The sequence below is a fragment of the Heterodontus francisci genome, chromosome 34 (genome assembly GCF_036365525.1).
Source record: "Heterodontus francisci isolate sHetFra1 chromosome 34, sHetFra1.hap1, whole genome shotgun sequence".
In the NCBI taxonomy this organism is placed as follows: domain Eukaryota; kingdom Metazoa; phylum Chordata; class Chondrichthyes; order Heterodontiformes; family Heterodontidae; genus Heterodontus; species Heterodontus francisci.
The window spans coordinates 47,449,204-47,515,749 of record NC_090404.1 but is presented as its reverse complement, the minus strand read 5'-3'; the positions used below and the strand labels follow the sequence as shown (position 1 = coordinate 47,515,749).

Here is a 66,546-nt window from a genome sequence, read left to right as displayed (position 1 = left end):
ATTTGCCTCCTCTCTGTGATGGCATACATTCAACACTTTCATCCAGTTCAGTCCTGTGACAGCTGCAGAGATCTGGACGGCGGATTCGCACTTTTGCGGGCTTGATATTGCACATCATCGGCCACTACAGGCAAGCAGGAAACGCATATGGTTTTTTTTGCTTGTTTGATTGTTTGTTTCTTTCTTTCTTTACTTGTTTGTTTTTCTCTCTTTTCCTGGCTTTGCAACAGAAGCAAGCACGATATGCAAAATACTTGGAGTTCAATGTTTTGGCCCACGCTGCATTATTCTTTTCTCCTTTCCCGACACCACACTTTAGAAAGAAATCCTTCGTGTGGGTATCGAGAAGGATTGGCACCATGGGCTCGCCGTGGATGACTTCAGGTACACGGTGTGCAATAGAGCAAGATGGGCGTTGTTCTCTCGTGCTCACAGAAGTTTTGATCTTGGTGTTCCAAACAAGGACTGTTTTGAGCGAGAAAGCATTTTTGTGGCAGGAGGGAAGGGTTAACCAGAGGACAAGAAGATAAGGTGATTCGCATTCGAAGCAGACGTACAAGGAAAGAAGGATTAGTTTAGGCAGCATGTTGTTGTGTGAGCTGACTGAAAGTCGTGTGCTTTCAGATTGAATGTTAACATTCAAGAGAGAATGGCAGGATGCTGCAAGGGAATTAAAAAGAAATCAGGGCCGAGGGCTGATCACTCGAATACGTTGAGTAGCTCTTGCAAAGGGATCGCACAGGCTATGTGTATTGGGCATGTAGCATTCCCAACAGATTCTTCAGTGCCTCTGAGCACCTTGTCTCGTTGCGCTTGTTACTGAGCCATTCGAGGTTATTAACCTTTGCCACCTTTCACTTCTTTCCGTCCAGGTGGCCCTTGCTGAAGTTTGATGGCGTACAAGGTGTGTGACCTTCCTCCTCAGATTATCTATCTGCCTTGAACAGGTGGTGGTGTGTGGCTGCCGGAGGGTCATTTTGCTGTCAGACTATGAACGCAATGGTGTTGCTGCCGCGTGAAAGATGTAGTGAAATGTGTTGCGTCGTGGCTTATAAAGCATGTTGGTTGTAGAAAGCGTCGCGGTTTAATGAAGCAATGAAATGTGCCAAGGAAAATGTGTTTAGTGCATTTTGAATGAGCCGCTTTGAGAAGGCAAAGAAGAGAAAGTGGCCATTCTGATGAGAAAGAGCGGATGTTGTGCGGTGATTGTGATAGGCGGATGTGTGGAACATGTTTGCTGTTGATAGTTTTGATAAAACGGGTGGCGGGCCGCGTACGTGTTGTGGATGAGAGTCTCCATGCGGCAGTGCAAAGCGATTTGGAATTCAAAAAGATTCCCCTAACAGCTCTCGGGTGGCCGCAGCAACGCTCACGCCTCCCCGTCGGGGAATTGAATCCCGGTCGCCCGCGTGACAGGCGGGGATACTCACCACTATACTAACGAGGAAGCACATAGAGCAACTTCCTACAGTTTGCCAGAGATTGCCAGCCACATTTGGGCTTCGTAGAAGTTGTGTCAGCTTGGAGGGGGCACGTTTCCATCACCATTTAGGCTTCTACTTTGGAGCCAGGCAGCCGACGCAGTACCACCGCTAAAGCTCTTGACTCAATCAATTCAATTTTATCCCTCATCCCACATCATTGATGTTACATCGCACAGTGATTTGCCTCCTCTCTGTGATGGCATACATTCAACACTTTCATCCAGTTCAGTCCTGTGACAGCTGCAGAGATCTGGACGGCGGATTCGCACTTTTGCGGGCTTGATATAGCACATCATCGGCCACTACAGGCAAACAGGAAACGCATATGATTTTTTTTTTGCTTGTTTGTTTGTTTCTTTCTTTACTTGTTTGTTTTTCTCTCTTTTCCTGGCTTTGCAACAGAAGCAAGCACGATATGCAAAATACTTGGAGTTCAATGTTTTGGCCCACGCTGCATTATTCTTTTCCACTTTCCCGACACCACACTTTAGAAAGAAATCCTTCGTGTGGGTATCGAGAAGGATTGGCACCATGGGCTCGCCGTGGATGTCTTCAGGTACACGGTGTGGAAAAGTGCAAGATGGGCGTTGTTCTATCGTGCTCACAGAAGGTTTGATCTTGGTGTTCCAAACAAGGACTGTTTTGAGCGAGAAAGCTTTTTTGTGGCAGGAGGGAAGGGTTAACCAGAGGACAAGAAGATAAGGTGATTCGCATTCGAAGCAGACGTACAAGGAAAGAAGGATTAGTTTAGGCAGCATGTTGTTGTGTGAGCTGACTGAAAGTCGTGTGCCTTCAGACTGAATATTAACATTCAAGAGATATTGGCAGGATGCTGCAAGGGAATTAAAAAAAATCAGGGCCGAGGGCTGATCACTCGAATACGTTGAGTAGCTCTTGCAAAGGGATCGCACAGGCTATGTGTATTGGGCATGTAGCATTCCCAACACTTTCTTCAGTGCCTCTGAGCACCTTATCTCATTGCACTTGTTACTGAGCCATTCGAGGTTATTAACCTTTGCCACCTTTCACTTCTTTCCGTCCAGGTGGCCCTTGCTGAAGTTTGATGGCGTCCAAGGTGTGTGACCTTCCTCCTCAGATTGTCTATCTGCCTTGAACAGGTGGTGGTGTGTGGCTGCTAGAGGGTCATTTTGCTGTCAGACTATGAACGCAATGGTGTTGCTGCCGCGTGAAAGATGTAGTGAAATGTGTTGCGTCGTGGCTTACAAAGCATGTTGGTTGTAGAAAGTCGCGGTTTAATGAAGCAATGAAATGTGCCAAGGAAAATGTGTTTAGTGCATTTTGAATGAGCCGCTTTGTGAATGCAAAGAAGAGAAAGTGGCCAGTCGGATGAGTAAAGAGCGGATGTTGTGCGGTGATTGTGATAGGCGGATGTGTGGAACATGTTTGCTGTTGATAGTTTTGATAAAACGGGTGGCGGGCCGCGTATGAGAGTCTCCATGCAGCAGTGCAAAGCGATTCGGAATTCAGGAAGTTTCTCCGACCAGCTCTAGGGTGGCCTCAGCAACGCTCACGCTTCCCCGTCGGAGAATTGAACCCCAGTCTCCCGCGTGACAGGCGGTGATATTCACCACTATACTAACGAGGAAGCACGCAGAAAGGCTTCCGACAGTTTGCCAGAGATTGCCAGCCACCTTTGGGCTTCAGAGATGTTGTGTCAGCTTGGAGGGGGCACGTTTCCATCACCATTTAGGCTTCTACTTTGGAGCCAGGCAGCCGACGCAGTACCACCGCTAAAGCTCTTGACTCAATCAATTCAATTTTATCCCTCATCCCACATCATTGATGTTACATCGCACAGTGATTTGTCTCCTCTCTGTGATGGCATACATTCAACACTTTCATCCAGTTCAGTCCTGTGACAGCTGCAGAGATCTGGACGGCGGATTCGCACTTTTGCGGGCTTGATATTGCACATCATCGGCCACTGCAGGCAAGCAGGAAACGCATATGATTTTTTTTGCTTGTTTGCTTGTTTGTTTCTTTCTTTCTTTACTTGTTTGTTTTTCTCTCTTTTCCTGGATTTGCAACAGAAGCAAGCACGATATGCAAAATACTTGGAGTTCAATGTTTTGGCCCACGCTGCATTATTCTTTTCCCCTTTCCCGACACCACACTTTAGAAAGAAATCCTTCGTGTGGGTATCGAGAAGGATTGGCACCATGGGCTCGCCGTGGATGACTTCAGGTACACGGTGTGCAAAAGTGCAAGATGGGCGTTGTTCTCTCGTGCTCACAGAAGTTTTGATCTTGGTGTTCCAAACAAGGACTGTTTTGAGCGAGAAAGCTTTTTTGTGGCAGGAGGGAAGGGTTAACCAGAGGACAAGAAGATAAGGTGATTCGCATTCGAAGCAGACGTACAAGGAAAGAAGGATGAGTTTAGGCAGCATGTTGTTGTGTGAGCTGACTGAAAGTCGTGTGCTTTCAGATTGAATGTTAACATTCAAGAGAGAATGGCAGGATGCTGCAAGGGAATTAAAAAAAAATCAGGGCCGAGGGCTGATCACTCGAATACGTTGAGTCGCTCTTGCAAAGGGATCGCACAGGCTATGTGTATTGGGCATGTAGCATTCCCAACACTTTCTTCAGTGCCTCTGAGCACCTTGTCTCGTTGCGCTTGTTACTGAGCCATTCGAGGTTATTAACCTTTGCCACCTTTCACTTCTTTCCGTCCAGGTGGCCCTTGCTGAAGTTTAATGGCGTACAAGGTGTGTGACCTTCCTCCTCAGATTGTCTATCTGCCTTGAACAGGTGGTGGTGTGTGGCTGCTAGAGGGTTATTTTGCTGTCAGACTATGAACGCAATGGTGTTGCTGCCGCGTGAAAGATGTAGTGAAATGTGTTGCGTCGTGGCTTATAAAGCATGTTGGTTGTGGAAAGCGTCGCGGTTTAATGTAGCAATGAAATGTGCCAAGGAAAATGTGTTTAGTGCATTTTGAATGAGCCGCTTTGTGAATGCAAAGAAGAGAAAGTGGCCAGTCTGATGAGTAAAGAGCGGATGTTGTGCGGTGATTGTGATAGGCGGATGTGTGGAACATGTTTGCTGTTGATAGTTTTGATAAAACGGGTGGCGGGCCGCGTACGTGTTGTGGATGAGAGTCTCCATGCGGCAGTGCAAAGCGATTTGGAATTCAAAAACTTTTCTCTTCCCGCTCTCGGGTGGCCTCAGCAACGCTCACGCTTCCCCGTCGGAGAATTGAACCCCAGTGTCCCGCGTGACAGGCGTGGATACTCACCACTATACTAACGAGGAAGCACACAATGACGCTTTCTACAGTTTGCCAGAGATTGCCAGCCACCTTTGGTCTTCATAGATGTTGTGTCAGCTTGGAGGGGGCACGTTTCCATCACCATTTAGACTTTGGAGCCAGGCAGCCGACGCAGTACCACCGCTAAAGCTCTTGACTCAATCAATTCAATTTTATCCCTCATCCCACATCATTGATGTTACATCGCACAGTGATTTGCCTCCTCTCTGTGATGGCATACATTCAACACTTTCATCCAGTTCAGTCCTGTGACAGCTGCAGAGATCTGGACGGCGGATTCGCACTTTTGCGGGCTTGATATTGCACATCATCGGCCACTACAGGCAAGCAGGAAACGCATATGATTTTTTTTTGCATGTTTGTTTGTTTGTTTGTTTGTTTCTTTCTTTCCTTGTTTGTTTTTCGCTCTTTTCCTGGCTTTGCAACAGAAGCAAGCACGATATGCAAAATACTTGGAGTTCAATGTTTTGGCCCACGCTGCATTATTCTTTTCCCCTTTCCCGACACCACACTTTAGAAAGAAATCCTTCGTGTGGGTAGCGAGAAGGATTGGCACCATGGGCTCGCCGTGGATGTCTTCAGGTACACGGTGTGCAAAAGTGCTAGATGGGCGTTGTTCTCTCGTGCTCACAGAAGTTTTGATCTTGGTGTTCCAAACAAGGACTGTTTTGAGCGAGAAAGCTTTTTTGTGGCAGGAGGGAAGGGTTAACCAGAGGACAAGAAGATAAGGTGATTAGCATTCGAAGCAGACGTACAAGGTAAGAAGGATTAGTTTAGGCAGCATGTTGTTGTGTGAGCTGACTGAAAGTCGTGTGCTTTCAGATTGAATGTTAACATTCAAGAGAGAATGGCAGGATGCTGCAAGGGAATTAAAAAAAAATCAGGTCCGAGGGCTGATCACTCGAATACGTTGAGTAGCTCTTGCAAAGGGATCGCACAGGCTATGTGTATTGGGCATGTAGCATTCCCAACACTTTCTTCAGTGCCTCTGAGCACCTTGTCTCGTTGCACTTGTTACTGAGCCATTCGAGGTTATTAACCTTTGCCACCTTTCACTTCTTTCCGTCCAGGTGGCCCTTGCTGAAGTTTGATGGCGTACAAGGTGTGTGACCTTCCTCCTCAGATTGTCTATCTGCCTTGAACAGGTGGTGGTGTGTGGCTGCTAGAGGGTTATTTTGCTGTCAGACTATGAACGCAACGGTGTTGCTGCCGCGTGAAAGAGGCAGTGAAATGTGTTGCGTCGTGGCTTATAAAGCATGTTGGTTGCAGAAAGCGTCGCGGTTTAATGAAGCAATGAAATGTGCCAAGGAAAATGTGTTTAGTGCATTTTGAATGAGCCGCTTTGTGAATGCAAAGAAGAGAAAGTGGCCAGTCTGATGAGTAAAGAGCGGATGTTGTGCGGTGATTGTGATAGGCGGATGTGTGGAACATGTTTGCTGTTGATAGTTTTGATAAAACGGGTGGCGGGCCGCGTCCGTGTTGTGGATGAGAGTCTCCATGCGGCAGTGCAAAGCGATTTGGAATTCAAAAAGTTTTCTCTTCCCGCTCTCGGGTGGCCTCAGCAACGCTCACGCCTCCCCGTCGGGGAATTGAACCCCAGTCTCACGCGTGATAGGCGGGGATACTCACCACTATACTAACGAGGAAGCACACAGAGACGCTTTCTAGAGATTGCCAGAGATTGCCAGCCACCTTTGGGCTTCAAAGATGTTGTGTCAGCTTGGAGGGGGCACGTTTCCATCACCATTTAGGCTTGTACTTTGGAGCCAGGCAGCCGACGCAGTACCACCGCTAAAGCTCTTGACTCAATCAATTCAATTTTATCCCTCATCCCACATCATTGATGTTACATCGCACAGTGATTTGCCTCCTCTCTGTGATGGCATACATTCAACACTTTCATCCAGTTCAGTCCTGTGACAGCTGCAGAGATCTGGACGGCGGATTCGCACTTTTGCGGGCTTGATATTGCACACCATCGGCCACTACAGGCAAGCAGGAAACGCATATGATTTTCTTTTGCTTGTTTGCTTGTTTGTTTCTTTCTTTCTTTACTTGTTTGTTTTTCTCTCTTTTCCTGGCTTTGCAACAGAAGCAAGCACGATATGCAAAATACTTGGAGTTCAATGTTTTGGCCCACGCTGCATTATTCTTTTCCCCTTTCCCGACACCACACTTTAGAAAGAAATCCTTCGTGTGGGTATCGAGAAGGATTGGCACCATGGGCTCGCCGTGGATGACTTCAGGTACACGGTGTGCAAAAGTGCAAGATGGGCGTTGTTCTCTCGTGCTCACAGAAGTTTTGATCTTGGTGTTCCAAACAAGGACTGTTTTGAGCGAGAAAGCTTTTTTGTGGCAGGAGGGAAGGGTTAACCAGAGGACAAGAAGATAAGGTGATTCGCATTCGAAGCAGACGTACAAGGAAAGAAGGATTAGTTTAGACAGCATGTTGTTGTGTGAGCTGACTGAAAGTCGTGTGCTTTCAGATTGAATGTTAACATTCAAGAGAGAATGGCAGGATGCTGCAAGGGAAATAAAAAAAAAATCAGGGCCGAGGGCTGATCACTCGAATACGTTGAGTAGCTCTTGCAAAGGGATCGCACAGGCTATGTGTATTGGGCATGTAGCATTCCCAACACTTTCTTCAGTGCCTCTGAGCACCTTGTCTCGTTGCGCTTGTTACTGAGCCATTCGAGGTTATTAACCTTTGCCACCTTTCACTTCTTTCCGTCCAGGTGGCTCTTGCTGAAGTTTGATGGCGTACAAGGTGTGTGACCTTCCTCCTCAGATTGTCTATCTGCCTTGAACAGGTGGTGGTGTGTGGCTGCTAGAGGGTCATTTTGCTGGCAGACTATGAACGCAATGGTGTTGCTGCCGCGTGAAAGATGTAGTGAAATGTGTTGCGTCGTGGCTTATAAAGCATGTTGGTTGTAGAAAGCGTCGCGGTTCAATGAAGCAATGAAATGTGCCAAGGAAAATGTGTTTAGTGCATTTTGAATGAGCCGCTTTGTGAATGCAAAGAAGAGAAAGTGGCCAGTCTGATGAGTAAAGAGCGGATGTTGTGCGGTGATTGTGATAGGCGGATGTGTGGAACATGTTTGCTGTTGATAGTTTTGATAAAACGGGTTGCGGGCCACGTACGTGTTGTGGATGAGAGTCTCCATGCGGCAGTGCAAAGCGATTTGGAATTCAAAAAGTTTTCTCTTCCCCCTCTCGGGTGGCCTCAGCAACGCTCACGCCTCCCCGTCGAGGAATTGAATCACTGTCTCCCGCGTGACAGGCGGGGATACTCACCACTATACTAACGAGGAAGCACACAGAGACGCTTTCTACAGTTTGCCAGAGATTGCCAGCCACCTTTCGGCTTCATGGATGTTGTGTCAGCTTGGAGGGGGCACGTTTCCATCACCATTTAGGCTTGTACTTTGGAGCCAGGCAGTCGACGCAGTACCACCGCTAAAGCTCTTGACTCAATCAATTCAATTTTATCCCTCATCCCACATCATTGATGTTACATCGCACAGTGATTTGCCTCCTCTCTGTGATGGCATACATTCAACACTTTCATCCAGTTCAGTCCTGTGACAGCTGCAGAGATATGGACGGCGGATTCGCACTTTTGCGGGCTTGATATTGCACATCATCGGCCACTACAGGCATGCAGGAAACGCATATGATTTTTTTTTTGCTTGTTTGCTTGTTTGTTTCTTTCTTTCTTTACTTGTTTGTTTTTCTCTCTTTTCCTGGCTTTGCAACAGAAGCAAGCACGATATGCAAAATACTTGGAGTTCAATGTTTTGGCCCACGCTGCATTATTCTTTTCCCCTTTCCCGACACCACACTTTAGAAAGAAATCCTTCGTGTGGGTATCGAGAAGGATTGGCACCATGGGCTCGCCGTGGATGACTTCAGGGACACGGTGTGCAAAAGTGCAAGATGGGCGTTGTTCTCTCGTGCTCACAGAAGTTTTGATCTTGGTGTTCCAAACAAGGACTGTTTTGAGCGAGAAAGCTTTTTTGTGGTAGGAGGCAAGGGTTAACCAGAGGACAAGAAGATAAGGTGATTCGCATTCGAAGCAGACGTACGAGGAAAGAAGGATTAGTTTAGGCAGCATGTTGTTGTGTGAGCTGACTGAAAGTCGTGTGCTTTCAGATTGAATGTTAACATTCAAGAGAGAATGGCAGGATGCTGCAAGGGAATTTAAAAAAAAATCAGGGCCGAGGGCTGATCACTCGAATACGTTGAGTAGCTCTTGCAAAGGGATCGCACAGGCTATGTGTATTGGGCATGTAGCATTCCCAACACTTTCTTCAGTGCCTCTGAGCACCTTGTCTCGTTGCGCTTGTTACTGAGCCATTCGAGGTTATTAACCTTTGCCACCTTTCACTTCTTTCCGTCCAGGTGGCCCTTGCTGAAGTTTGATGGCGTACAAGGTGTGTGACCTTCTTCCTCAGATTGTCTATCTGCCTTGAACAGGTGGTGGTGTGTGGCTGCTAGAGGGTTATTTTGCTGTCAGACTATGAACGCAATGGTGTTGCTGCCGCGTGAAAGATGTAGTGAAATGCGTTGCGTCGTGGCTTATAAAGCATGTTGGTTGTAGAAAGCGTCGCGGTTTAATGAAGCAATGAAATGTGCCAAGGAAAATGTGTTTAGTGCATTTTGAATGAGCCGCTTTGTGAATGCAAAGAAGAGAAAGTGGCCAGTCTGATGAGTAAAGAGCGGATGTTGTGCGGTGATTGTGATAGGCGGATGTGTGGAACATGTTTGCTGTTGATAGTTTTGATAAAGCGGGTGGCGGGCCGCGGACGTGTTGTGGATGAGAGTCTCCATGCGGCAGTGCAAAGCGATTTGGAATTCAAAAAGATTTCTCTTCCTCCTCTCGGGTGGCCTCAGCAACGCTCACGCCTCCCCGTCGAGGAATTGTACCACGGTCTCCCGCGTGACAGGCGGGGATACTCACCACTATACTAACGAGGAAGCACACAGAGACGCGTTCTACAGTTTACCAGAGATTGCCAGCCACCTTTGGGCTTCATGGATGTTGTGTCAGCTTGGAGGGGGCACGTTTCCATCACCATTTAGGCTTCTACTTTGGAGCCAGGCAGCCGACGCAGTACCACCGCTAAAGCTCTTGACTCAATCAATTCAATTTTATCCCTCATCCCACATCATTGATGTTACATCGCACAGTGATTTGCCTCCTCTCTGTGATGGCATACATTCAACACTTTCATCCAGTTCAGTCCTGTGACAGCTGCAGAGATCTGGACGGCGGATTCGCACTTTTGCGGGCTTGATATTGCACATCATCGGCCACTACAGGCAAGCAGGAAACGCATATGATTTTTTTTTGCTTGTTTGTTTGTTTGTTTCTTTCTTTCTTTACTTGTTTGTTTTTCTCTCTTTTCCTGGCTTTGCAACAGAAGCAAGCACGATATGCAAAATACTTGGAGTTCAATGTTTTGGCCCACGCTGCATTATTCTTTTCCCCTTTCCCGACACCACACTTTAGAAAGAAATCCTTCGTGTGGGTATCGAGAAGGATTGGCACGATGGGCTCGCCGTGGATGAGTTCAGGTACACGGTGTGCAAAAGTGCAAGATGGGCGTTGTTCTCTCGTGCTCACAGAAGTTTTGATCTTGGTGTTCCAAACAAGGACTGTTTTGAGCGAGCAAGGTTTTTTGTGGCAGGAGGGAAGGGTTAACCAGAGGACAAGAAGATAAGGTGATTCGCATTCGAAGCAGACGTACAAGGAAATAAGGATTAGTTTAGGCAGCATGTTGTTGTGTGAGCTGACTGAAAGTCGTGTGCTTTCAGATTGAATGTTAACATTCAAGAGAGAATGGCAGGATGCTGCAAGGGAATTAAAAAAAAATCAGGGCCGAGGGCTGATCACTCGAATACGTTGAGTAGCTCTTGCAAAGGGATCGCACAGGCTATGTGTATTGGGCATGTAGCATTCCCAACACTTTCTTCAGTGCCTCTGAGCACCTTGTCTCATTGCGCTTGTTACTGAGCCATTCGAGGTTATTAACCTTTGCCACCTTTCACTTCTTTCCGTCCAGGTGGCCCTTGCTGAAGTTTGATGGCGTACAAGGTGTGTGACCTTCCTCCTCAGATTGTCTATCTGCCTTGAACAGGTGGTGGTGTGTGGCTGCCAGAGGGTCATTTTGCTGTCAGACTATGAACGCAATGGTGTTGCTGCCGCGTGAAAGATGTAGTGAAATGTGTTGCGTCGTGGCTTATAAAGCATGTTGGTTGTAGAAAGCGTCGCGGTTTAATGAAGCAATGAAATGTGCCAAGGAAAATGTGATTAGTGCATTTTGAATGAGCCGCTTTGAGAATGCAAAGAAGAGAAAGTGGCCAGTCTGATGAGTAAAGAGCGGATGTTGTGCGGTGATTGTGATAGGCGGATGTGTGGAACATGTTTGCTGTTGATAGTTTTGATAAAACGGGTGGCGGGCCGCGTACGTGTTGTGGATGAGAGTCTCCATGCGGCAGTGCAAAGCGATTTGGAATTCAAAAAGCTTTCCCGCATCGCTCTCGGGTGGCTTCAGCAACGCTCACGCCTCCCCGTCGGGGAATTGAACCCCGGTCTCCCGCGTGAATAGGCGAGGATACTCACCACTATACTAACGACGAAGCACACTGAAATGTTTCCGACAGTTTGCCAGAGATTGCCAGCCACCTTTGGGCTTCAGAGATGTTGTGTCAGCTTGGAAGGGGCACGTTTCCATCACCATATAGGCTTCTACTTTGGAGCCAGGCAGCCGACGCAGTACCACCGCTAAAGCTCTTGACTCAATCAATTCAATTTTATCCCTCATCCCACATCATTGATGTTACATCGCACAGTGATTTGCCTCCTCTCTGTGATGGCATACATTCAACACTTTCATCCAGTTCAGTCCTGTGACAGCTGCAGAGATCTGGACGGCGGATTCGCACTTTTGCGGGCTTGATATTGCACATCATCGGCCACTACAGGCAAGCAGGAAACGCATATGGTTTTTTTTTGCTTGTTTGCTTGTTTGTTTCTTTCTTTCTTTACTTGTTTGTTTTTCTCTCTTTTCCTGGCTTTGCAACAGAAGCAAGCACGATATGCAAAATACTTGGAGTTCAATGTTTTGGCCCACGCTGCATTATTCTTTTCCCCTTTCCCGACACCACACTTTAGAAAGAAATCCTTCGTGTGGGTATCGAGAAGGATTGGCACCATGGGCTCGCCGTGGATGACTTCAGGTACACGGTGTGCAAAAGAGCAAGATGTACGTTGTTCTCTCGTGCTCACAGAAGTTTTGATCTTGGTGTTCCAAACAAGGACTGTTTTGAGCGAGAAAGCTTTTTTGTGGCAGGAGGGAAGGGTTAACCAGAGGACAAGAAGATAAGGTGATTCGCATTCGAAGCAGACGTACAAGGAAAGAAGGATTAGTTTAGGCAGCATGTTGTTGTGTGAGCTGACTGAAAGTCGTGTGCTTTCAGATTGAATGTTAACATTCAAGTGAGAATGGCAGGATGCTGCAAGGGAATTAAAGAAAAATCAGGGCCGAGGGCTGATCACTCGAATACGTTGAGTAGCTCTTGCAAAGGGATCGCACAGGCTATGTGTATTGGGCATGTAGCATTCCCAACACTTTCTTCAGTGCCTCTGAGCACCTTGTCTCGTTGCGCTTGTTACTGAGCCATTCGAGGTTATTAACCTTTGCACCTTTCACTTCTTTCCGTCCAGGTGGCCCTTACTGAAGTTTGATGGCGTACAAGGTGTGTGACCTTCCTCCTCAGATTGTCTATCTGCCTTGAACAGGTGGTGGTGTGTGGCTGCTAGAGGGCTATTTTGCTGTCAGACTATGAACGCAATGGTGTTGCTGCCGCGTGAAAGATGTAGTGAAATGTGTTGTGTCGTGGCTTATAAAGCATGTTGGTTGTAGAAAGCGTCGCGGTTTAATGAAGCAATGAAATGTGCCAAGGAAAATGTGTTTAGTGCATTTTGAATGAGCCGCTTTGTGAATGCAAAGAAGAGAAAGTGGCCAGTCTGATGAGTAAAGAGCGGATGTTGTGCGGTGATTGTGATAGGCGGATGTGTGGAACATGTTTGCTGTTGATAGTTTTGATAAAACGGGTGGCGGGCCGCGGACGTGTTGTGGATGAGAGTCTCCATGCGGCAGTGCAAAGCGATTTGGAATTCAAAAAGTTTGCTCTTCCCGCTCTCGAGTGGCCTCAGCAACGCTCACGCCTCCCCGTCGGGGAATTGAACCCCAGTCTCTCGCGTGATAGGCGGGGATACTCACCACTATACTAACGAGAAAGCACACAGTAAAGCTTCCTACAGTTTGCCAGAGATTGCCAGCCACCTTTGGGCTTCAGAGATGTTGTGTCAGCTTGGAGGGGGCACGTTTCCATCACCATTTAGGCTTCTACTTTGGAGCCAGGCAGTCGACGCAGTACCACCGCTAAAGCTCTTGACTCAATCAATTCAATTTTATCCCTCATCCCACATCATTGATGTTACATCGCACAGTGATTTTCCTCCTCTCTGTGATGGCATACATTCAGCACTTTCATCCAGTTCAGTCCTGTGACAGCTGCAGAGATCTGGACGGCGGATTCGCACTTTTGCGGGCTTGATATTGCACATCATCGGCCACTACAGGCAAACAGGAAACGCATATGATTTTTTTTTTTGCTTGTTTGTTTGTTTGTTTCTTTCTTTCTTTACTTGTTTGTTTTTCTCTCTTTTCCTGGCTTTGCAACAGAAGCAAGCACGATATGCTAAATACTTGGAGTTCAATGTTTTGGCCCACGCTGCATTATTCTTTTCCCCTTTCCCGACACCACACTTTAGAAAGAAATCCTTCGTGTGGGTATCGAGAAGGATTGGCACCATCGGCTCGCCGTGGATGACTTCAGGTACACGGTGTGCAAAAGTGCAAGATGGGCGTTGTTCTCTCGTGCTCACAGAAGTTTTGATCTTGGTGTTCCAAACAAGGACTGTTTTGAGCGAGAAAGCTTTTTTGTGGCAGGAGGGAAGGGTTAACCAGAGGACAAGAAGATAAGGTGATTCGCATTCGAAGCAGACGTACAAGGAAAGAAGGATTAGTTTAGGCAGCATGTTGTTGTGTGAGCTGACTGAAAGTCGTGTGCTTTCAGATTGAATGTTAACATTCAAGAGAGAATGGCAGGATGCTGCAAGGGAATTTAAAAAAATCAGGGCCAAATGCTGATCACTCGAATACGTTGAGTAGCTCTTGCAAAGGGATCGCACAGGCTATGTGTATTGGGCATGTAGCATTCCCAACACTTTCTTCAGTGCCTCTGAGCACCTTGTCTCGTTGCGCTTGTTACTGAGCCATTCGAGGTTATTAACCTTTGCCACCTTTCACTTCTTTCCGTCCAGGTGGCCCTTACTGAAGTTTGATGGCGTACAAGGTGTGTGACCTTCCTCCTCAGATTGTCTATCTGCCTTGAACAGGTGGTGGTGTGTGGCTGCTAGAGGGTCATTTTGCTGTCAGACTATGAACGCAATGGTGTTGCTGCCGCGTGAAAGATGTAGTGAAATGTGTTGCGTCGTGGCTTATAAAGCATGTTGGTTGTAGAAAGCGTCGCGGTTTAATGAAGCAATGAAATGTGCCAAGGAAAATGTGTTTAGTGCATTTTGAATGAGCCGCTTTGAGAATGCAAAGAAGAGAAAGTGGCCAGTCTGATGAGTAAAGAGCGGATGTTGTGCGGTGATTGTGATAGGCGGATGTGTGGAACATGTTTGCTGTTGATAGTTTTGATAAAACGGGTGGCGGGCCGCGAACGTGTTGTGGATGAGAGTCTCCATGCGGCAGTGCAAAGCGATTTGGAATTCAAAACGTTTCCCCTAACAGCTCTCGGGTGGCCTCAGCAAGGCTCACGCCTCCCCGTCGGTGAATTGAACCCCGCTCTCCCAAATGGCAGGCGGGGACACTCACCACTACACTAACAAGGAAGCACACAGAAAATCTTCCTACAGTTTGCCAGAGATTGCCAGCCACCTTTGGGCTTCAGAGATGTTGTGTCAGCTTGGAGGGGGCACGTTTCCATCACCATTTAGGCTTCTACTTTGGAGCCAGGCAGCCGACGCAGTACCACCGCTAAAGCTCTTGACTCAATCAATTCAATTTTATCCCTCATCCCACATCATTGATGTTACATCGCACAGTGATTTGCCTCCTCTCTGTGATGGCATACATTCAACACTTTCATCCAGTTCAGTCCTGTGACAGCTGCAGAGATCTGGACGGCGGATTCGCACTTTTGCGGGCTTGATATTGCACATCATCGGCCACTACAGGCAAGCAGGAAACGCATATGGTTTTTTTTTGCTTGTTTGCTTGTTTCTTTCTTTCTTTCTTTACTTGTTTGTTTTTCTCTCTTTTCCTGGCTTTGCAACAGAAGCAAGCACGATATGCAAAATACTTGGAGTTCAATGTTTTGGCCCACGCTGCATTATTCTTTTCCCCTTTCCCGACACCACACTTTAGAAAGAAATCCTTCGTGTGGGTATCGAGAAGGATTGGCACCATGGGCTCGCCGTGGATGACTTCAGGTACACGGTGTGCAAAAGTGCAAGATGTACGTTGTTCTCTCGTGCTCACAGAAGTTTTGATCTTGGTGTTCCAAACAAGGACTGTTTTGAGCGAGAAAGCTTTTTTGTGGCAGGAGGGAAGGGTTAACCAGAGGACAAGAAGATAAGGTGATTCGCATTCGAAGCAGACGTACAAGGAAAGAAGGATTAGTTTAGGCAGCATGTTGTTGTGTGAGCTGACTGAAAGTCGTGTGCTTTCAGATTGAATGTTAACATTCAAGTGAGAATGGCAGGATGCTGCAAGGGAATTAAAGAAAAATCAGGGCCGAGGGCTGATCACTCGAATACGTTGAGTAGCTCTTGCAAAGGGATCGCACAGGCTATGTGTATTGGGCATGTAGCATTCCCAACACTTTCTTCAGTGCCTCTGAGCACCTTGTCTCGTTGCGCTTGTTACTGAGCCATTCGAGGTTATTAACCTTTGCACCTTTCACTTCTTTCCGTCCAGGTGGCCCTTACTGAAGTTTGATGGCGTACAAGGTGTGTGACCTTCCTCCTCAGATTGTCTATCTGCCTTGAACAGGTGGTGGTGTGTGGCTGCTAGAGGGCTATTTTGCTGTCAGACTATGAACGCAATGGTGTTGCTGCCGCGTGAAAGATGTAGTGAAATGTGTTGTGTCGTGGCTTATAAAGCATGTTGGTTGTAGAAAGCGTCGCGGTTTAATGAAGCAATGAAATGTGCCAAGGAAAATGTGTTTAGTGCATTTTGAATGAGCCGCTTTGTGAATGCAAAGAAGAGAAAGTGGCCAGTCTGATGAGTAAAGAGCGGATGTTGTGCGGTGATTGTGATAGGCGGATGTGTGGAACATGTTTGCTGTTGATAGTTTTGATAAAACGGGTGGCGGGCCGCGGACGTGTTGTGGATGAGAGTCTCCATGCGGCAGTGCAAAGCGATTTGGAATTCAAAAAGTTTGCTCTTCCCGCTCTCGAGTGGCCTCAGCAACGCTCACGCCTCCCCGTCGGGGAATTGAACCCCAGTCTCTCGCGTGATAGGCGGGGATACTCACCACTATACTAACGAGAAAGCACACAGTAAAGCTTCCTACAGTTTGCCAGAGATTGCCAGCCACCTTTGGGCTTCAGAGATGTTGTGTCAGCTTGGAGGGGGCACGTTTCCATCACCATTTAGGCTTCTACTTTGGAGCCAGGCAGTCGACGCAGTACCACCGCTAAAGCTCTTGACTCAATCAATTCAATTTTATCCCTCATCCCACATCATTGATGTTACATCGCACAGTGATTTTCCTCCTCTCTGTGATGGCATACATTCAGCACTTTCATCCAGTTCAGTCCTGTGACAGCTGCAGAGATCTGGACGGCGGATTCGCACTTTTGCGGGCTTGATATTGCACATCATCGGCCACTACAGGCAAACAGGAAACGCATATGATTTTTTTTTTTGCTTGTTTGTTTGTTTGTTTCTTTCTTTCTTTACTTGTTTGTTTTTCTCTCTTTTCCTGGCTTTGCAACAGAAGCAAGCACGATATGCTAAATACTTGGAGTTCAATGTTTTGGCCCACGCTGCATTATTCTTTTCCCCTTTCCCGACACCACACTTTAGAAAGAAATCCTTCGTGTGGGTATCGAGAAGGATTGGCACCATCGGCTCGCCGTGGATGACTTCAGGTACACGGTGTGCAAAAGTGCAAGATGGGCGTTGTTCTCTCGTGCTCACAGAAGTTTTGATCTTGGTGTTCCAAACAAGGACTGTTTTGAGCGAGAAAGCTTTTTTGTGGCAGGAGGGAAGGGTTAACCAGAGGACAAGAAGATAAGGTGATTCGCATTCGAAGCAGACGTACAAGGAAAGAAGGATTAGTTTAGGCAGCATGTTGTTGTGTGAGCTGACTGAAAGTCGTGTGCTTTCAGATTGAATGTTAACATTCAAGAGAGAATGGCAGGATGCTGCAAGGGAATTTAAAAAAATCAGGGCCAAATGCTGATCACTCGAATACGTTGAGTAGCTCTTGCAAAGGGATCGCACAGGCTATGTGTATTGGGCATGTAGCATTCCCAACACTTTCTTCAGTGCCTCTGAGCACCTTGTCTCGTTGCGCTTGTTACTGAGCCATTCGAGGTTATTAACCTTTGCCACCTTTCACTTCTTTCCGTCCAGGTGGCCCTTACTGAAGTTTGATGGCGTACAAGGTGTGTGACCTTCCTCCTCAGATTGTCTATCTGCCTTGAACAGGTGGTGGTGTGTGGCTGCTAGAGGGTCATTTTGCTGTCAGACTATGAACGCAATGGTGTTGCTGCCGCGTGAAAGATGTAGTGAAATGTGTTGCGTCGTGGCTTATAAAGCATGTTGGTTGTAGAAAGCGTCGCGGTTTAATGAAGCAATGAAATGTGCCAAGGAAAATGTGTTTAGTGCATTTTGAATGAGCCGCTTTGAGAATGCAAAGAAGAGAAAGTGGCCAGTCTGATGAGTAAAGAGCGGATGTTGTGCGGTGATTGTGATAGGCGGATGTGTGGAAAATGTTTGCTGTTGATAGTTTTGATAAAACGGGTGGCGGGCCGCGAACGTGTTGTGGATGAGAGTCTCCATGCGGCAGTGCAAAGCGATTTGGAATTCAAAACGTTTCCCCTAACAGCTCTCGGGTGGCCTCAGCAAGGCTCACGCCTCCCCGTCGGTGAATTGAACCCCGCTCTCCCAAATGGCAGGCGGGGACACTCACCACTACACTAACAAGGAAGCACACAGAAAATCTTCCTACAGTTTGCCAGAGATTGCCAGCCACCTTTGGGCTTCAGAGATGTTGTGTCAGCTTGGAGGGGGCACGTTTCCATCACCATTTAGGCTTCTACTTTGGAGCCAGGCAGCCGACGCAGTACCACCGCTAAAGCTCTTGACTCAATCAATTCAATTTTATCCCTCATCCCACATCATTGATGTTACATCGCACAGTGATTTGCCTCCTCTCTGTGATGGCATACATTCAACACTTTCATCCAGTTCAGTCCTGTGACAGCTGCAGAGATCTGGACGGCGGATTCGCACTTTTGCGGGCTTGATATTGCACATCATCGGCCACTACAGGCAAGCAGGAAACGCATATGGTTTTTTTTTGCTTGTTTGCTTGTTTCTTTCTTTCTTTCTTTACTTGTTTGTTTTTCTCTCTTTTCCTGGCTTTGCAACAGAAGCAAGCACGATATGCAAAATACTTGGAGTTCAATGTTTTGGCCCACGCTGCATTATTCTTTTCCCCTTTCCCGACACCACACTTTAGAAAGAAATCCTTCGTGTGGGTATCGAGAAGGATTGGCACCATGGGCTCGCCGTGGATGACTTCAGGAACACGGTGTGCAAAAGTGCAAGGTGGGCGTTGTTCTCTCGTGCTCACGGAAGTTTTGATCTTGGTGTTCCAAACAAGGACTGTTTTGAGCGAGAAAGCTTTTTTGTGGCAGGAGGGAAGGGTTAACCAGAGGACAAGAAGATAAGGTGATTCGCATTCGAAGCAGACGTACAAGGAAAGAAGGATTAGTTTAGGCAGCATGTTGTTGTGTGAGCTGACTGAAAGTCGTGTGCTTTCAGATTGAATGTTAACATTCAAGAGAGAATGGCAGGATTTTGCAAGGGAATTAAAAAAAAAATCAGGGCCGAGGGCTGATCACTCGAATACGTTGAGTAGCTCTTGCAAAGGGATCGCACAGGCTATGTGTATTGGGCATGTAGCATTCCCAACACTTTCTTCAGTGCCTCTGAGCACCTTGTCTCGTTGCGCTTGTTACTGAGCCATTCGAGGTTATTAACCTTTGCCACCTTTCACTTCTTTCCGTCCAGGTGGCCCTTGCTGAAGTTTGATGGCGTACAAGGTGTGTGACCTTCCTCCTCAGATTGTCTATCTGCCTTGAACAGGTGGTGGTGTGTGGCTGCTAGAGGGTCATTTTGCTGTCAGACTATGAACGCAATGGTGTTGCTGCCGCGTGAAAGATGTAGTGAAATGTGTTGCGTCGTGGCTTATAAAGCATGTTGGTTGTAGAAAGCGTCGCGGTTTAATGAAGCAATGGAATGTGCCAAGGAAAATGTGTTTAGTGCATTTTGAATGAGCCGCTTTGAGAATGCAAAGAAGAGAAAGTGGCCAGTCTGATGAGTAAAGAGCGGATGTTGTGCGGTGATTGTGATAGGCGGATGTGTGGAACATGTTTGCTGTTGATAGTTTTGATAAAACGGTTGGCGGGCCGCGAACGTGTTGTGGATGAGAGTCTCCATGCGGCAGTGCAAAGCGATTTGGAATTCAAAACGTTTCCCCTAACAGCTCTCGGGTGGCCTCAGCAAGGCTCACGCCTCCCCGTCGGTGAATTGAACCCCGCTCTCCCAAATGGCAGGCGGGGACACTCACCACTATACTAACAAGGAAGCACACAGAAAATCTTCCTACAGTTTGCCAGAGATTGCCAGCCACTTTGGGCTTCAGAGATGTTGTGTCAGCTTGGAGGGGGCACGTTTCCATCACCATTTAGGCTTCTACTTTGGAGCCAGGCAGCCGACGCAGTACCACCGCTAAAGCTCTTGACTCAATCAATTCAATTTTATCCCTCATCCCACATCATTGATGTTACATCGCACAGTGATTTGCCTCCTCTCTGTGATGGCATACATTCAACACTTTCATCCAGTTCAGTCCTGTGATAGCTGCAGAGATCTGGACGGCGGATTCGCACTTTTGCGGGCTTGATATTGCACATCATCGGCCACTACAGGCAAGCAGGAAACGCATATGGTTTTTTTTTGCTTGTTTGCTTGTTTCTTTCTTTCTTTCTTTACTTGTTTGTTTTTCTCTCTTTTCCTGGCTTTGCAACAGAAGCAAGCACGATATGCAAAATACTTGGAGTTCAATGTTTTGGCCCACGCTGCATTATTCTTTTCCCCTTTCCCGACACCACACTTTAGAAAGAAATCCTTCGTGTGGGTATCGAGAAGGATTGGCACCATGGGCTCGCCGTGGATGACTTCAGGTACACGGTGTGCAAAAGTGCAAGGTGGGCGTTGTTCTCTCGTGCTCACGGAAGTTTTGATCTTGGTGTTCCAAACAAGGACTGTTTTGAGCGAGAAAGCTTTTTTGTGGCAGGAGGGAAGGGTTAACCAGAGGACAAGAAGATAAGGTGATTCGCATTCGAAGCAGACGTACAAGGAAAGAAGGATTAGTTTAGGCAGCATGTTGTTGTGTGAGCTGACTGAAAGTCGTGTGCTTTCAGATTGAATGTTAACATTCAAGAGAGAATGGCAGGATGCTGCAAGGGAATTAAAAAAAAAATCAGGGCCGAGGGCTGATCACTCGAATACGTTGAGTAGCTCTTGCAAAGGGATCGCACAGGCTATGTGTATTGGGCATGTAGCATTCCCAACACTTTCTTCAGTGCCTCTGAGCACCTTGTCTCGTTGCGCTTGTTACTGAGCCATTCGAGGTTATTAACCTTTGCCACCTTTCACTTCTTTCCGTCCAGGTGGCCCTTGCTGAAGTTTGATGGCGTACAAGGTGTGTGACCTTCCTCCTCAGATTGTCTATCTGCCTTGAACAGGTGGTGGTGTGTGGCTGCTAGAGGGCTATTTTGCTGTCAGACTATGAACGCAATGGTGTTGCTGCCGCGTGAAAGATGTAGTGAAATGTGTTGCGTCGTGGCTTATAAAGCATGTTGGTTGTAGAAAGCGTCGCGGTTTAATGAAGCAATGAAATGTGCCAAGGAAAATGTGTTTAGTGCATTTTGAATGAGCCGCTTTGTGAATGCAAAGAAGAGAAAGTGGCCAGTCTGATGAGTAAAGAGCGGATGTTGTGCGGTGATTGTGATAGGCGGATGTGTGGAACATGTTTGCTGTTGATAGTTTTGATAAGACGGGTGGGGGGCCAAGTACGTGTTGTGGATGAGATTCTCCATGCGGCAGTGCAAAGCGACTTGGAATTCAGAAAGTTTCCCCTGACTGCTCTCGGGTGGCCTCAGCAAGGCTCACGCCTCCCCATTGGGGAATTGAACCCCCGTCGCCCGCGTGGCAGGCGGAGACACTCACCACTATACTAACGAGGAGGCACACAGAAAGGCTTCCTACAGTTTGCCAGAGATTGCCAGCCACCTTTGGGCTTCAGAGATGTTGTGTCAGCTTGGAGGGGGCACGTTTCCATCACCATTTAGGCTTCTACTTTGGAGCCAGGCAGCCGACGCAGTACCACCGCTAAAGCTCTTGACTCAATCAATTCAATTTTATCCCTCATCCCACATCATTGATGTTACATCGCACAGTGATTTGCCTCCTCTCTGTGATGGCATACATTCAACACTTTCATCCAGTTCAGTCCTGTGACAGCTGCAGAGATCTGGACGGCGGATTCGCACTTTTGCGGGCTTGATATTGCACATCATCGGCCACCGCAGGCAAGCAGGAAACGCATATGGTTTTTTTTTGCTTGTTTGCTTGTTTGTTTCTTTCTTTCTTTACTTGTTTGTTTTTCTCTCTTTTCCTGGCTTTGCAACAGAAGCAAGCACGATATGCAAAATATTTGGAGTTCAATGTTTTGGCCCACGCTGCATTATTCTTTTCCCCTTTCCCGACACCACACTTTAGAAAGAAATCCTTCGTGTGGGTATCGAGAAGGATTGGCACCATGGGCTCGCCGTGGATGACTTCAGGGACACGGTGTGCAAAAGTGCAAGGTGGGCGTTGTTCTCTCGTGCTCACAGAAGTTTTGATCTTGGTGTTCCAAACAAGGACTGTTTTGAGCGAGAAAGCTTTTTTGTGGCAGGAGGGAAGGGTTAACCAGAGGACAAGAAGATAAGGTGATTCGCATTCGAAGCAGACGTACAAGGAAAGAAGGATTAGTTTAGGCAGCATGTTGTTGTGTGAGCTGACTGAAAGTCGTGTGCTTTCAGATTGAATGTTAACATTCAAGAGAGAATGGCAGGATGCTGCAAAGGAATTAAAAAAAAATCAGGGCCGAGGGCTGATCACTCGAATACGTTGAGTAGCTCTTGCAAAGGGATCGCACAGGCTATGTGTATTGGGCATGTAGCATTCCCAACACTTTCTTCAGTGCCTCTGAGCACCTTGTCTCGTTGCGCTTGTTACTGAGCCATTCGAGGTTATTAACCTTTGCCACCTTTCACTTCTTTCCGTCCAGGTGGCCCTTGCTGAAGTTTGATGGCGTACAAGGTGTGTGACCTTCCTCCTCAGATTGTCTATCTGCCTTGAACAGGTGGTGGTGTGTGGCTGCTAGAGGGTCATTTTGCTGTCAGACTATGAGCGCAATGGTGTTGCTGCCGCGTGAAAGATGTAGTGAAATGCGTTGCGTCGTGGCTTATAAAGCATGTTGATTGTAGAAAGCGTCGCGGTTTAATGAAGCAATGAAATGTGCCAAGGAAAATGTGTTTAGTGCATTTTGAATGAGCCGCTTTGAGAATGCAAAGAAGAGAAAGTGGCCAGTCTGATGAGTAAAGAGCGGATGTTGTGCGGTGATTGTGATAGGCGGATGTGTGGAACATGTTTGCTGTTGATAGTTTTGATAAAACGGGTGGCGGGCCGCGTACGTGTTGTGGATGAGAGTCTCCATGCGGCAGTGCAAAGCGATTTGGAATTCAAAAAGTTTCCCCTAACAGATCTCGGGTGGCCTCAGCAACGCACACGCCTCCCCGTCGGGGAATTGAACCCCGATCTCCCGCGAGACAGGCGGGGATACTCACCACTATACTAACGAGGAAGCACACAGAAGGTCTTCCTACAGTTTGCCAGAGATTGCCAGCCAACTTTGGGCTTCAGAGATGTTGTGTCAGCTTGGAGGGGGCACGTTTCCATCACCGTTTAGGCTTCTACTTTGGAGCCAGGCAGCCGACGCAGTACCACCGCTAAAGCTCTTGACTCAATCAATTCAATTTTATCCCTCATCCCACATCATTGATGTTACAGCGCACAGTGATTTGCCTCCTCTCTGTGATGGCATACATTCAACACTTTCATCCAGTTCAGTCCTGTGACAGCTGCAGAGATCTGGACGGCGGATTCGCACTTTTGCGGGCTTGATATTGCACATCATCGGCCACTGCAGGCAAGCAGGAAACGCATATGGTTTTTTTTTGCTTGTTTGCTTGTTTGTTTCTTTCTTTCTTTCCTTGTTTGTTTTTCTCTCTTTTCCTGGCTTTGCAACAGAAGCAAGCACGATATGCCAAAATATTTGGAGTTCAATGTTTTGGCCCACGCTGCATTATTCTTTTCCACTTTCCCGACACCACACTTTAGAAAGAAATCCTTCGTGTGGGTATCGAGAAGGATTGGCACCATGGGCTCGCCGTGGATGACTTCAGGTACACGGTATGCAAAAGTGCAAGATGGGCGTTGTTCTATCGTGCTCACAGAAGTTTTGATCTTGGTGTTCCAAACAAGGACTGTTTTGAGCGAGAAAGCTTTTTTGTAGCAGGAGGGAAGGGTCAACCAGAGGACAAGAAGATAAGGTGATTCGCATTCGAAGCAGACGTACAAGGAAAGAAGGATTAGTTTAGGCAGCATGTTGTTGTGTGAGCTTACTGAAAGTCGTGTGCTTTCAGATTGAATGTTAACATTCAAGAGAGAATGGCAGGATGCTGCAAGGGAATTTTAAAAAATCAGGGCCGAGGGCTGATCACTCGAATACGTTGAGTAGCTCTTGCAAAGGGATCGCACAGGCTATGTGTATTGGGCATGTCGCATTCCCAACACTTTCTTCAGTGCCTCTGAGCACCTTGTCTCGTTGCGCTTGTTACTGAGCCATTCGAGGTTATTAACCTTTGCCACCTTTCACTTCTTTCCGTCCAGGTGGCCCTTGCTGAAGTTCGATGGCGTACAAGGTGTGTGACCTTCCTCCTCAGATTGTCTATCTGCCTTGAACAGGTGGTGGTGTGTGGCTGCTAGAGGGTCATTTTGCTGTCAGACTATGAACGCAATGGTGTTGCTGCCGCGTGAAAGATGTAGTGAAATGTGTTGCGTCGTGGCTTATAAAGCATGTTGGTTGTAGAAAGCGTCGCGGTTTAATGAAGCAATGAAATGTGCCAAGGAAAATGTGTTTAGTGCATTTTGAATGAGCCGCTTTGTGAATGCAAAGAAGAGAAAGTGGCCAGTCTGATGAGTCAAGAGCGGATGTTGTGCGGTGATTGTGATAGGCGGATGTGTGGAACATGTTTGCTGTTGATAGTTTTGATAAAACGGGTGGCGGGCCGCGTACGTGTTGTGGATGAGAGTCTCCATGCGGCAGTGCAAAGCGATTTGGAATTCAAAAAGTTTTCTCTTTCCGCTCTCGGGTGGCCTCAGCAACGCTCACGCCTCCCCGTCGGGGAATTAAACCCCGGTCTCCCGCGTGACAGGCGGGGATACTCACCACTCTGCTAACGAGGAAGCACATGGATCCTCTTCCTCCAGTTTTCCAGAGATTGCCAGCCACCTTTGGGCTTCATAGATGTTGTGTCAGCTTGCAGGGGGGCACGTTTCCATCACCATTTAGGCTTCTACTTTGGAGCCAGGCAGCCGACGCAGTACCACCGCTAAAGCTCTTGACTCAATCAATTAAATTTTATCCCTCATCCCACATCATTGATGTTACATCGCACAGTGATTTGCCTCCTCTCTGTGATGGCATACATTCAACACTTTCATCCAGTTCAGTACTGTGACAGCTGCAGAGATCTGGACGGCGGATTCGCACTTTTGCGGGCTTGATATTGCACATCATCGGCCACTACAGGCAAGCAGGAAACGCATATGGTTTTTTTTGCTTGTTTGTTTGTTTGTTTCTTTCTTTCTTTACTTGTTTGTTTTTCTCTCTTTTCCTGGCTTTGCAACAGAAGCAAGCACGATATGCAAAATACTTGGAGTTCAATGTTTTGGCCCACGCTGCATTATTCCTTTCCCCTTTCCCGACACCACACTTTAGAAAGAAATCCTTCGTGTGGGTATCGAGAAGGATTGGCACCATGGGCTCGCCGTGGATGAGTTCAGGTACACGGTGTGCAAAAGTGCAAGATGGGCGTTGCTCTCTCGTGCTCACAGATGTTTTGATCTTGGTGTTCCAAACAAGGACTGTTTTGAGCGAGAAAGCTTTTTTGTGGCAGGAGGGAAGGGTTAACCAGAGGACAAGAAGATAAGGTGATTCGCATTCGAAGCAGACGTACAAGGAAAGAAGGATTAGTTTAGGCAGCATGTTGTTGTGTGAGCTGACTGAAAGTCGTGTGCTTTCAGATTGAATGTTAACATTCAAGAGAGAATGGCAGGATGCTGCAAGGGAATTTAAAAAAATCAGGGCCGTGGGCTGATCACTCGAATACGTTGAGTAGCTCTTGCAAAGGGATCGCACAGGCTATGTGTATTGGGCATGTAGCATTCCCAAAACTTTCTTCAGTGCCTCTGAGCATCTTGTCTCGTTGCGCTTGTTACTGAGCCATTCGACGTTATTAACCTTTGCCACCTTTCACTTCTTTCCGTCCAGGTGGCCCTTGCTGAAGTTTGATGGCGTACAAGGTGTGTGACCTTCCTCCTCAGATTGTCTATCTGCCTTGAACAGGTGGTGGTGTGTGGCTGCTAGAGGGCTATTTTGCTGTCAGACTATGAACGCAATGGTGTTGCTGCCGCGTGAAAGATGTAGTGAAATGTGTTGCGTCGTGGCTTATAAAGCATGTTGGTTGTAGAAAGCGTCGCGGTTTAATGAAGCAATGAAATGTGCCAAGGAAAATGTGTTTAGTGCATTTTGAATGAGCCGCTTTGTGAATGCAAAGAAGAGAAAGTGGCCAGTCTGATGAGTAAAGAGCGGATGTTGTGCGGTGATTGTGATAGGCGGATGTGTGGAACATGTTTGCTGTTGATAGTTTTGATAAAACGGGTGGTGGGCCGCGTACGTGTTGTGGATGAGAGTCTACATGCGGCAGTGCAAAGCGATTTGGAATTCAAAAGGTTTTCCCTTCCCGCTCTCGGGTGGCCTCAGCAATACTCACGCCTCCCCGTCGGGGAATTGAACCCCGGTCGCCCGCGTGACAGGCGGGGATACTCACCACTATACTAACGAGGAAGCACACAGAACGTCTTCCTACAGTTTGCCAGAGATTGCCAGCCAACTTTGGGCTTCAGAGATGTTGTGTCAGCTTGGAGGGGGCACGTTTCCATCACCGTTTAGGCTTCTACTTTGGAGCCAGGCAGCCGACGCAGTACCACCGCTAAAGCTCTTGACTCAATCAATTCAATTTTATCCCTCATCCCACATCATTGATGTTACAGCGCACAGTGATTTGCCTCCTCTCTGTGATGGCATACATTCAACACTTTCATCCAGTTCAGTCCTGTGACAGCTGCAGAGATCTGGACGGCGGATTCGCACTTTTGCGGGCTTGATATTGCACATCATCGGCCACTGCAGGCAAGCAGGAAACGCATATGGTTTTTTTTTGCTTGTTTGCTTGTTTGTTTCTTTCTTTCTTTCCTTGTTTGTTTTTCTCTCTTTTCCTGGCTTTGCAACAGAAGCAAGCACGATATGCCAAAATATTTGGAGTTCAATGTTTTGGCCCACGCTGCATTATTCTTTTCCCCTTTCCCGACACCACACTTTAGAAAGAAATCCTTCGTGTGGGTATCGAGAAGGATTGGCACCATGGGCTCGCCGTGGATGACTTCAGGTACACGGTATGCAAAAGTGCAAGATGGGCGTTGTTCTATCGTGCTCACAGAAGTTTTGATCTTGGTGTTCCAAACAAGGACTGTTTTGAGCGAGAAAGCTTTTTTGTAGCAGGAGGGAAGGGTCAACCAGAGGACAAGAAGATAAGGTGATTCGCATTCGAAGCAGACGTACAAGGAAAGAAGGATTAGTTTAGGCAGCATGTTGTTGTGTGAGCTTACTGAAAGTCGTGTGCTTTCAGATTGAATGTTAACATTCAAGAGAGAATGGCAGGATGCTGCAAGGGAATTTTAAAAAATCAGGCCGAGGGCTGATCACTCGAATACGTTGAGTAGCTCTTGCAAAGGGATCGCACAGGCTATGTGTATTGGGCATGTCGCATTCCCAACACTTTCTTCAGTGCCTCTGAGCACCTTGTCTCGTTGCGCTTGTTACTGAGCCATTCGAGGTTATTAACCTTTGCCACCTTTCACTTCTTTCCGTCCAGGTGGCCCTTGCTGAAGTTCGATGGCGTACAAGGTGTGTGACCTTCCTCCTCAGATTGTCTATCTGCCTTGAACAGGTGGTGGTGTGTGGCTGCTAGAGGGTCATTTTGCTGTCAGACTATGAACGCAATGGTGTTGCTGCCGCGTGAAAGATGTAGTGAAATGTGTTGCGTCGTGGCTTATAAAGCATGTTGGTTGTAGAAAGCGTCGCGGTTTAATGAAGCAATGAAATGTGCCAAGGAAAATGTGTTTAGTGCATTTTGAATGAGCCGCTTTGTGAATGCAAAGAAGAGAAAGTGGCCAGTCTGATGAGTAAAGAGCGGATGTTGTGCGGTGATTGTGATAGGCGGATGTGTGGAACATGTTTGCTGTTGATAGTTTTGATAAAACGGGTGGCGGGCCGCGTACGTGTTGTGGATGAGAGTCTCCATGCGGCAGTGCAAAGCGATTTGGAATTCAAAAAGTTTTCTCTTTCCGCTCTCGGGTGGCCTCAGCAACGCTCACGCCTCCCCGTCGGGGAATTAAACCCCGGTCTCCCGCGTGACAGGCGGGGATACTCACCACTCTGCTAACGAGGAAGCACATGGATCCTCTTCCTCCAGTTTTCCAGAGATTGCCAGCCACCTTTGGGCTTCATAGATGTTGTGTCAGCTTGCAGGGGGGCACGTATCCATCACCATTTAGGCTTCTACTTTGGAGCCAGGCAGCCGACGCAGTACCACCGCGAAAGCTCTTGACTCAATCAATTCAATTTTATCCCTCATCCCACATCATTGATGTTACATCGCACAGTGATTTGCCTCCTCTCTGTGATGGCATACATTCAACACTTTCATCCAGTTCAGTACTGTGACAGCTGCAGAGATCTGGACGGCGGATTCGCACTTTTGCGGGCTTGATATTGCACATCATCGGCCACTACAGGCAAGCAGGAAACGCATATGGTTTTTTTTGCTTGTTTGTTTGTTTGTTTCTTTCTTTCTTTACTTGTTTGTTTTTCTCTCTTTTCCTGGCTTTGCAACAGAAGCAAGCACGATATGCAAAATACTTGGAGTTCAATGTTTTGGCCCACGCTGCATTATTCCTTTCCCCTTTCCCGACACCACACTTTAGAAAGAAATCCTTCGTGTGGGTATCGAGAAGGATTGGCACCATGGGCTCGCCGTGGATGAGTTCAGGTACACGGTGTGCAAAAGTGCAAGATGGGCGTTGCTCTCTCGTGCTCACAGATGTTTTGATCTTGGTGTTCCAAACAAGGACTGTTTTGAGCGAGAAAGCTTTTTTGTGGCAGGAGGGAAGGGTTAACCAGAGGACAAGAAGATAAGGTGATTCGCATTCGAAGCAGACGTACAAGGAAAGAAGGATTAGTTTAGGCAGCATGTTGTTGTGTGAGCTGACTGAAAGTCGTGTGCTTTCAGATTGAATGTTAACATTCAAGAGAGAATGGCAGGATGCTGCAAGGGAATTTAAAAAAATCAGGGCCGTGGGCCGATCACTCGAATACGTTGAGTAGCTCTTGCAAAGGGATCGCACAGGCTATGTGTATTGGGCATGTAGCATTCCCAACAATTTCTTCAGTGCCTCTGAGCACCTTGTCTCGTTGCGCTTGTTACTGAGCCATTCGACGTTATTAACCTTTGCCACCTTTCACTTCTTTCCGTCCAGGTGGCCCTTGCTGAAGTTTGATGGCGTACAAGGTGTGTGACCTTCCTCCTCAGATTGTCTATCTGCCTTGAACAGGTGGTGGTGTGTGGCTGCTAGAGGGCTATTTTGCTGTCAGACTATGAACGCAATGGTGTTGCTGCCGCGTGAAAGATGTAGTGAAATGTGTTGCGTCGTGGCTTATAAAGCATGTTGGTTGTAGAAAGCGTCGCGGTTTAATGAAGCAATGAAATGTGCCAAGGAAAATGTGTTTAGTGCATTTTGAATGAGCCGCTTTGTGAATGCAAAGAAGAGAAAGTGGCCAGTCTGATGAGTAAAGAGCGGATGTTGTGCGGTGATTGTGATAGGCGGATGTGTGGAACATGTTTGCTGTTGATAGTTTTGATAAAACGGGTGGTGGGCCGCGTACGTGTTGTGGATGAGAGTCTCCATGCGGCAGTGCAAAGCGATTTGGAATTCAAAAAGTTTTCCCTTCCCGCTCTCGGGTGGCCTCAGCAATACTCACGCCTCCCCGTCGGGGAATTGAACCCCGGTCGCCCGCGTGACAGGCGGGGATACTCACCACTATACTAACGAGGAAGCACACAGAAAGGCTTCCTACAGTTTGCCAGAGATTGCCAGCCACCTTTGGGCTTCAGAGATGTTGTGTCAGCTTGGAGGGGGCACGTTTCCATCACCATTTAGGCTTCTACTTTGGAGCCAGGCAGCCGACGCAGTACCACCGCTAAAGCTCTTGACTCAATCAATTCAATTTTATCCCTCATCCCACATCATTGATGTTACATCGCACAGTGATTTGCCTCCTCTCTGTGATGGCATACATTCAACACTTTCATCCAGTTCAGTCCTGTGACAGCTGCAGAGATCTGGACGGCGGATTCGCACTTTTGCGGGCTTGATATTGCACATCATCGGCCACTGCAGGCAAGCAGGAAACGCATATGATTTTTTTTTGCTTGTTTGCTTGTTTGTTTATTTCTTTCTTTACTTGTTTGTTTTTCTCTCTTTTCCTGGCTTTGCAACAGAAGCAAGCACGATATGCAAAATACTTGGAGTTCAATGTTTTGGCCCACGCTGCATTATTCTTTTCCCCTTTCCCGACACCACACTTTAGAAAGAAATCCTTCGTGTGGGTATCGAGAAGGATTGGCACCATGGGCTCGCCGTGGATGACTTCAGGTACACGGTGTGCAAAAGTGCAAGATGGGCGTTGTTCTCTCGTGCTCACAGAAGTTTTGATCTTGGTGTTCCAAACAAGGACTGTTTTGAGCGAGAAAGCTTTCTTGTGGCAGGAGGGAAGGGTTAACCAGGGGACAAGAAGATAAGGTGATTCGCATTCGAAGCAGACGTACAAGGAAAGAAGGATTAGTTTAGGCAGCATGTTGTTGTGTGAGCTGACTGAAAGTCGTGTCCTTTCAGATTGAATGTTAACATTCAAGAGAGAATGGCAGGATGCTGCAAGGGAATTAAAAAAAAATCAGGGCCGAGGGCTGATCACTCGAATACGTTGAGTAGCTCTTTCAAAGGGATCGCACACGCTATGTGTATTGGGCATGTAGCATTCCCAACACTTTCTTCAGTGCCTCTGAGCACCTTGTCTCATTGCGCTTGTTACTGAGCCATTCAAGGTTATTGACCTTTGCCACATTTCACTTCTTTCCGTCCAGGTGGCCCTTGCTGAAGTTTGATGGCGTACAAGGTGTGTGACCTTCCTCCTCAGATTATCTATCTGCCTTGAACAGGTGGTGGTGTGTGGCTGCTAGAGGGCTATTTTGCTGTCTGACTATGAACGCAATGGTGTTGCTGCCGTGTGAAAGATGTAGTGAAATGTGTTGCGTCGTGGCTTATAAAGCATGTTGGTTGTAGAAAGCGTCGCGGTTTAATGAAGCAATGAAATGTGCCAAGGAAAATGTGTTTAGTGCGTTTTGAATGAGCCGCTTTGTGAATGCAAAGAAGAGAAAGTGGCCAGTCTGATGAGTAAAGAGCGGATGTTGTTCGGTGATTGTGATAGGCGGATGTGTGGAACATGTTTGCTGTTGATAGTTTTGATAAAACGGGTGGCGGGCCGCGCACGTGTTGTGTATGAGAGTCTCCATGCGGCAGTGCAAAGCGATTTGGAATTCAAAAAGTTTCCCCTAACAGCTCTCGGGTGGCCTCAGCAACGCTCACGCCTCCCCGTCGGGGAAATGAACCCCGGTCTCCCGCGTGACAGGCGGGGATACTCACCACTATACTAACGAGGAAGCACACAGAAAGTCTTCCTACAGTTTGCCAGAGATTGCCAGCCAACTTTGGGCTTCAGAGCTGTTGTGTCAGCTTGGAGGGGGCACGTTTCCATCACCATTTAGGCTTCTACTTTGGAGCCAGGCAGCCGACGCAGTACCACCGCTAAAGCTCTTGACTCAATCAATTCAATTTTATCCCTCATCCCACATCATTGATGTTACAGCGCACAGTGATTTGCCTCCTCTCTGTGATGGCATACATTCAACACTTTCATCCAGTTCAGTCCTGTGACAGCTGCAGAGATCTGGACGGCGGATTCGCACTTTTGCGGGCTTGATATTGCACATCATCGGCCACTGCAGGCAAGCAGGAAACGCATATGGTTTTTTTTTGCTTGTTTGCTTGTTTGTTTCTTTCTTTCTTTCCTTGTTTGTTTTTCTCTCTTTTCCTGGCTTTGCAACAGAAGCAAGCACGATATGCCAAAATATATGGAGTTCAATGTTTTGGCCCACGCTGCATTATTCTTTTCCCCTTTCCCGACACCACACTTTAGAAAGAAATCCTTCGTGTCGGTATCGAGAAGGATTGGCACCATGGGCTCGCCGTGGATGACTTCAGGTACACGGTATGCAAAAGTGCAAGATGGGCGTTGTTCTATCGTGCTCACAGACGTTTTGATCTTGGTATTCCAAACAAGGACTGTTTTGAGCGAGAAAGCTTTTTTGTAGCAGGAGGGAAGGGTCAACCAGAGGACAAGAAGATAAGGTGATTCGCATTCGAAGCAGACGTACAAGGAAAGAAGGATTAGTTTAGGCAGCATGTTGTTGTGTGAGCTGACTGAAAGTCGTGTGCTTTCAGATTGAATGTTAACATTCAAGAGAGAATGGCAGGATGCTGCAAGGGAATTTAAAAAAAAATCAGGGCCGAGGGCTGATCACTCGAATACGTTGAGTAGCTCTTGCAAAGGGATCGCACAGGCTATGTGTATTGGGCATGTCGCATTCCCAACACTTTCTTCAGTGCCTCTGAGCACCTTGTCTCGTTGCGCTTGTTACTGAGCCATTCGAGGTTATTAACCTTTGCCACCTTTCACTTCTTTCCGTCCAGGTGGCCCTTGCTGAAGTTTGATGGCGTACAAGGTGTGTGACCTTCCTCCTCAGATTGTCTATCTGCCTTGAACAGGTGGTGGTGTGTGGCTGCTAGAGGGTCATTTTGCTGTCAGACTATGAACGCAATGGTGTTGCTGCCGCGTGAAAGATGTAGTGAAATGTGTTGCGTCGTGGCTTATAAAGCATGTTGGTTGTAGAAAGCGTCGCGGTTTAATGAAGCAATGAAATGTGCCAAGGAAAATGTGTTTAGTGCATTTTGAATGAGCCGCTTTGTGAATGCAAAGAAGAGAAAGTGGCCAGTCTGATGAGTAAAGAGCGGATGTTGTGCGGTGATTGTGATAGGCGGATGTGTGGAACATGTTTGCTGTTGATAGTTTTGATAAAACGGGTGGCGGGCCGCGTACGTGTTGTGGATGAGAGTCTCCATGCGGCAATGCAAAGCGATTTGGAATTCAAAAAGTTTTCTCTTTCCGCTCTCGGGTGGCCTCAGCAACGCTCACGCCTCCCCGTCGGGGAATTAAACCCCGGTCTCACGCGTGACAGGCGGGGATACTCACCACTCTGCTAACGAGGAAGCACATGGATCCTCTTCCTCCAGTTTTCCAGAGATTGCCAGCCACCTTTGGGCTTCATAGATGTTGTGTCAGCTTGCAGGGGGGCACGTTTCCATCACCATTTAGGCTTCTACTTTGGAGCCAGGCAGCCGACGCAGTACCACCGCTAAAGCTCTTGACTCAATCAATTCAATTTTATCCCTCATCCCACATCATTGATGTTACATCGCACAGTGATTTGCCTCCTCTCTGTGATGGCATACATTCAACACTTTCATCCAGTTCAGTACTGTGACAGCTGCAGAGATCTGGACGGCGGATTCGCACTTTTGCGGGCTTGACATTGCACATCATCGGCCACTACAGGCAAGCAGGAAACGCATATGGTTTTTTTTGCTTGTTTGTTTGTTTGTTTCTTTCTTTCTTTACTTGTTTGTTTTTCTCTCTTTTCCTGGCTTTGCAACAGAAGCAAGCACGATATGCAAAATACTTGGAGTTCAATGTTTTGGCCCACGCTGCATTATTCTTTTCCCCTTTCCCGACACCACACTTTAGAAAGAAATCCTTCGTGTGGGTATCGAGAAGGATTGGCACCATGGGCTCGCCGTGGATGACTTCAGGTGCACGGTGTGCAAAAGTGCAAGATGGGCGTTGTTCTCTCGTGCTCACAGATGTTTTGATCTTGGTGTTCCAAACAAGGACTGTTTTGAGCGAGAAAGCTTTTTTGTGGCAGGAGGGAAGGGTTAACCAGAGGAAAAGAAGATAAGGTGATTCGCATTCGAAGCAGACGTACAAGGAAAGAAGGATTAGTTTAGGCAGCATGTTGTTGTGTGAGCTGACTGAAAGTCGTGTGCTTTCAGATTGAATGTTAACATTCAAGAGAGAATGGCAGGATGCTGCAAGGGAATTTAAAAAAATCAGGGCCGAGGGCTGATCACTCGAATACATTGAGTAGCTCTTGCAAAGGGATCGCACAGGCTATGTGTATTGGGCATGTAGCATTCCCAAAACTTTCTTCAGTGCCTCTGAGCACATTGTCTCGTTGCGCTTGTTACTGAGCCATTCGAGGTTATTAACCTTTGCCACCTTTCACTTCTTTCCGTCCAGGTGGCCCTTGCTGAAGTTTGATGGCGTACAAGGTGTGTGACCTTCCTCCTCAGATTGTCTATCTGCCTTGAACAGGTGGTGGTGTGTGGCTGCTAGAGGGCTATTTTGCTGTCAGACTATCAACGCAATGGTGTTGCTGCCGCGTGAAAGATGTAGTGAAATGTGTTGCGTCATGGCTTATAAAGCATGTTGGTTGTAGAAAGCGTCGCGGTTTAATGAAGCAATGAAATGTGCCAAGGAAAATGTGTTTAGTGCATTTTGAATGAGCCGCTCTGTGAATGCAAAGAAGAGAAAGTGGCCAGTCTGATGATGAAAGAGCGGATGTTGTGCGGTGATTGTGATAGGCGGATGTGTGGAACATGTTTGCTGTTGATCGTTTTGATAAAACGGGTGGCGGGCCGCGTACGTGTTGTGGATGAGAGTCTCCATGCGGCAGTGCAAAGCGATTTGGAATTCAAAAAGTTTCCCCTAACAGCTCTCGGGTGGCCTCAGCAACGCTCACGCCTCCCCGTCATGGAATTGAACAGCGGTCCCCCGCGTGACAGACGGGGATACTCACCACTATATTAACGAGGAAGCACACAGAAAGACTTCCGACAGTTTTCCAGAGATTGCCAGCCACCTTTGGGCTTCAGAGATGTTGTGTCAGCTTGGAGGGGGCACGTTTCCATCACCATTTAGGCTTCTACTTTGGAGCCAGGCAGCCGACGCAGTACCACCGCTAAAGCTCTGGACTCAATCAATTCAATTTTATCCCTCATCCCACATCATTGATGTTACATCGCACAGTGATTTGCCTCCTCTCTGTGATGGCATACATTCAACACTTTCATCCAGTTCAGTCCTGTGACAGCTGCAGAGATCTGGACGGCGGATTCGCACTATTGCGGGCTTGATATTGCACATCATCGGCCACTACAGGCAAGCAGGAAACGCATATGGTTTTTTTTTGCTTGTTTGCTTGTTTGTTTCTTTCTTTCTTTACTTGTTTGTTTTTCTCTCTTTTCCTGGCTTTGCAACAGAAGCAAGCACGATATGCAAAATACTTGGAGTTCAATGTTTTGGCCCACGCTGCATTATTCTTTTCCCCTTTCCCGACACCACACTTTAGAAAGAAATCCTTCGTGTGGGTATCGAGAAGTATTGGCACCATGGGCTCGCCGTGGATGACTTCAGGTACACGGTGTGCAAAAGTGCAAGATGGGCGTTGTTCTCTCGTGCTCACATAAGTTTTGATCTTGGTGTTCCAAACAAGGACTGTTTTGAGCGAGAAAGCTTTTTTGTGGCAGGAGGGAAGGGTTAACCAGAGGACAAGAAGATAAGGTGATTCGCATTCGAAGCAGACGTACAAGGAAAGAAGGATTAGTTTAGGCAGCATGTTGTTGTGTGAGCTGACTGAAAGTCGTGTGCTTTCAGATTGAATGTTAACATTCAAGAGAGAATGGCAGGATGCTGCAAGGGAATTTAAAAAAAATCAGGGCCGAGGGCTGATCACTCGAATACGTTGAGTAGCTCTTGCAAAGGGATCGCACAGGCTATGTGTATTGGGCATGTAGCATTCCCAACACTTTCTTCAGTGCCTCTGAGCACCTTGTCTCGTTGCGCTTGTTACTGAGCCATTCGAGGTTATTAACCTTTGCACCTTTCACTTCTTTCCGTCCAGGTGCCTTTGCTGAAGTTTGATGGCGTACAAGGTGTGTGACCTTCCTCCTCAGATTGTCTATCTGCCTTGAACAGGTGGTGGTGTGTGGCTGCTAGAGGGCTATTTTGCTGTCAGACTATGAACGCAATGGTGTTGCTGCCGCGTGAAAGATGTAGTGAAATGTGTTGCATCGTGGCTTAGAAAGCATGTTGGTTGTAGAAAGCGTCGCGGTTTAATGAAGCAATGAATGTGCCAAGGAAAATGTGTTTAGTGCATTTTGAATGAGCCGCTTTGTGAATGCAAAGAAGAGAAAGTGGCCAGTCTGATGATTATAGAGCGGATGTTGTGCGGTGATTGTGATAGGCGGATGTGTGGAACATGTTTGCTGTTGATAGTTTTGATAAAACGGGTGGCGGGCCGCGTACGTGTTGTGGATGAGAGTCTCCATGCGGCACTGCTAAGTGATTTGGAATTCAAAAAGTTTCCCCTAACAGCTCTCGGGTGGCCTCAGCAACGCTCACGCCTCCCCGTCGGGGAATTAAACAGCGGTCTCCCGCGTGACAGGTGGGGATACTCACCACTATACTAACGAAGAAGCACACTGAGCGTCTTCCTACAGTTTGCCAGAGATTGCCAGCCACCTTTGGGCTTCAGAGATGTTGTGTCAGCTTGGAGGGGGCACGTTTCCATCACCATTTAGGCTTCTACTTTGGAGCCAGGCAGCCGACACAGTATCTCCGCTAAAGCTCTTGACTCAATCAATTCAATTTTATCCCTCATCCCACATCATTGATGTTACATCGCACAGTGATTTGCCTCCTCTCTGTGATGGCATACATTCAACACTTTCATCCAGTTCAGTCCTGTGACAGCTGCAGAGATCTGGACGGCGGATTCGCACTTTTGCGGGCTTGATATTGCACATCATCGGCCACTACAGGCAAGCAGGAAACGCATATGGTTTTTTTTTGCTTGTTTGCTTGTTTGTTTCTTTCTTTCTTTACTTGTTTGTTTTTCTCTCTTTTCCTCCCTTTGCAACAGAAGCAAGCACGATATGCAAAATACTTGGAGTTCAATGTTTTGGCCCACGCTGCATTATTCTTTTCCCCTTTCCCGACACCACACTTTAGAAAGAAATCCTTCGTGTGTGTATCGAGAAGGATTGGCACCATGGGCTCGCCGTGGATGACTTCAGGTACACGGTGTGCAAAAGTGCAAGATGGGCGTTGTTCTCTCGTGCTCACAGAAGTTTTGATCTTGGTGTTCCAAACAAGGACTGTTTTGAGCGAGAAAGCTTTTTTGTGGCAGGAGGGAAGGGTTAACCAGAGGACAAGAAGATAAGGTGATTCGCATTCGAAGCAGACGTACAAGGAAAGAAGGATTAGTTTAGGCAGCATGTTGTTGTGTGAGCTGACTGAAAGTCGTGTGCTTTCAGATTGAATGTTAACATTCAAGAGAGAATGGCAGGATGCTGCAAGGGAATTTAAAAAAATCAGGGCCGAGGGCTGATCACTCGAATACGTTGAGTAGCTCTTGCAAAGGGATCGCACAGGCTATGTGTATTGGGCATGTAGCATTCCCAACACTTTCTTCAGTGCCTCTGAGCACCTTGTCTCGTTGCGCTTGTTACTGAGCCATTCGAGGTTATTAACCTTTGCCACCTTTCACTTCTTTCCGTCCAGGTGGCCCTTGCTGAAGTTTGATGGCGTACAAGGTGTGTGACCTTCCTCCTCAGATTGTCTATCTGCCTTGAACAGGTGGTGGTGTGTGACTGCTAGAGGGTCATTTTGCAGTCAGACTATGAACGCAATGGTGTTGCTGCCGCGAGAAAGATGTAGTGAAATGTGTTGCGTCGTGGCTTATAAAGCATGTTGGTTGTAGAAAGCGTCGCGGTTTAATGAAGCAATGAAATGTGCCAAGGAAAATGTGTTTAGTGCATTTTGAATGAGCCGCTTTGAGAATGCAAAGAAGAGAAAGTGGCCAGTCTGATGAGTAAAGAGCGGATGTTGTGCGGTGATTGTGATAGGCGGATGTGTGGAACATGTTTGCTGTTGATAGTTTTGATAAAACGGGTGGCGGGCCGCGTACGTGTTGTGGATGAGAGTCTCCATGCGGCAGTGCAAAGCGATTTGGAATTCAAAAAGTTTCCCCTAACAGCTCTCGGGTGGCCTCAGCAACTCTCACGCCTCCCCGTCGGGGAACTGAACACCGGTCTCCCGCGTGACAGGCGAGGATACTCACCACTATACTAACGAGGAAGCACACAGAAAGGCTTCCTACAGTTTGCCAGAGATTGCCAGTCAGCTTTGGGCTTCAGAGATGTTGTGTCAGCTTGGAGGGGGCACGTTTCCATCACCATTTAGGCTTCTACTTTGGAGTCAGGCAGCCGACGCAGGATCTCCGCTAAAGCTCTTGACTCAATCAATTCAATTTTATCCCTCATCCCACATCATTGATGTTACATCGCACAGTGATTTGCCTCCTCTCTGTGATGGCATACATTCAACACTTTCATCCAGTTCAGTCCTGTGACAGCTGCAGAGATCTGGACGGCGGATTCGCACTTTTGCGGGCTTGATATTGCACATCATCGGCCACTACAGGCAAGCAGGAAACGCATATGGTTTTTTTTGCTTGTTTGCTTGTTTGTTTCTTTCTATCTTTACTTGTTTGTTTTTCTCTCTTTTCCTGGCATTGCAACAGAAGCAAGCACGATATGCAAAATACTTGGAGCTCAATGTTTTGGCCCACGCTGCATTATTCTTTTCCCCTTTCCCGAAACCACACTTTAGAAAGAAATCCTTCGTGTGGGTATCGAGAAGGATTGGCACCATGGGCCCGCCGTGGATGACTTCAGGTACACGGTGTGCAAAAGAGCAAGATGGGCGTTGTTCTCTCGTGCTCACAGAAGTTTTGATCTTGGTGTTCCAAACAAGGACTGTTTTGAGCGAGAAAGCTTTTTTGTGGCAGGAGGGAAGGGTTAACCAGAGGAAAAGAAGATAAGGTGATTCGCATTCGAAGCAGACGTACAAGGAAAGAAGGATTAGTTTAGGCAGCATGTTGTTGTGTGAGCTGACTGAAAGTCGTGTGCTTTCAGATTGAATGTTAACATTCAAGAGAGAATGGCAGGATGCTGCAAGGGAATTAAAAAGAAATCAGGGCCGAGGGCTGATCACTCGAATACGTTGAGTAGCTCTTGCAAAGGGATCGCACAGGCTATGTGTATTGGGCATGTAGCATTCCCAACACTTTCTTCAGTGCCTCTGAGCACCTTGTCTCGTTGCGCTTGTTACTGAGCCATTCGAGGTTATTAACCTTTGCCACCTTTCACTTCTTTCCTTCCAGGTGGCCCTTGCTGAAGTTTGATGGCGTACAAGGTGTGTGACCTTCCTCCTCAGATTGTCTATCTGCCTTGAACAGGTGGTGGTGTGTGGCTGCTGGAGGGTCATTTTGCTGTCAGACTATGAACGCAATGGTGTTGCTGCCGCGTGAAAGATGTAGTGAAATGTGTTGCGTCGTGGCTTATAAAGCATGTTGGTTGTAGAAAGCGTGGCGGTTTAATGAAGCAATGAAATGTGCCAAGGAAAATGTGTTTAGTGCATTTTGAATGAGCCGCTTTGAGAATGCAAAGAAGAGAAAGTGGCCAGTCTGATGAGTCAAGAGCGGATGTTGTGCGGTGATTGTGATAGGCGGATGTGTGGAACATGTTTGCTGTTGATAGTTTTGATAAAACGGGTGGCGGGCCGCGTCCGTGTTGTGGATGAGAGTCTCCATGCGGCAGTGCAAAGCGATTTGGAATTCAAAAGGCTTCCCCTAACAGCTCTCGGGAGGCCTCAGCAACGCTCACGCCTCCCTGTCGGCGAATTGAACCCCGGTCTCCCGCGTGACAGGCGGGGACACTCACCACTATACTAACGAGGAAGCACACAGAAAAGCTTCCTACAGTTTGCCAGAGATTGCCAGCCACCTTTGGGCTTCACAGATGTTGTGTCAGCTTGGAGGGGGCACGTTTCCATCACCATTTAGGCTTCTACTTTGGAGCCAGGCAGCCGACGCAGTACCACCGCTAAAGCTCTTGACTCAATCAATTCAATTTTATCCCTCATCCCACATCATTGATGTTACATCGCACAGTGATTTGCCTCCTCTCTGTGATGGCATACATTCAACACTTTCATCCAGTTCAGTCCTGTGACAGCTGCAGAGATCTGGACGGCGGATTCGCACTTTTGCGGGCTTGATATTGCACATCATCGGCCACTACAGGCAAGCAGGAAACGCATATGGTTTTTTTTTGCTTGTTTGCTTGTTTGTTTCTTTCTTTCTTGACTTGTTTGTTTTTCTCTCTTTTCCTGGCTTTGCAACAGAAGCAAGCACGATGTGCAAAATACTTGGAGTTCAATGTTTTGGCCCACGCTGCATTATTCTTTTCCCCTTTCCCGACACCACACTTTAGAAAGAAATCCTTCGTGTGGGTATCGAGAAGGATTGGCACCATGGGCTCGCCGTGGATGACTTCAGGTACACGGTGTGCAAAAGAGCAAGATGGGCGTTGTTCTCTCGTGCTCACAGAAGTTTTGATCTTGGTGTTCCAAACAAGGACTGTTTTGAGCGAGAAAGCTTTTTTGTGGCAGGAGGGAAGGGTTAACCAGAGGAAAAGAAGATAAGGTGATTCGCATTCGAAGCAGACGTACAAGGAAAGAAGGATTAGTTTAGGCCGCATGTTGTTGTGTGAGCTGACTGAAAGTCGCGTGCTTTCGGATTGAATGTTAACATTCAAGAGAGAATGGCAGGATGCTGCAAGGGAATTAAAAAGAAATCAGGGCCGAGGGCTGATCCCTCGAATACGTTGAGTAGCTCTTGCAAAGGGATCGCACAGGCTATGTGTATTGGGCATGTAGCATTCCCAACACTTTCTTCAGTGCCTCTGAGCACCTTGTCTCGTTGCGCTTGTTACTGAGCCATTCGAGGTTATTAACCTTTGCCACCTTTCACTTCTTTCCGTCCAGGTGGCCCTTGCTGAAGTTTGATGGCGTACAAGGTGTGTGACCTTCCTCCTCAGATTGTCTATCTGCCTTGAACAGGTGGTGGTGTGTGGCTGCTGGAGGGTCATTTTGCTGTCAGACTATGAACGCAATGGTGTTGCTGCCGCGTGAAAGATGTAGTGAAATGTGTTGTGTCGTGGCTTATAAAGCATGTTGGTTGTAGAAAGCGTCGCGGTTTAATGAAGCAATGAAATGTGCCAAGGAAAATGTGTTTAGTGTATTTTGAATGAGCCGCTTTGAGAATGCAAAGAAGAGAAAGTGGCCAGTCTGATGAGTCAAGAGCGGATGTTGTGCGGTGATTGTGATAGGCGGATGTGTGGAACATGTTTGCTGTTGATAGTTTTGATAAAACGGGTGGCGGGCCGCGTCCGTGTTGTGGATGAGAGTCTCCATGCGGCAGTGCAAAGCGATTTGGAATTCAAAAAGCTTCCCATAACAGCTCTCTGGAGGCCTCAGCAACGCTCACGCCTCCCTGTCGGCGAATTGAACCCCGGTCTCCCGCGTGACAGGCGGGGACACTCACCACTATACTAACGAGGAAGCACACAGAAAAGCTTCCTACAGTTTGCCAGAGATTGCCAGCCACCTTTGGGCTTCACTGATGTTGTGTCAGCTTGGAGGGGGCACGTTTCCATCACCATTTAGACTTCTACTTTGGAGTCAGGCAGCCGACGCAGTACCACCGCTAAAGCTCTTGACTCAATCAATTCAATTTTATCCCTCATCCCACATCATTGATGTTACATCGCACAGTGATTTGCCTCCTCTCTGTGATGGCATACATTCAACACTTTCATCCAGTTCAGTCCTGTGACAGCTGCAGAGATCTGGACGGCGGATTCGCACTTTTGCGGGCTTGATATTGCACATCATCGGCCACTACAGGCAAGCAGGAAACGCATATGGTTTTTTTTTGCTTGTTTGCTTGTTTGTTTCTTTCTTTCTTGACTTGTTTGTTTTTCTCTCTTTTCCTGGCTTTGCAACAGAAGCAAGCACGATGTGCAAAATACTTGGAGTTCAATGTTTTGGCCCACGCTGCATTATTCTTTTCCCCTTTCCCGACACCACACTTTAGAAAGAAATCCTTCGTGTGGGTATCGAGAAGGATTGGCACCATGGGCTCGCCGTGCATGACTTCAGGTACACGGTGTGCAAAAGAGCAAGATGGGCGTTGTTCTCTCGTGCTCACAGAAGTTTTGATCTTGGTGTTCCAAACAAGGACTGTTTTGAGCGAGAAAGCTTTTTTGTGGCAGGAGGGAAGGGTTAACCAGAGGAAAAGAAGATAAGGTGATTCGCATTCGAAGCAGACGTACAAGGAAAGAAGGATTAGTTTAGGCAGCATGTTGTTGTGTGAGCTGACTGAAAGTCGTGTGCTTTCGGATTGAATGTTAACATTCAAGAGAGAATGGCAGGATGCTGCAAGGGAATTAAAAAGAAATCAGGGCCGAGGGCTGATCACTCGAATACGTTGAGTAGCTCTTGCAAAGGGATCGCACAGGCTATGTGTATTGGGCATGTAGCATTCCCAACACTTTCTTCAGTGCCTCTGAGCACCTTGTCTCGTTGCGCTTGTTACTGAGCCATTCGAGGTTATTAACCTTTGCCACCTTTCACTTCTTTCCGTCCAGGTGGCCCTTGCTGAAGTTTGATGGCGTACAAGGTGTGTGACCTTCCTCCTCAGATTATCTATCTGCCTTGAACAGGTGGTGGTGTGTGGCTGCTGGAGGGTCATTTTGCTGTCAGACTATGAACGCAATGGTGTTGCTGCCGCGTGAAAGATGTAGTGAAATGTGTTACGTCGTGGCTTATAAAGCATGTTGGTTGTAGAAAGCGTCGCGGTTTAATGAAGCAATGAAATGTGCCAAGGAAAATGTGTTTAGTGCATTTTGAATGAGCCGCTTTGAGAATGCAAAGAAGAGAAAGTGGCCAGTCTGATGAGTAAAGAGCGGATGTTGTGCGGTGATTGTGATAGGCGGATGTGTGGAACATGTTTGCTGTTGATAGTTTTGATAAAACGGGTGGCGGGACGCGGACGTGTTGTGGATGAGAGTCTCCATGCGGCAGTGCAAAGCGATTTGGAATTCAAAAAGATTCCCCTAGCAGCTCTCGGGAGGCCTCATCAATGTTCACGCCTCCCCGTCGGGGAATTGAACCGCGGTCTCCCGCGTGACAGGCGTGGATACTCACCACTATACTAACGAGGAAGCACACAAAAAGGCTTTCGACAGTTTGCCACAGATTGCCAGCCACCTTTGGGCTTCAGAGATGTTGTGTCAGCTTGGAGGGGGCACGTTTCCATCACCATTTAGGCTTCTACTTTGGAGCCAGGCAGCCGACGCAGTACCACCGCTAAAGCTCTTGACTCAATCAATTCAATTTTATCCCTCATCCAACATCATTGATGTTACATCGCACAGTGATTTGCCTCCTCTCTGTGATGGCATACATTCAACACTTTCATCCAGTTCAGTCCTGTGACAGCTGCAGAGATCTGGACGGCGGATTCGCACTTTTGCGGGCTTGATATTGCACATCATCGGCCACTACAGGCAAGCAGGAAACGCATATGTTTTTTTTTTGCTTGTTTGCTTGTTTGTTTCTTTCTTTCTTGACTTGTTTGTTTTTCTCTCTTTTCCTGGCTTTGCAACAGAAGCAAGCACGATGTGCAAAATACTTGGAGTTCAATGTTTTGGCCCACGCTGCATTATTCTTTTCCCCTTTCCCGACACCACACTTTAGAAAGAAATCCTTCGTGTGTGTATCGAGAAGGATTGGCACCATGGGCTCGCCGTGGATGACTTCAGGTACACGGTGTGCAAAAGAGCAAGATGGGCGTTGTTCTCTCGTGCTCACAGAAGTTTTGATCTTGGTGTTCCAAACAAGGACTGTTTTGAGCGAGAAAGCTTTTTTGTGGCAGGAGGGAAGGGTTAACCAGAGGAAAAGAAGATCAGGTGATTCGCATTCGAAGCAGACGTACAAGGAAAGAAGGATTAGTTTAGGCAGCATGTTGTTGTGTGAGCTGACTGAAAGTCGTGTGCTTTCAGATTGAATGTTAAGATTCAAGAGAGAATGGCAGGATGCTGCAAGGGAATTAAAAAGAAATCAGGGCCGAGGGCTGATCACTCGAATACGTTGAGTAGCTCTTGCAAAGGGATCGCACAGGCTATGTGTATTGGGCATGTAGCATTCCCAACACTTTCTTCAGTGCCTCTGAGCACCTTGTCTCGCTGCGCTTGTTACTGAGCCATTCGAGGTTATTAACCTTTGCCACCTTTCACTTCTTTCCGTCCAGGTGGCCCTTGCTGAAGTTTGATGGCGTACAAGGTGTGTGACCTTCCTCCTCAGATTGTCTATCTGCCTTGAACAGGTGGTGGTGTGTGGCTGCTGGAGGGTCATTTTGCTGTCAGACTATGAACGCAATGGTGTTGCTGCCGCGTGAAAGATGTAGTGAAATGTGTTGCGTCGTGGCTTATAAAGCATGTTGGTTGTAGAAAGCGTCGCGGTTTAATGAAGCAATGAAATGTGCCAAGGAAAATGTGTTTAGTGCATTTTGAATGAGCCGCTTTGAGAATGCAAAGAAGAGAAAGTGGCCAGTCTGATGAGTCAAGAGCGGATGTTGTGCGGTGATTGTGATAGGCGGATGTGTGGAACATGTTTGCTGTTGATAGTTTTGATAAAACGGGTGGCGGGCCGCGTCCGTGTTGTGGATGAGAGTCTCCATGCGGCAGTGCAAAGCGATTTGGAATTCAAAAAGTTTCCCCTAACAGCTCTCGGGTGGCCTCAGCAACGCTCACGCCTCCCCGTCGGGGAATTGAACCCCGGTCTCCCGCGTGATAGGCGAGGATACTCACCACTATACTAACGAGGAAGCACGCAGAAAAGCTTCTGACAGTTTGCCAGAGATTGCCAGCCACCTTTGGGCTTCAGAGATGTTGTGTCAGCTTGGAGGGGGCACGTTTCCATCACCATTTAGGCTTCTACTTTGGAGCCAGGCAGCCGACGCAGTACCACCGCTAAAGCTCTTGACTCAATCAATTCAATTTTATCCCTCATCCCACATCATTGATGTTACAGCGCACAGTGATTTGCCTCCTCTCTGTGATGGCATACATTCAACACTTTCATCCAGTTCAGTCCTGTGACAGCTGCAGAGATCTGGACGGCGGATTCGCACTTTTGCGGGCTTGATATTGCACATCATCGGCCACGACAGGCAAACAGGAAACGCATATGATTTTTTTTCTGCTTGTTTATTTGTTTGTTTCTTTCTTTCTTTACTTGTTTGTTTTTCTCTCTTTTCCTGGCTTTGCAACAGAAGCAAGCACGATATGCAAAATACTTGGAGTTCAATGTTTTGGCCCACGCTGCATTATTCTTTTCCCCTTTCCCGACACCACACTTTAGAAAGAAATCCTTCGTGTGGGTATCGAGAAGGATTGGCACCATGGGCTCGCCGTGGATGTCTTCAGGGACACTGTGTGCAAAAGTGCAAGATGGGCGTTGTTCTATCATGCTCACAGAAGGTTTGATCTTGGTGTTCCAAACAAGGACTGTTTTGAACGAGCAAGCTTTTTTGTGGCAGGAGGGAAGGGTTAACCAGAGGACAAGAAGATAAGGTGATTTTCATTCGAAGCAGACGTACAAGGCAAGAATGATTAGTTCAGGCAGCATGTTGTTGTGTGAGCTGACTGAAAGTCGTGTGCTTTCAGATTGAATGTTAACATTCAAGAGAGAATGGCAGGATGCTGCAAGGGAATTAAAAAAAAATCAGGGCCGAGGGCTGATCACTCGAATACGTTGAGTAGCTCTTGCAAAGGGATCGCACAGGCTATGTGTATTGGGCATGTAGCATTCCCAACAATTTCTTCAGTGCCTCTGAGCACCTTGTCTCGTTGCGCTTGTTACTGAGCCATTCGAGGTTATTAACCTTTGCCACCTTTCGCTACTTTCCGTCCAGGTGGCCTTTGCTGAAGTTTGATGGCGTACAAGGTGTGTGACCTTCCTCCTCAGATTGTCTATCTGCCTTGAACAGGTGGTGGTGTGTGGCTGCGAGAGGGCTATTTTGCTGTCAGACTATGAACGCAATGGTGTTGCTGCCGCGTGAAAGATGTAGTGAAATGTGTTGCATCGTGGCTTAGAAAGCATGTTGGTTGTAGAAAGCGTCGCGGTTTAATGAAGCAATGAATGTGCCAAGGAAAATGCGTTTAGTGCATTTTGAATGAGCCGCTTTGTGAATGCAAAGAAGAGAAAGTGGCCAGTCTGATGATTAAAGAGCGGATGTTGTGCGGTGATTGTGATAGGCGGATGTGTGGAACATGTTTGCTGTTGATAGTTTTGATAAAACGGGTGGCGGGCCGCGTACGTGTTGTGGATGAGAGTCTCCATGCGGCACTGCTAAGCGATTTGGTATTCAAAAAGTTTCCCCTAACAGCTCTCGGGTGGCCTCAACAACGCTCACGCCTCCCCGTCGGGGAATTGAACAGCGGTCTCCCGCGTGACAGGCGGGGATACTCACCACTATATTAACGAGGAAGCACACAGTAACACTTCCGACAGTTTTCTAGAGATTGCCAGCCACCTTTGGGCTTCATAGATGTTGTGTCAGCTTGGAGGGGGCACGTTTCCATCACCATTTAGGCTTCTACTTTGGAACCAGGCAGCCGACGCAGTACCACCGCGAAAGCTCTTGACTCAATCAATTCAATTTTATCCCTCATCCCACATCATTGATGTTACATCGCACAGTGATTTGCCTCCTCTCTGTGATGGCATACATTCAACACTTTCATCCAGTTCAGTCCTGTGACAGCTGCAGAGATCTGGACGGCGGATTCGCACTTTTGCGGGCTTGATATTGCACATCATCGGCCACTACAGGCAAGCAGGAAACGCATATGTTTTTTTTTTGCTTGTTTGCTTGTTTGTTTCTTTCTTTCTTTACTTGTTTGTTTTTCTCTCTTTTCCTGGCTTTGCAACAGAAGCAAGCATGATATGCAAAATACTTGGAGTTCAATGTTTTGGCCCACGCTGCATTATTCTTTTCCCCTTTCCCGACACCACACTTTAGAAAGAAATCCTTCGTGTGGGTATCGAGAAGGATTGGCACCATGGGCTCGCCGTGGATGACTTCAGGTACACGGTGTGCAAAAGTGCAAGATCGGCGTTGTTCTCTCGTGCTCACAGAAGCTTTGATCTTGGTGTTCCAAACAAGGACTGTTTTGAGTGAGAAAGCTTTTTTGTGGCAGGAGGGAAGGGTTAACCAGAGGACAAGAGGATAAGGTGATTCGCATTCGAAGCAGACGTACAAGGAAAGAAGGATTAGTTTAGGCAGCATGTTGTTGTGTGAGCTGACTGAAAGTCGTGTGCTTTCAGATTGAATGTTAACATTCAAGAGAGAATAGCAGGATGCTGCAAGGGAATTAAAAAAAAATCAGGGCCGAGGGCTGATCACTCGAATACGTTGAGTAGCTCTTGCAAAGGGATCGCACAGGCTATGTGTATTGGGCATGTAGCATTCCCAACACTTTCTTCAGTGCCTCTGAGCACCTTGTCTCGTTGCGCTTGTTACTGAGCCATTCGAGGTTACTAACCTTTGCCACCTTTCACTTCTTTCCGTCCAGGTGGCCCTTGCTGAAGTTTGATGGCGTACAAGGTGTGTGACCTTCCTCCTCAGATTGTCTATCTGCCTTGAACAGGTGGTGGTGTGTGGCTGCTAGAGGGTCATTTTGCTGTCAGACTATGAACGCAATGATGTTGCTGCCGTGTGAAAGATGTAGTGAAATGTGTTGCGTCGTGGCTTATAAAGCATGTTGGTTGTGGAAAGCGTCGCGGTTTAATGAAGCAATGAAATGTGCCAAGGAAAATGTGTTTAGTGCATTTTGAATGAGCCGCTTTGAGAATGCAAAGAAGAGAAAGTGGCCAGTCTGATGAGTAAAGAGCGGATGTTGTGCGGTGATTGTGATAGGCGGATGTTTGGAACATGTTTGCTGTTGATAGTTTTGATAAAACGGGTGGCGGGCCGCGTACGTGTTGTGGATGAGAGTCTCCATGCGGCAGTGCAAAGCGATTTGGAATTCAAAAAGTTTCCCCTAACAGCTCTCGAGTGGCCTCAGCAACGCTCACGCCTCCCCGTCGGGGAATTGATCCCCTGTCTCCCGCGTGACAGGCGGGGATACTCACCACTATACTAACGAAGAAGCACACAGGAAGGCTTCCTACAGTTTGCCAGAGATTGCCAGCCACCTTTGGGCTTCAGAGATGTTGTGTCAGCTTGGAGGGGGCACGTTTCCATCACCATTTCGGCTTCTACTTTGGAGCCAGGCAGCCGACGCAGTACCACCGCTAAAGCTCTTGACTGAATCAATTCAATTTTATCCCTCATCCCACATCATTGATGTTACATCGCACAGTGATTTGCCTCCTCTCTGTGATGGCATACATTCAACACTTTCATCCAGTTCAGTCCTGTGACAGCTGCAGAGATCTGGACGGCGGATTCGCACTTTTGCGGGCTTGATATTGCACATCATCGGCCACTACAGGCAAGCAGGAAACGCATATGGTTTTTTTTTGCTTGTTTGCTTGTTTGTTTCTTTCTTTCTTGACTTGTTTGTTTTTCTCTCTTTTCCTGGCTTTGCAACAGAAGCAAGCACGATGTGCAAAATACTTGGAGTTCAATGTTTTGGCCCACGCTGCATTATTCTTTTCCCCTTTCCCGACACCACACTTTAGAAAGAAATCCTTCGTGTGTGTATCGAGAAGGATTGGCACCATGGGCTCGCCGTGGATGACTTCAGGTACACGGTGTGCAAAAGAGCAAGATGGGCGTTGTTCTCTCGTGCTCACAGAAGTTTTGATCTTGGTGTTCCAAACAAGGACTGTTTTGAGCGAGAAAGCTTTTTTGTGGCAGGAGGGAAGGGTTAACCAGAGGAAAAGAAGATCAGGTGATTCGCATTCGAAGCAGACGTACAAGGAAAGAAGGATTAGTTTAGGCAGCATGTTGTTGTGTGAGCTGACTGAAAGTCGTGTGCTTTCAGATTGAATGTTAACATTCAAGAGAGAATGGCAGGATGCTGCAAGGGAATTAAAAAGAAATCAGGGCCGAGGGCTGATCACTCGAATACGTTGAGTAGCTCTTGCAAAGGGATCGCACAGGCTATGTGTATTGGGCATGTAGCATTCCCAACACTTTCTTCAGTGCCTCTGAGCACCTTGTCTCGTTGCGCTTGTTACTGAGCCATTCGAGGTTATTAACCTTTGCCACCTTTCACTTCTTTCCGTCCAGGTGGCCCTTGCTGAAGTTTGATGGCGTACAAGGTGTGTGACCTTCCTCCTCAGATTGTCTATCTGCCTTGAACAGGTGGTGGTGTGTGGCTGCTGGAGGGTCATTTTGCTGTCAGACTATGAACGCAATGGTGTTGCTGCCGCGTGAAAGATGTAGTGAAATGTGTTGCGTCGTGGCTTATAAAGCATGTTGGTTGTAGAAAGCGTCGCGGTTTAATGAAGCAATGAAATGTGCCAAGGAAAATGTGTTTAGTGCATTTTGAATGAGCCGCTTTGAGAATGCAAAGAAGAGAAAGTGGCCAGTCTGATGAGTCAAGAGCGGATGTTGTGCGGTGATTGTGATATGCGGATGTGTGGAACATGTTTGCTGTTGATAGTTTTGATAAAACGGGTGGCGAGCCGCATCCGTGTTGTGGATGAGAGTCTCCATGCGGCAGTGCAAAGCGATTTGGAATTCAAAAAGTTTCCCCTAACAGCTCTCGGGTGGCCTCAGCAACGCTCACGCCTCCCCGTCGGGGAATTGAACCCCGGTCTCCCGCGTGACAGGCGGGGATACTCACCACTATACTAACGAGGAAGCACACAGAAAAGCTTCTGACAGTTTGCCAGAGATTGCCAGCCACCTTTGGGCTTCAGAGATGTTGTGTCAGCTTGGAGGGGGCACGTTTCCATCACCATTTAGGCTTCTACTTTGGAGCCAGGCAGCCGACGCAGTACCACCGCTAAAGCTCTTGACTCAATCAATTCAATTTTATCCCTCATCCCACATCATTGATGTTACATCGCACAGTGATTTGCCTCCTCTCTGTGATGGCATACATTCAACACTTTCATCCAGTTCAGTCCTGTGACAGCTGCAGAGATCTGGACGGCGGATTCGCACTTTTGCGGGCTTGATATTGCACATCATCGGCCACGACAGGCAAACAGGAAACGCATATGATTTTTTTTCTGCTTGTTTATTTGTTTGTTTCTTTCTTTCTTTACTTGTTTGTTTTTCTCTCTTTTCCTGGCTTTGCAACAGAAGCAAGCACGATATGCAAAATACTTGGAGTTCAATGTTTTGGCCCACGCTGCATTATTCTTTTCCCCTTTCCCGACACCACACTTTAGAAAGAAATCCTTCGTGTGGGTATCGAGAAGGATTGGCACCATGGGCTCGCCGTGGATGTCTTCAGGTACACTGTGTGCAAAAGTGCAAGATGGGCGTTGTTCTATCATGCTCACAGAAGGTTTGATCTTGGTGTTCCAAACAAGGACTGTTTTGAACGAGCAAGCATTTTTGCGGCAGGAGGGAAGGGTTAACCAGAGGACAAGAAGATAAGGTGATTCGCATTCGAAGCAGACGTACAAGGCAAGAATGATTAGTTCAGGCAGCATGTTGTTGTGTGAGCTGACTGAAAGTCGTGTGCTTTCAGATTGAATGTTAACATTCAAGAGAGAATGGCAGGATGCTGCAAGGGAATTTAAAAAAAATCAGGGCCGAGGGCTGATCACTCGAATACGTTGAGTAGCTCTTGCAAAGGGATCGCACAGGCTATGTGTATTGGGCATGTAGCATTCCCAACAATTTCTTCAGTGCCTCTGAGCACCTTGTCTCGTTGCGCTTGTTACTGAGCCATTCGAGGTTATTAACCTTTGCCACCTTTCACTTCTTTCCGTCCAGGTGGCCTTTGCTGAAGTTTGATGGCGTACAAGGTGTGTGACCTTCCTCCTCAGATTGTCTATCTGCCTTGAACAGGTGGTGGTGTGTGGCTGCGAGAGGGCTATTTTGCTGTCAGACTATGAACGCAATGGTGTTGCTGCCGCGTGAAAGATGTAGTGAAATGTGTTGCATCGTGGCTTAGAAAGCATGTTGGTTGTAGAAAGCGTCGCGGTTTAATGAAGCAATGAATGTGCCAAGGAAAATGTGTTTAGTGCATTTTGAATGAGCCGCTTTGTGAATGCAAAGAAGAGAAAGTGGCCAGTGTGATGATTAAAGAGCGGATGTTGTGCGGTGATTGTGATAGGCGGATGTGTGGAACATGTTTGCTGTTGATAGTTTTGATAAAACGGGTGGCGGGCCGCGTACGTGTTGTGGATGAGAGTCTCCATGCGGCACTGCTAAGCGATTTGGAATTCAAAAAGTTTCGCCTAACAGCTCTCGGGTGGCCTCAGCAACGCTCACGCCTCCCCGTCGGGGAATTGAACAGCGGTCTCCCGCGTGACAGGCGGGGATACTCACCACTATATTAACGAGGAAGCACACAGTAACACTTCCGACAGTTTTCTAGAGATTGCCAGCCACCTTTGGGCTTCATAGATGTTGTGTCAGCTTGGAGGGGGCACGTTTCCATCACCATTTAGGCTTCTACTTTGGAGCCAGGCAGCCGACGCAGTACCACCGCGAAAGCTCTTGACTCAATCAATTCAATTTTATCCCTCATCCCACATCATTGATGTTACATCGCACAGTGATTTGCCTCCTCTCTGTGATGGCATACATTCAACACTTTCATCCAGTTCAGTCCTGTGACAGCTGCAGAGATCTGGACGGCGGATTCGCACTTTTGCGGGCTTGATATTGCACATCATCGGCCACTACAGGCAAGCAGGAAACGCATATGTTTTTTTTTTGCTTGTTTGCTTGTTTGTTTCTTTCTTTCTTTACTTGTTTGTTTTTCTCTCTTTTCCTGGCTTTGCAACAGAAGCAAGCATGATATGCAAAATACTTGGAGTTCAATGTTTTGGCCCACGCTGCATTATTCTTTTCCCCTTTCCCGACACCACACTTTAGAAAGAAATCCTTCGTGTGGGTATCGAGAAGGATTGGCACCATGGGCTCGCCGTGGATGACTTCAGGTACACGGTGTGCAAAAGTGCAAGATCGGCGTTGTTCTCTCGTGCTCACAGAAGCTTTGATCTTGGTGTTCCAAACAAGGACTGTTTTGAGTGAGAAAGCTTTTTTGTGGCAGGAGGGAAGGGTTAACCAGAGGACAAGAGGATAAGGTGATTCGCATTCGAAGCAGACGTACAAGGAAAGAAGGATTAGTTTAGGCAGCATGTTGTTGTGTGAGCTGACTGAAAGTCGTGTGCTTTCAGATTGAATGTTAACATTCAAGAGAGAATAGCAGGATGCTGCAAGGGAATTAAAAAAAAATCAGGGCCGAGGGCTGATCACTCGAATACGTTGAGTAGCTCTTGCAAAGGGATCGCACAGGCTATGTGTATTGGGCATGTAGCATTCCCAACACTTTCTTCAGTGCCTCTGAGCACCTTGTCTCGTTGCGCTTGTTACTGAGCCATTCGAGGTTACTAACCTTTGCCACCTTTCACTTCTTTCCGTCCAGGTGGCCCTTGCTGAAGTTTGATGGCGTACAAGGTGTGTGACCTTCCTCCTCAGATTGTCTATCTGCCTTGAACAGGTGGTGGTGTGTGGCTGCTAGAGGGTCATTTTGCTGTCAGACTATGAACGCAATGGTGTTGCTGCCGCGTGAAAGATGTAGTGAAATGTGTTGCGTCGTGGCTTATAAAGCATGTTGGTTGTGGAAAGCGTCGCGGTTTAATGAAGCAATGAAATGTGCCAAGGAAAATGTGTTTAGTGCATTTTGAATGAGCCGCTTTGAGAATGCAAAGAAGAGAAAGTGGCCAGTCTGATGAGTAAAGAGCGGATGTTGTGCGGTGATTGTGATAGGCGGATGTGTGGAACATGTTTGCTGTTGATAGTTTTGATAAAACGGGTGGCGGGCCGCGTACGTGTTGTGGATGAGAGTCTCCATGCGGCAGTGCAAAGCGATTTGGAATTCAAAAAGTTTCCTCTAACAGCTCTCGAGTGGCCTCAGCAACGCTCACGCCTCCCCGTCGGGGAATTGATCCCCGGTCGCCCGCGTGACAGGCGGGGATACTCACCACTATACTAACGAAGAAGCACACAGGAAGGCTTCCTACAGTTTGCCAGAGATTGCCAGCCACCTTTGGGCTTCAGAGATGTTGTGTCAGCTTGGAGGGGGCACGTTTCCATCACCATTTCGGCTTCTACTTTGGAGCCAGGCAGCCGACGCAGTACCACCGCTAAAGCTCTTGACTGAATCAATTCAATTTTATCCCTCATCCCACATCATTGATGTTACATCGCACAGTGATTTGCCTCCTCTCTGTGATGGCATACATTCAACACTTTCATCCAGTTCAGTCCTGTGACAGCTGCAGAGATCTGGACGGCGGATTCGCACTTTTGCGGGCTTGATATTGCACATCATCGGCCACTGCAGGCAAGCAGGAAACGCATATGGTTTTTTTTTGCTTGTTTGCTTGTTTCTTTCTTTCTTTCTTTACTTGTTTGTTTTTCTCTCTTTTCCTGGCTTTGCAACAGAAGCAAGCACGATATGCAAAATACTTGGAGTTCAATGTTTTGGCCCACGCTGCCTTATTCTTTTCCCCTTTCCCGACACCACACTTTAGAAAGAAATCCTTCGTGTGGGTATCGAGAAGGATTGGCACCATGGGCTCGCCGTGGATGACTTCAGGTACACGGTGTGCAAAAGTGCAAGATGGGCGTTGTTTTCTCGTGCTCACAGAAGTTTTGATCTTGGTGTTCCGAACAAGGACTGTTTTGAGCGAAAAAGCTTTTTTGTGGCAGGAGGGAAGGGTTAACCAGAGGACAAGAAGATAAGGTGATTCGCATTCGAAGCAGACGTACAAGGAAAGAAGGATTAGTTTAGGCAGCATGTTGTTGTGTGAGCTGACTGAAAGTCGTGTGCTTTCAGATTGAATGTTAACATTCAAGAGAGAATGGCAGGATGCTGCAAGGGAATTTAAAAAAAATCAGGGCCGAGGGCTGATCACTCGAATACGTTGAGTAGCTCTTGCAAAGGGATCGCACAGGCTATGTGTATTGGGCATGTAGCATTCCCAACACTTTCTTCAGTGCCTCTGAGCACCTTGTCTCATTGCGCTTGTTACTGAGCCATTCGAGGTTACTAACCTTTGCCACCTTTCACTTCTTTCCGTCCAGGTGGCCCTTGCTGAAGTTTGATGGCGTACAAGGTGTGTGACCTTCCTCCTCAGATTGTCTATCTGCCTTGAACAGGTGGTGGTGTGTGGCTGTTAGAGGGTCATTTTGCTGTCAGACTATGAACGCAATGATGTTGCTGCCGTGTGAAAGATGTAGTGAAATGTGTTGCGTCGTGGCTTATAAAGCATGTTGGTTGTGGAAAGCGTCGCGGTTTAATGAAGCAATGAAATGTGCCAAGGAAAATGTGTTTAGTGCATTTTGAATGAGCCGCTTTGAGAATGCAAAGAAGAGAAAGTGGCCAGTCTGATGAGTAAAGAGCGGATGTTGTGCGGTGATTGTGATAGGCGGATGTGTGGAACATGTTTGCTGTTGATAGTTTTGATAAAACGGGTGGCGGGCCGCGTACGTGTTGTGGATGAGAGTCTCCATGCGGCAGTGCAAAGCGATTTGGAATTCAAAAAGTTTCCCCTAACAGCTCTCGAGTGGCCTCAGCAACGCTCACGCCTCCCCGTCGGGGAATTGATCCCCTGTCTCCCGCGTGACAGGCGGGGATACTCACCACTATACTAACGAAGAAGCACACAGGAAGGCTTCCTACAGTTTGCCAGAGATTGCCAGCCACCTTTGGGCTTCAGAGATGTTGTGTCAGCTTGGAGGGGGCACGTTTCCATCACCATTTCGGCTTCTACTTTGGAGCCAGGCAGCCGACGCAGTACCACCGCTAAAGCTCTTGACTGAATCAATTCAATTTTATCCCTCATCCCACATCATTGATGTTACATCGCACAGTGATTTGCCTCCTCTCTGTGATGGCATACATTCAACACTTTCATCCAGTTCAGTCCTGTGACAGCTGCAGAGATCTGGACGGCGGATTCGCACTTTTGCGGGCTTGATATTGCAGATCATCGGCCACTGCAGGCAAGCAGGAAACGCATATGGTTTTTTTTGCTTGTTTGCTTGTTTGTTTCTTTCTTTCTTTACTTGTTTGTTTTTCTCTCTTTTCCTGGCTTTGCAACAGAAGCAAGCACGATATGCAAAATACTTGGAGTTCAATGTTTTGGCCCACGCTGCATTATTCTTTTCCCCTTTCCCGACACCACACTTTAGAAAGAAATCCTTCTTGTGGATATCGAGAAGGATTGGCACCATGGGCTCGCCGTGGATGACTTCAGGTACACGGTGTGCAAAAGTGCAAGATGGGCGTTGTTCTCTCGTGCTCACAGAAGTTTTGATCTTGGTGTTCCAAACAAGGACTGTTTTGAGCGAGAAAGCTATTTTGTGGCACGAGGGAAGGGTTAACCAGAGGACAAGAAGATAAGGTGATTCGCATTCGAAGCAGTCGTACAAGGAAAGAAGGATTAGTTTAGGCAGCATGTTGTTGTGTGAGCTGACTGAAAGTCGTGTGCTTTCAGATTGAATGTTAACATTCAAGAGAGAATGGCAGGATGCTGCAAGGGAATTAAAAAAAAATCAGGGCCGAGGGCTGATCACTCGAATACGTTGAGTAGCTCTTGCAAAGGGATCGCACAGGCTATGTGTATTGGGCTTGTAGCATTCCCAACACTTTCTTCAGTGCCTCTGAGCACCTTGTCTCGTTGCGCTTGTTACTGAGCCATTCGAGGTTACTAACCTTTGCCACCTTTCACTTCTTTCCGTCCAGGTGGCCCTTGCTGAAGTTTGATGGCGTACAAGGTGTGTGACCTTCCTCCTCACATTGTCTATCTGCCTTGAACAGGTGGTGGTGTGTGGCTGCTAGAGGGTCATTTTGCTGTCAGACTATGAACGCAATGGTGTTGCTGCCGCGTGAAAGATGTAGTGAAATGTGTTGCGTCGTGGCTTATAAAGCATGTTGGTTGTGGAAAGCGTCGCGGTTTAATGAAGCAATGAAATGTGCCAAGGAAAATGTGTTTAGTGCATTTTGAATGAGCCGCTTTGAGAATGCAAAGAAGAGAAAGTGGCCAGTCTGATGAGTAAAGAGCGGATGTTGTGCGGTGATTGTGATAGGCGGATGTGTGGAACATGTTTGCTGTTGATAGTTTTGATAAAACGGGTGGCGGGCCGCGTACGTGTTGTGGATGAGAGTCTCCATGCGGCAGTGCAAAGCGATTTGGAATTCAAAAAGTTTCCCCTAACAGCTCTCGAGTGGCCTCAGCAACGCTCACGCCTCCCCGTCGGGGAATTGAACCCCGGTCTCCCGCGTGACAGGCGGGGATATTCACCACTATACTAACGAAGAAGCACACAGGAAGGCTTCCTACAGTTTGCCAGAGATTGCCAGCCACCTTTGGGCTTCAGAGATGTTGTGTCAGCTTGGAGGGGGAACGTTTCCATCACCATTTCGGCTTCTACTTTGGAGCCAGGCAGCCGACGCAGTACCACCGCTAAAGCTCTTGACTGAATCAATTCAATTTTATCCCTCATCCCACATCATTGATGTTACATCGCACAGTGATTTGCCTCCTCTCTGTGATGGCATACATTCAACACTTAAATCCAGTTCAGTCCTGTGACAGCTGCAGAGATCTGGACGGCGGATTCGCACTTTTGCGGGCTTGATATTGCACATCATCGGCCACTGCAGGCAAGCAGGAAACGCATATGGTTTTTTTTTGCTTGTTTGCTTGTTTGTTTCTTTCTTTCTTTACTTGTTTGTTTTTCTCTCTTTTCCTGGCTTTGCAACAGAAGCAAGCACGATATGCAAAATACTTGGAGTTCAATGTTTTGGCCCACGCTGCATTATTCTTTTCCCCTTTCCCGACACCACACTTTAGAAAGAAATCCTTCGTGTGGGTATCGAGAAGGATTGGCACCATGGGCTCGCCGTGGATGACTTCAGGTACACGGTGTGCAAAAGTGCAAGATGGGCGTTGTTTTCTCGTGCTCACAGAAGTTTTGATCTTGGTGTTCCGAACAAGGACTGTTTTGAGCGAAAAAGCTTTTTTGTGGCAGGAGGGAAGGGTTAACCAGAGGACAAGAAGATAAGGTGATTCGCATTCGAAGCAGACGTACAAGGAAAGAAGGATTAGTTTAGGCAGCATGTTGTTTTGTGAGCTGACTGAAAGTCGTGTGCTTTCAGATTGAATGTTAACATTCAAGAGAGAATGGCAGGATGCTGCAAGGGAATTAAAAAAAAATCAGGGCCGAGGGCTGATCACTCGAATACGTTGAGTAGCTCTTGCAAAGGGATCGCACAGGCTATGTGTATTGGGCATGTAGCATTCCCAACACTTTCTTCAGTGCCTCTGAGCACCTTGTCTCGTTGCGCTTGTTACTGAGCCATTCGAGGTTATTAACCTCTGCCACCTTTCACTTCTTTCCGTCCAGGTGGCCCTTGCTGAAGTTTGATGGCGGACAAGGTGTGTGACCTTCCTCCTCAGATGGTCTATCTGCCTTGAACAGGTGGTGGTGTGTGGCTGCTAGAGGGTTATTTTGCTGTCAGACTATGAACGCAATGGTGTTGCTGCCGCGTGAAAGATGTAGTGAAATGTGTTGCGTCGCGGCTTATAAAGCATGTTGGTTGTAGAAAGCGTCGCGGTTTAATGAAGCAATGAAATGTGCCAAGGAAAATGTGTTTAGTGCATTTTGAATGAGCCGCTTTGTGAATGCAAAGAAGAGAAAGTGGCCAGTCTGATGAGTAAAGAGCGGATGTTGTGCGGTGATTGTGATAGGCGGATGTGTGGAACATGTTTGCTGTTGATAGTTTTGATAAAACGGGTGGCGGGCCGCGGACGTGTTGTGGATGAGAGTCTCCATGCGGCAGTGCAAAGCGATTTGGAATTCAAAAAGTTTTCTCTTCCCGCTCTCGGGTGGCCTCAGCAACGCTCACGCCTCCCCGTCGGAGAATTGAACCCCAGTGTCCCGCGTGGCAGGCGGGGATACTCACCACTGTACTAACGAGGAAGCACACAGAGACGCTTTCTACAGTTTGCCAGAGATTGCCAGCCACCTTTGGGCTTCATAGATGTTGTGTCAGCTTGGAGGGGGTACGTTTCCATCACCATTTAGGCTTCTACTTTGGAGCCAGGCAGCCGACGCAGTACCACCGCTAAAGCTCTTGACTCAATCAATTCAATTTTATCCCTCATCCCACATCATTGATGTTACATCGCACAGTGATTTGCCTCCTCTCTGTGATGGCATACATTCAACACTTTCATCCAGTTCAGTCCTGTGACAGCTGCAGAGATCTGGACGGCGGATTCGCACTTTTGCGGGCTTGATATTGCACATCATCGGCCACTACAGGCAAGCAGGAAACGCATATGATTTTTTTTTTGCTTGTTTGCTTGTTTGTTTCTTTCTTTCTTTACTTGTTTGTTTTTCTCTCTTTTCCTTGCTTTGCAACAGAAGCAAGCACGATATGAAAAATACTTGGAGTTCAATGTTTTGGCCCACGCTGCATTATTCTTTTCCCCTTTCCCGACACCACACTTTAGAAAGAAATCCTTCGTGTGGGTATCGAGAAGGATTGGCACCATGGGCTCGCCGTGGATGACTTCAGGTACACGGTGTGCAAAAGTGCAAGATGGGCGTTGTTCTCTCGTGCTCACAGAAGGTTTGATCTTGGTGTTCCAAACAAGGACTGTTTTGAGCGATAAAGCCTTTTTGTGGCAGGAGGGAAGGGTTAACCAGAGGACAAGAAGATAAGGTGATTCGCATTCGAAGCAGACGGACAAGGAAAGAAGAATTAGTTTAGGCAGCATGTTGTTGTGTGAGCTGACTGAAAGTCGTGTGCTTTCAGATTGAATGTTAACATTCAGGAGAGAATGGCAGGATGCTGCAAGGGAATTAAAAAAAAATCAGGGCCGAGGGCTGATCACTCGAATACGTTGAGTAGCTCTTGCAAAGGGATCGCACAGGCTATGTGTATTGGGCATGTAGCATTCCCAACACTTTCTTCAGTGCCTCTGAGCACCTTGTCTCGTTGCGCTTGTTACTGAGCCATTCGAGGTTATTAACCTTTGCCACCTTTCACTTCTTTCCGTCCAGGTGGCCCTTGCTGAAGTTTGATGGCGTACAAGGTGTGTGACCTTCCTCCTCAGATTGTCTATCTGCCTTGAACAGGTGGTGGTGTGTGGCTGCTAGAGGGTTATTTTGCTGTCAGACTATGAACGCAATGGTGTTGCTGCCGCGTGAAAGATGTAGTGAAATGTGTTGTGTCGTGGCTTATAAAGCATGTTGGTTGTGGAAAGCGTCGCGGTTTAATGTACCAATGAAATGTGCCAAGGAAAATGTGTTTAGTGCATTTTGAATGAGCCGCTTTGTGAATGCAAAGAAGAGAAAGTGGCCAGTCTGATGAGTAAAGAGCGGATGTTGTGCGGTGATTGTGATAGGCGGATGTGTGGAACATGTTTGCTGTTGATAGTTTTGATAAAACGGGTGGCGGGCCGCGTCCGTGTTGTGGATGAGAGTCTCCATGCGGCAGTGCAAAGCGATTTGGAATTCAAAAAGTTTTCTCTTCCCGCTCTCGGGTGGCCTCAGCAACGCTCACGCCTCCCCGTCGGAGAATTGAACCCCAGTGTCCCGCGTGACAGGCGGGGATACTCACCACTATACTAACGAGGAAGCACACAGAAACGCTTTCTACAGTTTGCCGGAGATTGCCAGCCACCTTTGGGCTTCATAGATGTTGTGTCAGCTTGGAGGGGGTACGTTTCCATCACCAATTAGGCTTCTACTTTGGAGCCAGGCAGCCGACGCAGTACCACCGCTAAAGCTCTTGACTCAATCAATTCAATTTTATCCCTCATCCCACATCATTGATGTTACATCGCACAGTGATTTGCCTCCTCTCTGTGATGGCATACATTCAACACTTTCATCCAGTTCAGTCCTGTGACAGCTGCAGAGATCTGGACGGCGGATTCGCACTTTTGCGGGCTTGATATTGCACATCATCGGCCACTACAGGCAAGCAGGAAACGCATATGATTTTTTTTTTGCTTGTTTGCTTGTTTGTTTCTTTCTTTCTTTACTTGTTTGTTTTTCTCTCTTTTCCTGGCTTTGCAACAGAAGCAAGCACGATATGCAAAATACTTGGAGTTCAATGTTTTGGTCCACGCTGCATTATTCTTTTCCCCTTTCCCGACACCACACTTTAGAAAGAAATCCTTCGTGTGGGTATCGAGAAGGATTGGCACCATGGGCTCGCCGTGGATGACTTCAGGTACACGGTGTGCAAAAGTGCAAGATGGGCGTTGTTCTCTCGTGCTCACAGAAGTTTTGATCTTGGTGTTCCAAACAAGGACTGTTTTGAGCGAGAAAGCTTTTTTGTGGCAGGAGGGAAGGGTTAACCAGAGGACAAGAAGATAAGGTGATTCGCATTCGAAGCAGACGTACAAGGAAAGAAGGATTAGTTTCGGCAGCATGTCGTTGTGTGAGCTGACTGAAAGTCGTGTGCTTTCAGATTGAATGTTAACATTCAAGAGAGAATGGCAGGATGCTGCAAGGGAATTAAAAAAAAATCAGGGCCGAGGGCTGATCACTCGAATACGTTGAGTAGCTCTTGCAAAGGGATCGCACAGGCTATGTGTATTGGGCATGTAGCATTCCCAACACTTTCTTCAGTGCCTCTGAGCACCTTGTCTCGCTGCGCTTGTTACTGAGCCATTCGAGGTTATTAACCTTTGCCACCTTTCACTTCTTTCCGTCCAGGTGGCCCTTGCTGAAGTTTGATGGCGTACAAGGTGTGTGACCTTCCTCCTCAGATTGTCTATCTGCCTTGAACAGGTGGTGGTGTGTGGCTGCTAGATGGTTATTTTGCTGTCAGACTATGAACGCAATGGTGTTGCTGCCGCGTGAAAGATGTAGTGAAATGTGTTGCGTCGTGGCTTATAAAGCATGTTGGTTGTGGAAAGCGTCGCGGTTTAATGAAGCAATGAAATGTGCCAAGGATAATGTGTTTAGTGCATTTTGAATGAGCCGCTTTGTGAATGCAAAGAAGAGAAAGTGGCCAGTCTGATGCGTAAAGAGCGGATGTTGTGCGGTGATTGTGATAGGCGGATGTGTGGAACATGTTTGCTGTTGATAGTTTTGATAAAACGGGTGGCGGGCCGCGTACGTGTTGTGGATGAGAGTCTCCATGCGGCAGTGCAAAGCGATTTGAAATTCAAAAAGTTTTCTCTTCCCGCTCTCGGGTGGCCTCAGCAACGCTCACGCCTCCCCGTCGGGAAATTGAAACCCCGTCTCCCGCGTGACAGGCGGGGATACTCACCACGATACTAACGAGGAAGCACACAGAGACACTTTCTACAGTTTGCCAGAGATTGCCAGCCATCTTTGGGCTTCATAGATGTTGTGTCAGCTTGGAGGGGGCACGTTTCCATCACCATTTAGGCTTCTACTTTGGAGCCAGGCAGTCAACGCAGTACCACCGCTAAAGCTCTTGACTCAATCAATTCAATTTTATCCCTCATCCCACATCATTGATGTTACATCGCACAGTGATTTGCCTCCTCTCTGTGATGGCATACATTCAACACTTTCATCCAGTTCAGTCCTGTGACAGCTGCAGAGATCTGGACGGCGGATTTGCACTTTTGCGGGCTTGATATTGCACATCATCGGCCACTCCAGGCAAGCAGGAAACGCATATGATTTTTTTTTGCTTGTTTGCTTGTTTGTTTCTTTCTTTCTTTACTTGTTCGTTTTTCTCTCTTTTCCTGGCTTTGCAACAGAAGCAAGCACGATATGCAAAATACTTGGAGTTCAATGTTTTGGCCCACGCTGCATTATTCATTTCCCCTTTCCCGACACCACACTTTAGAAAGAAATCCTTCGTGTGGGTATCGAGAAGGATTGGCACCATGGGCTCGCCGTGGATGACTTCAGGTACACGGTGTGCAAAAGTGCAAGATGGGCTTTGTTCTCTCGTGCTCATAGAAGTTTTGATCTTGGTGTTCCAAACAAGGACTGTTTTGAGCGAGAAAGCTTTTTTGTGGCAGGAGGGAAGGGTTAACCAGAGGACAAGAAGATAAGGTGATTCGCATTCGAAGCAGACGTACAAGGAAAGAAGGATTAGTTTAGGCAGCATGTTGTTGTGTGAGCTGACTGAAAGTCGTGTGCTTTCAGATTGAATGTTAACATTCAAGAGAGAATGGCAGGATGCTGCAAGGAAATTAAAAAAAAATCAGGGCCGAGGGCTGATCACTCGAATACGTTGAGTAGCTCTTGCAAAGGGATCGCACAGGCTATGTGTATTGGGCATGTAGCATTCCCAACACTTTCTTCAGTGCCTCTGAGCACCTTGTCTCGTTGCGCTTGTTACTGAGCCATTCGAGGTTATTAACCTTTGCCACCTTTCACTTCTTTCCGTCCAGGTGGCCCTTGCTGAAGTTTGATGGCGTACAAGGTGTGTGACCTTCCTCCTCAGATTGTCTATCTGCCTTGAACAGGTGGTGGTGTGTGGCTGCTAGAGGGTTATTTTGCTGTCAGACTATGAACGCAATGGTGTTGCTGCCGCGTGAAAGATGTAGTGAAATGTGTTGCGTCGTGGCTTATAAAGCATGTTGGTTGTAGAAAGCGTCGCGGTTTAATGAAGCAATGAAATGTGCCAAGGAAAATGTGTTTAGTGCATTTTGAATGAGCCGCTTTGTGAATGCAAAGAAGAGAAAGTGGCCAGTCTGATGACTAAAGAGCGGATGTTGTGCGGTGATTGTGATAGGCGGATGTGTGGAACATGTTTGCTGTTGATAGTTTTGATAAAGCGGGTGGCGGGCCGCGGACGTGTTGTGGATGAGAGTCTCCATGCGGCAGTGCAAAGCGATTTGGAATTCAAAAAGTTTTCCCTTCCCGCGTGGCCTCAGCAACACTCACGCCTCCCCGTCGGGGAATTGAACCCCGATGTTCGGCGTGACAGGCCGTGATACTCACCACTATACTAACGAGGAAGCACACAGAAACGCTTTCTACAGTTTGCCAGAGATTGCCAGCTATTTTTGGGCTTCATAGATGTTGTGTCAGCTTGGAGGGGGCACGTTTCCATCACCATTTAGGCTTCTACTTTGGAGCCAGGCAGCCGACGCAGTACCACCGCTAAAGCTCTTGACTCAATCAATTCAATTTTATCCCTCATCCCACATCATTGATGTTACATCGCACAGTGATTTGCCTCCTCTCTGTGATGGCATACATTCAACACTTTCATCCAGTTCAGTCCTGTGACAGCTGCAGAGATCTGGACGGTGGATTCGCACTTTTGCGGGCTTGATATTGCACATCATCGGCCACTACAGGCAAGCAGGAAACGCATATGATTTTTTTTGCTTGTTTGTTTGTTTGTTTCTTTCTTTCTTTACTTGTTTGTTTTTCTCTCTTTTCCTGGCTTTGCAACAGAAGCAAGCACGATATGCAAAATACTTGGAGTTCAATGTTTTGGCCCACGCTGCATTATTCTTTTCCCCTTTCCCGACACCACACTTTAGAAAGAAATCCTTCTTGTGGGTATCGAGAAGGATTGGCACCATGGGCTCGCCGTGGATGACTTCAGGTACACGGTGTGCAAAAGTGCAAGATGGGCGTTGTTCTCTCGTGCTCACAGAAGTTTTGATCTTGGTGTTCCAAACAAGGACTGTTTTGAGCGAGAAAGCTATTTTGTGGCACGAGGGAAGGGTTAACCAGAGGACAAGAAGATAAGGTGATTCGCATTCGAAGCAGACGTACAAGGAAAGAAGGATTAGTTTAGGCAGCATGTTGTTGTGTGAGCTGACTGAAAGTCGTGTGCTTTCAGATTGAATGTTAACATTCAAGAGAGAATGGCAGGATGCTGCAAGGGAATTAAAAAAAAATCAGGGCCGAGGGCTGATCACTCGAATACGTTGAGTAGCTCTTGCAAAGGGATCGCACAGGCTATGTGTATTGGGCATGTAGCATTCCCAACACTTTCTTCAGTGCCTCTGAGCACCTTGTCTCCTTGCGCTTGTTACTGAGCCATTCGAGGTTATTAACCTTTGCCACCTTTCACTTCTTTCCGTCCAGGTGGCCCTTGCTGAAGTTTGATGGCGTACAAGGTGTGTGACCTTCCTCCTCAGATTGTCTGTCTGCCTTGAACAGGTGGTGGTGTGTGGCTGCTGGAGGGTTATTTTGCTGTCAGACTATGAACGCAATGGTGTTGCTGCCGCGTGAAAGATGTAGTGAAATGTGTTGTGTCGTGGCTTATAAAGCATGTTGGTTGTAGAAAGCGTCGCGGTTTAATGAAGCAATGAAATGTGCCAAGGAAAATGTGTTTAGTGCATTTTGAATGAGCCGCTTTGTGAATGCAAAGAGGAGAAAGTGGCCAGTCTGATGAGTAAAGAGCGGATGTTGTGCGGTGATTGTGATAGGCGGATGTGTGGAACATGTTTGCTGTTGATAGTTTTGATAAAACGGGTGGCGGGCCGCGTACGTGTTGTGGATGAGAGTCTCCATGCGGCAGTGCAAAGCGATTTGGAATTCAAAAAGTTTTCCCTTCCCGCTCTCGGGTGGCCTCAGCAATACTCACGCCTCCCCATCGGGGAATTGAACCTCGGTCGCCCGCGTGACAGGCGGGGATACTCACCACTATACTAACGAGGAAGCACACAGAAACGATTTCTACAGTTTGCCAGAGATTGCCAGCTACCTTTGGGCTTCATAGATGTTGTGTCAGCTTGGAGGGGGGCACGTTTCCATCACCATTTAGGCTTCTACTTTGGAGCCAGGCAGCCGACGCAGTACCACCGCTAAAGCTCTTGACTCAATCAATTCAATTTTATCCCCATCCCACATCATTGATGTTACATCGCAAAGTGATTTGCCTCCTCTCTGTGATGGCATACATTCAACACTTTCATCCAGTTCAGTCCTGTGACAGCTGCAGAGATCTGGACGGCGGATTCGCACTTTTGCGGGCTTGATATTGCACATCATCGGCCACTACAGGCAAGCAGGAAACGCATATGATTTTTTTTGCTTGTTTGTTTGTTTGTTTCTTTCTTTCTTTACTTGTTTGTTTTTCTCTCTTTTCCTGGCTTTGCAACAGAAGCAAGCACGATATGCAAAATATTTGGAGTTCAATGTTTTGGCCCACGCTGCATTATTCTTTTCCCCTTTCCCGACACCACACTTTAGAAAGAAATCCTTCGTGTGGGTATCGAGAAGGATTGGCACCATGGGCTCGCCGTGGATGACTTCAGGTACACGGTGTGCAAAAGGGCAAGATGGGCGTTGTTCTCTCGTGCTCACAGAAGTTTTGATCTTGGTGTTCCAAACAAGGACTGTTTTGAGCGAGAAAGCTTTTTTGTGGCAGGAGGGAAGGGTTAACCAGAGGACAAGAAGATAAGGTGATTCGCATTCGAAGCAGACGTACAAGGAAAGAAGGATTAGTTTAGGCAGCATGTTGTTGTGTGAGCTGACTGAAAGTCGTGTGCTTTCAGATTGAATGTTAACATTCAAGAGAGAATGGCAGGATGCTGCAAGGGAATTAAAAAAAAATCAGGGCCGAGGGCTGATCATTCGAATACGTTGAGTTCCTCTTGCAAAGGGATCGCACAGGCTATGTGTATTGGGCATGTAGAATTCCCAACATTTTCTTCAGTGCCTCTGAGCACATTGTCTCGTTGCGCTTGTTACTGAGCCATTCGAGGTTATTAACCTTTGCCACCTTTCACTTCTTTCCGTCCAGGTGGCCCTTGCTGAAGTTTGATGGCGTACAAGGTGTGTGACCTTCCTCCTCAGATTGTCTATCTGCCTTGAACAGGTGGTGGTGTGTGGCTGCTAGAGGGTTATTTTGCTGTCAGACTATGAACGCAATGGTGTTGCTGCCGCGTGAAAGATGTAGTGAAATGTGTTGCGTCGTGGCTTATAAAGCATGTTGGTTGTCGAAAGCGTCGCGGTTTAATGAAGCAATGAAATGTGCCAAGGAAAATGTGTTTAGTGCATTTCGAATGAGCCGCTTTGTGAATGCAAAGAAGAGAAAGTGGCCAGTCTGATGAGTAAAGAGCGGATGTTGTGCGGTGATTGTGATAGGCGGATGTGTGGAACATGTTTGCTGTTGATAGTTTTGATAAAACGGGTGGCGGGCCGCGTACGTGTTGTGGATGAGAGTCTCCATGCGGCAGTGCAAAGCGATTTGGAATTCAAAATGTTTTCTCTTCCCGCTCTCGGGTGGTTTCAGCAACACTCACGGCTCTCCGTCGGGGAATTGACCCCCGGTCGCCCGCGTGACAGGTAGGGATACCCACCACTATACTAACGAGGAAGCACACAGAGACGCTTTCTACAGTTTGCTGGAGATTGCCAGCGACCTTTGGGCTTCATAGATGTTGTGTCAGCTTTTAGGGGGCACGTTTCCATCACCATTTAGGCTTCCACTTTGGAGCCAGGCAGCCGACGCAGTACCACCGCTAAAGCTCTTGACTCAATCAATTCAATTTTATCCCTCATCCCACATCATTGATGTTACATCGCACAGTGATTTGCCTCCTCTCTGTGATG

At 47.4% G+C, this 66,546-nt stretch overlaps 7 non-coding genes across 7 annotated transcripts; all 7 read right to left on the bottom strand.

Annotated features, from left to right (window-relative positions):
• Positions 1 to 22,988: 22,988 nt before the first annotated feature.
• trnad-guc (transfer RNA aspartic acid (anticodon GUC)) lies at positions 22,989 to 23,060 on the bottom strand. Its single transcript has one exon. It is a non-coding gene; the product is annotated as a tRNA-Asp (tRNA).
• A 3,255-nt stretch (positions 23,061 to 26,315) lies between these two features.
• Positions 26,316 to 26,387, bottom strand: trnad-guc (transfer RNA aspartic acid (anticodon GUC)). Its single transcript has one exon. It is a non-coding gene; the product is annotated as a tRNA-Asp (tRNA).
• A 3,254-nt stretch (positions 26,388 to 29,641) lies between these two features.
• Positions 29,642 to 29,713, bottom strand: trnad-guc (transfer RNA aspartic acid (anticodon GUC)). Its single transcript has one exon. It is a non-coding gene; the product is annotated as a tRNA-Asp (tRNA).
• A 1,592-nt stretch (positions 29,714 to 31,305) lies between these two features.
• trnad-guc (transfer RNA aspartic acid (anticodon GUC)) lies at positions 31,306 to 31,377 on the bottom strand. The gene has a single exon. It is a non-coding gene; the product is annotated as a tRNA-Asp (tRNA).
• A 13,236-nt stretch (positions 31,378 to 44,613) lies between these two features.
• trnad-auc (transfer RNA aspartic acid (anticodon AUC)) lies at positions 44,614 to 44,685 on the bottom strand. Its single transcript has one exon. It is a non-coding gene; the product is annotated as a tRNA-Asp (tRNA).
• Positions 44,686 to 49,605: 4,920 nt separating this feature from the next.
• trnad-guc (transfer RNA aspartic acid (anticodon GUC)) lies at positions 49,606 to 49,677 on the bottom strand. The gene has a single exon. It is a non-coding gene; the product is annotated as a tRNA-Asp (tRNA).
• A 6,583-nt stretch (positions 49,678 to 56,260) lies between these two features.
• trnad-guc (transfer RNA aspartic acid (anticodon GUC)) lies at positions 56,261 to 56,332 on the bottom strand. Its single transcript has one exon. It is a non-coding gene; the product is annotated as a tRNA-Asp (tRNA).
• Between the last annotated feature and the right edge of the window lie 10,214 nt (positions 56,333 to 66,546).